Source organism: Aplidium turbinatum, chromosome 1, assembly GCF_918807975.1.
Source record: "Aplidium turbinatum chromosome 1, kaAplTurb1.1, whole genome shotgun sequence".
NCBI classification, from domain to species: domain Eukaryota; kingdom Metazoa; phylum Chordata; class Ascidiacea; order Aplousobranchia; family Polyclinidae; genus Aplidium; species Aplidium turbinatum.
The window spans coordinates 13854527-13923566 of NC_137472.1; the positions used below are offsets into that span (position 1 = coordinate 13854527).

A 69040-nucleotide genomic window follows, 5' to 3' on the forward strand; every position below is an offset into this window, starting at 1 on the left:
CAGATCCTGAAAAGTAACACAATGCAAGTAACCTTATGTCTTATTTTGGCAACCATTGTATGTAAAATATTCGAAATTAATGCTTACTGTATCATGTGTATGTGCTATGTTGAAAATAAAATACATTTAATAATTTTTGTTTTTGTGTTTGACGTTTTCATATTCCATAAGATTTTCAATGAATTAATCTTAAAAATAATTCCAATGCAAAGAAGCTTCCCAGACAGCAAATCAACTGTTTTACGTTGATTTAACGTCGGCTGATTTGCTGTCTGGCTTACCGTCTGCGTTTAACGCAATGTTTCTGTTCAAATCTTTTACACCGCAAATTGGCAGTATGGGTTTTCGAACGCTCTCTGTTTCTTTCCTTTTACACATATACAGGAAGTTGATGCTGACATTGATGCATTGAAGTTGACAGTATTGCCACAACACAATCAAATAAGCTAAATAATCACTTTCTAAATTGTTTTGTTTTTAAAACTTTTGTTACGTTTTGCTAGAAAGCAGTTTATTATCAAGATATTGGTCACGTATTATTTAAAATCGTTTTGAGAAAGAAGGTGTATGAATGCTCAGTAGCCGATGGGTTTCGCCTTCGGTGCTGGTAGATCTGAGATCGATTCCCGGTCTGGTTAAACCGAGGACTTTAGAAACGGTACCGACTGTGTTCTTTTTTGCATAAACGTAGTGTGAATAAGTCGTTTGATAATATGATGACATTTCTAGTGGATAAGCTGATGATGCTATTATTATAGCGGAATCAATTCTGAATAAATTACGCTAAGACGTTAGATTTTTGTGCAAATGCCAGTATTTGATTAATGCAAAATAACAGTACATCGTAAACTTGATACTAAATTAAGAAGGTGTATAAGCATAAAAGATTTGAAGTCTTACTATCAAATCCCATCAATGCGTTAACCAGTCAACAGAGTTCTATTTAGAAATGGTTGGATTCCATTGCTTGGATAAGCATCTTCTTGTCATTTTAACTTACTTGTTAAGAGTAGCCTTACTTTCGTTGTGCTCAGGGGGCCAAATTGTATTGCCAAATATGTTGATAGTATCTTCAGTGAAGAAGTTAGATTTCTATAAAAAAAAGAAATGTAAAATGGATTTGTCGGTATGAATTTGCGATAAGTCGTTTTCAGTCAAAAAATTATTGGAGTAACTACAAGTAAAGTTTGTATTTTTTAGTAAACAATTTGAGTTAACAAAACGTACAATAGTACAAATAATAGCAGACTTAATTTTATTGGAAAAACATTGAGCTTTAAAAAACGTCATAGCCAAACATGTGTTCTGAGCTATTATCAACACGAGAACAAGTTTATACAAATGTTCTCGCAATACTTTTCTGTTAGCAAAAGGTACGATTAAACTTACGTTCGATAAAATTGACCCTCCATCGATTTTCAACGGTTGGTTCAAAAATTGCTGATCCCGAGAAGAAAGAGCAAAAGAAATTGCAATTAAACCAATGAAAATAACGACTTTCATCGTCATTCTCTTATGCATTTTTAGCCATCTAGAATAATGTCTAAAATAGTCTTTACAAACTTTAGCCACATTTTTCACACCTTCTGCTGATCTGACTAACAACCTGCTAATGTGTTAACTTTACTGCTATACTTTCTTGATCATATCGCGCAAATTATTGAAGCAGCGTCTTCTCTTCACTTTTGTCCGCAACATACGAAGCCTATCAGCAAAAATTCCAAACATAGTTTCAAAAAGTGAATTGAATTGCATTGACACACTTCATTAAATTGTCAATCGAATAATCTCATTCTTCACATTTCATGGTGAAACTTTGAAATGATTTTTCAATTAGACCTTGTATGGTAGGCCTTTGTGAAGAGTCTTCTTGCAAAAAAAATTGAAATTGGACGACATTTGACAGTGCGATAATTATCAGGTTTCTTGATTAATTGTTTCTTGATTTCTTATCAACTTCCTTCAAAACATGACCTTTTGTTGAGCTACAGTGCACCCGGACTTTGATTAGTAAGCAGACATAACTCAGCAACAATACTTCATTTAACATTATAAAAGAAAAACAGCAAACGTTTTCGACTATGCATAGCCGAAAAAACTTTTTTATTTATAATGTGATGATGATTTAGGTCCGTACATAGTTTAAAAAAATAACCTCCCCAACCAAATTATATTAATTTATCAGGGTCAAAGAAGTCAGCTGCTACCGCCAAACATCATCAAAACGTATATTAAATATAGAATCTATATAACCAATGACACGTCTTTTTCAGCAAGTTATAAATTGTTGCGAACTGTATTTTCTCAAACATGTTATAAACGAAGTTTTACCATTTTGAGGTAATAAGGAAAAATTTATTTATTGCAAAATGTATTTCAAGAAAATGGCAAGTAACATATCACTTATTGTAAAAACTCGTAACACAACATGAAGTAAAAACTTGTTCAGGTTCATTAGCTGCGTACTCCAGTATTTTCAGAAGAAAAAAATAATTAAAAAATTCTAGGCAGATATTATACTTCTGTGCTTATTTTGTGGTAATTTTATCACAGTATTGCCTTGTGCAAACAATTTGTTGTAACGTCTGTATCGATATGCAGAAAGCAAAGGAAAGCAAGCAAAAAGAAAAGATATACTATGCAGTAGCCTATGCGTGGATTCATAAATCGTAGGTTGCTGTGTGTCATATGACCAATTTGGCCCATCAAAAACTTTGATGTCGGCATCATCTGCAACATCTTGACTCAACTGAGAAGAGCTAGCTCGAAAATATTGGGCAAAGTTCAAATACCTACGCAGTGCGTAAAATAAGACTTTTTAACAGCAATAGCCTATGTTCTAATGGTGCCTTTTTGGATCACTATGCTGTAAATGTAGAACAGACTACCTGATTACATAACGCATGATCAACTATTGCCTTTTCTAGAGATCCTGACTTGCTAATCTTACAGATTTTAATAGCTCTCTAATAGCCTAACTTAAAAAGACATGATGAGATGTTACCACACCCCATACATAAAAAGATCATGAGGCCTACACAAAAAATTAAAAAACGTTATCAAACAAAATAGCAAACGTTTGAAGCATAGTCGAAAACAATTTTTATTTGTTTTGTTTTTATTATATGCTATACTGTAAAAGAGTTAAGTCTATACATGGTTGAAAAAGGTAATCTCTCTACTCAAATTGTATTAATTTATAATGTCCTCGTAGGCCTAGGCTATCTTCTTAACGTCATGCTTCAAGGTAAATTGAACTAAATGTATACTACTATTTCTTATAGCTTATCAACTAATCGACGGCTTATTGAAATAAGGTAAATGTTGAAATGCACAAAGAAAATTATACTGTCAAAGCCTTGTCAAACATCCTTTTTCGTCTTTAGCATTGGGCTCAAACTAAGTAGGCTAAGTGGAGCATGATATGAGTGTAATCTATTTTATTCAACTTTATATGAAACCAATTATTATACAAAAAACCGCAGCATTAAAATAATAACAAGGTCCTCTGGGGTACGACCTAATAGAAATATATATAAGCTGGCAAGTCACACATGCATTGAGAAGCAAAGTTGGTGAACAATAAATTCAGGAAAGATCGGTATAGACCGGTTATTTGATTTTACAGAAGTAAATGATTTATTCATTTTATTGTATCTATTGTCATCCCGTCTGGAACATGCATTTAGAAAAACACGTTGAACTATTTTAAAAAGAGAGAAAAAGCTGCACGACGGAATGTTCTAGTTCATGATTGGAAGTTATGAACAAATATGTCGTTATTCAATAACATGATATGCTCTTTCAATGCCAAATAAGTCTATTTATCGTAAGGTGACATTGTTGTTGTACTCAAGTTTTTTAATTGTAGTTATTTAATGTATTCTACAAGACAATCTGTGACTTGCAATTAGACTAAATTAGTCGTGCAATCAATTGCACCGAGCTCGTATGAATGTCATTGTCATTTGACATTAGCTAACAAACTGAGAAGCAAGCAATCCAGTAATTATGGCTGAAAGCTCCGTAAGGGTGTTTAAGCGTAGAAAAAACATAAACAACCAAATATTTGGCCGCATTGAGTGGAAGAAATAGTAGTTTACAAGAAAAAACACTTTTACTTAAAAATTCACACTACCAGTCAAAGTAATGTGAATTAAAAAATCATTTATGAAACCATTCACGTAAAAAGTTGCATTTTCAACAGTTGTCGATGTTTTTGATGCGTCTTTAAAACTTTTTCCATTCGATATACAGTAATTACATATGAACATAACTAATTGGTGACGTCATTAAAACATTCTTTTTGATAACTGCTGCTACTGTATCACAGCAATATTCCTAAACTATATTCCTAAGAAGTGCTGCTACTGTATCACAGCAATATTCCTAAACCGACATTATTACTTTTGGAAATTTAACAGACAGCGATAGAATTTTATAAACAATAAAAGCAAGTGTCACGTAGACTTGGGCAACGTAAATAACATTTTTGCACAACTAAATTATTTGACGATCAGTACGCTGTTCTACTTCCAGCATATTATATGACAATTACTTCAATGCAAAATGGTCATGGCTAATTGAAATGCAGCAGGTGTGGACTAAAATATCTTAATCTTGCATCATCAGTTACAAAGTCATGGGGGGTAGGTTATGCGAAATTCAGATAACAAAGTTTCACATTTATCCATCGAACAGCAACAAAGAGAAATGCACTTAGCCATTTGCTTTGGCAAACAGATTGACTTGATAAATCTTCCAAGAAGAATTATTATACAATTAATCATGATATTAAAATAGTTAGGCAGTAATACGTAATATTAGGCAATAGTAGGCTACGATAATACTTTTAACAATTTTAAGTAAATTACAAAAGATGCATGCAACACAATAATCTTTAAAGTGTAATAAAATTTTAAACATTTGCAGTTAAATTTCATCTATTATTTTTTAATCCTTTAAATGAACTGAGTTTTTGGGTAGTTTTTGATTTTTTCGTTTTACATCCAATCCAGTATCTCTGCACGTTCTTAGGAAACTTCTTTCCCTGTGGCTTCCTTATACCTTGGAATTGTTTCCAACCAGGAAATCGACGAAGACCTTTTGCATTGTTTTGACCAGGAAATCGCCAGAATTGTTTCTCCTTGAAGAGATAAATGTGTCCTGAAAATACATAAAAAGAGAAAATAAATTTCACAATACTAATCCAACTCTTCCTGTAAATGCGCATGGGCGTAATATCTGTTCAATGCAGATAACAAACCAGATTCAATTCCGCTAAAGTCATTCTAAACAGGAATCAAATAACTCATAATATTCATACCACTAGAATAAGAAATAGTTACTAACCGTTTTAATGCACTTTGCATCATGTTTATTGGATCTAACGAAATTAATTAAGTTGAATCGATATCATCGATAGTTTTGTTTTACTCCTTACCATCTCTCCATTGAAAAGCTGCATCTATTTTGGAAGGAGCACCTGGCCAGAGCTTATTGAGTCTAAGCCGTCTTCGTCGTCCACCTCGTTGCGGTCTTTCATTAAACTTGTAAGCGAAATTTCCTGGACAACGAAGAAAATTTTCCTTTTTTTCCGGTCAACATTATACTTTTAAAAAAGAGTTTACACAAATTGCAAAATAACAGATTAAAAAAAGTGCTTCTTTAAACTTTAAGTTGAAAGTATTCTAATAGTGATTAATATGCTGATAAACATAATGCACAGTTTCAAACAATAAATACTATTAATACTACAAAAGTGCTCAATACCAAGCAAAAACGCCAAGCAGAGCAAATTACATCAAAAATAAAATTTTATTTGAAAAAGGACCTTCTAATGATCCCTCTTTTAGGATGAAACAGGTTGTAGAGGTTTTAGAGAGTATTAACTATATTTGATGTAATTCAGAATTTCAATTAATAGCTCAAAAGTTAAATGAAAGATGTGACTGTGTGAACTTTTAATTTGATTTTATGTCACATATTAATATCACGTGATTAAAAAATAAAAAAGTCTTAAAGAAAATTTAATCATTTGTTGCATTCAAAACTGGTACAACTTTAGGAAGGGAGTAATTTTGGTTTATGCCATTTTCAAATATAATTTTGATAACTTTTCCTGATGAGAACACAGTAACCTACTACGCCGAAAACGTTCAACTTTGCTTAGTGATTAATTTCGCTTTAGCTTAAATGAGGTTATTCAACTCAATCACTTTGTTGTTAGTGACCCTCTCAAAATAAGCATCTACAAATAGTGTAAATGTATTTTATTACCTGTATATTATATTATTACTTGTAGAAGTTCAAAGTATCAGAAACAAATGAAATATTGGTAAAACGTTTACTAACTCATTTGAATTCCACTTTACAAACGCCGATTTTTGTAAGTTTTAGAAGCAAATTTTATCGAAGCAAATAGAGTAAGTCAAATGTGAAAAATTTTGTTGAAGATATACAAGGTCATTTTAGTGGACGAGTATTCGAGAATGGTAATCCACGTTCAATTGTTAGACACGTAGTCAATTAGTAAGATCACGTGTTCAGTATCAAACAAAATGTTGTTGCAGGACAGAACTGAGCTTCGGCAAGGTAGGCTACATAAGATGTGGTTGTAGATGAATTGATAAAAATTGACATTTGAGTAGAGAAATTCGATAAAATGAAAATGTTTCACTTTTGAAACATGATTCCTTGCATTGGAAAGGATACGCTGTGTATGTTTACATGTATTAAAACTTTTTTTAACTACAACAAAGACTGTCTCTCACCTTTGATAACATATGAACCATTTCCTGCTATAGAAATTGCCGCATCTACATTTGAGGGAATGTTGTAACTAGAAGTTGGTCTCGGAAATCCTGCATCTAATTTTTCACCTCTGTATCTCCAAACCATGTTTCCTGTTGAATTGTTAAGATTACATATTGTTTATTGCAATTAATTGGTTTGGTTTTTGTTTGGTATTACGGGTTACGATCGAATTTGAGAATCTGCAATTGCTCGAGCATGCAATTGAGCAGCCAGGTACTTTATCTGGACTTTATGCGAGTGTGGCTGGCCAGTTTCAGTTTTTCTAATTATATTACTACGTAAAAGTTCCATTATTACTTTAATAAATTAAACTGTTATAAAAGTAAAATGATACAAATACTCAACAAACGGATTACAAATTTTTAAACTCATTAGTTTTCATAGCAGCTTCTTATATTTAAAGTCACCTTTGAAAAAGTAAATCCTGCTTGATGACTTCGAATGGAATGAGGCATTGATGTTGCCAGGAAATTTTTGCCAAAGAGATCTGACTTTTTTCGGGTATCCTTTCATGACTCCAAAATCGTTTATTTTCCAATAGAGTCTTCCCTTGATGCCATAAATCGCTTCTGTTCTGTGATCTGTAAATTTTTCGATGTTTATGCATTTTAACACTAGAACGTGTAAACTTTGTGGCGTTTTAAAATGTTCAATGAAGTGTTGTTGTTGTTAAAACTTAAACCAAAACGTTGAAGTGGATTTTGTGGCGCATTTAAATGTTAAAGTATTTTGCCAAATGTCTCATTATTTCATTTGCAACTGATAGAAAATAAATGTTGCATTAATTAAAGTCAACCATATGAGTAAATTATGTGACTCTTTCAGACTCTGCCTCTGTGAGTTAGTGAGTTTATTTGCACTATAAGCTAACAAATTTTTTAGAAAGGAAATGTGTTTCAGGCTCTTAATCTATAAAGTGTAAGGTAGTTTAGAAAAAAATCAAATTGCAACATTTTATTCCTTTTACAGATCCTCACCAAAATAAATGGCATGAAAAGAAAACGATTTTGAACAAATGTTGACAGAAGGTTTTCTCCGTTTCTTTGTCTTTCTTTTCTTACCTGCATTCAATTAAACATACTTTTAGTTTAGCTGGTCAGTGTATTTTCATTGAAGTTATATTAGACTATATATTTGTATTATGTTATATTGTTGGTTTAGTTTACCTTTTTAGATTGTTAAGTAGCCTCTATCAGTTTTGCGATGCTTTCTAGAAAGTATACCAAGTCCAATTTAACATATAAAAACTAAATTTGAAATTTCAAGTCATAGTTCAAGTCACCTGTTTTACTCTCATGCTATCAGAAATACTCTCAAAAAAGTGTTACTCCGACGATTTTTCTTGTGTTTTGCACACTATTGCTAATATCAATAGTATTATAATTGTATAAAAATAATAATACTGTAGTAATATTATAATTTTTAAATTAATTTTTTTTATTTTTATTTTTTTTATTATTATAATTAAAAATTTAAATTTAAATTATAATTTTATAGCACTTCCTTTCACGGGAAATTGTAAATTTACCTTAGTAATTCATCAATGTATCAAGAATAAGCATAAAACTGCAACAGTTAAAATGATACAAAACACAACTAAAAAAGATACCATTAAATGAGACATTTTAGGCATTCTTCTGAACTATTTCAGCTTTTTGAACAGCGATGCTTTGCGTCAAATGTTCTCACAATAAAGTTGGTAAATTGGTCTAAAATCAACACGCTGTTGTAACATTTAAATTTTACTATTTTGGTATACTCTATAATAAAATCAGTACACAACGCACAACTCAGTAAGATGCAAGAAGCCGTGAAACATAAAACTAACATTACGTCAAATATCGTTTGTTTCGATTGAAAGTATTACTTCAAATGACCTTTTTTGAGTGTGAAGCTTTTTTTAACTAAATAAAGGTAGTTATCAACAAGCCTAAGTTGGTGTTGCCGCTTCAGGGCTTAAATTCGGTTCCAATACTCCAAAATCACAACAGAAAAAAAAAAAAAAAAAAACGTTGATTTGATGACCAGCGAAATATTAAGATTTAGATTCCAGCTTGAACAAGACTTTAACGTTCAAACACGAATAAATTATAAACTGCCATAGTTAAACTTCAACGATTTATCATCTTAAACCAATGCTCATTATTACTTTAAAAATTAGTTATTTCGGCTTGTTGATGCATTTCGCGAATCCAATATAATCAGTGAATCGACCAATGCGAATTTAATTAGATTTTCAAAAGCTTGGTAGCACAATATATAATTATAAAGCTGTCGTTTGCATACAGTAGGTAAAGTGAGTCCCATACTTGATCCAAGCATCGGGGGATGAGAAGATAAGTTTTCATTATACTAAGCCTTCGGCACTAACGCGAGTAGGGCGGCCAGTTCCTTTCTCTCGGCCGCCTTTACTTCAGCAATGACGCCCACCCAATTTATTACATCCTGGGTAAAAGTGAGCGATGTTTTGTCAACAACCAGCTTAAGCCGGGAGTCGAACCAGGATTGCATGATCGGAAAGCGAACGCCTTACCCGCTGCGCCATCCTACCGCCTTGCATACAGTACAGTAGCTGAATGCTGAGATTCCTGGTACAACGATTAAAAGGAGGCCAGTTTGATAATGCTAAATAGCATACAGCTGTGTCTTTGCCAAGATACTTAATGGCATGCCTCAAGCTTCCATGATTTTTCGTGTAACTAAATCTTTGACTACCGTGCATAAAGCCCGAATAGGCCAAAGTAAATAATAAAACTGCTTTATTCGACATGCATTGCTTTATTTAAGCAATGATCTTACCATAGATTGATCGGATACCAGCGATATCATCAGCAGGAAGTCCTTTTGTTTCATCCCAAATTAAAGAATTACACATAACTGCTGGCGCTTTTACTCCACAATGCGCCAATCCAAGATTGTGGCCAAACTCATGGACTGCTACTTTGTAGAGGTCTACAAACCCTAGAGGGTAAAAAATACTTTATACGCACTTAATTATGTCTACATGTACAGCATGTGTCCAGTACATTGTCCAGTCCTCATCAAAAGGAAAGATAAATATGTACTGTAATAGAGTTATGTGTTATGTCATGTACATTTTAAAATTAATTTGAGATTTGCAAGCCAAGTCGGCTAAGATTAATTTACATCCTTATTGAGACGATATAGTTCTTACTTTGTGTTACAGAATATTTAAAAAACTACCAACATAGATGGATAAAAGAGCGAAATGATTCTCTTTTTGGTGACTGCATGTCAAAAAGAAAAAAAAAAGTTTTCAACCTTACGGAACATATATTACAATATTGTATTCTCAAATTTTATGCACAGAAAAAGTAAAAACTAATAAAAAATATCGTTGTTGACGACACGCTTAGCTTAGCAATTTCAACTAATACAAAGATACACAATTAGGATTAAATTAACCCTGAAGACCTGTGTTTTGTATAATTATTTAAAGTTTTCAAGTTTCAATTCCATTTAAAGTATAAGGGTCAGTTCTCCCTGGTCGTCGAAAGTAAGAAACTGAAAGAATTGTGCATCCTAGAGATAGATATGATTCCATAGAAAGCAGACCTGCATATGACAAAGACAATTTTCATATGGACACATTTGTTTGTAAGAAAGAACTCACCAGATGGGGTTGGTTTTGAAGAAGAAAACTTGTAGTGATCGTTGAAGTGTGTCTGAGCCCTTTCCCAAGTAGGCCACGAAGCATGAGCAAACGCCCCAGTTGCTGTGAAACATGTAAAGGCTTGAGACTAAAATTGTCTTTTTTAAAACGTTAGGTTTTATCCAGGGTTACGCCTGATAGTTCAAGATTTACATTAAGTAAACAGACAAGCAATCGTTTCCACCTTTAGCTATGTATTTTAGTGTCTTGCCAACGATACAGCCACATACTCGTGTCGAACTAGCGCTCTTTCGAATGTCGAACCAGATGTCTCACTACTCCACTATGCAGCCGACTTTAAAATCTTGAAGCTAACTTATAATGAAACTATAACGTAATCATCAAATTTCTACACATAATCGCATAGCAAAACATATTTTAAGAGTATGGTATTGAGAGTGCCAAGTCAGATTTGGTCAGTTTGTAGTAAATAGTGAAAGAATTCTCTCAAAGCAAATTTAATTGAAAAGTTCCCTATAGAAAAAAATTCATTTTTATACACTGGACCAATCTTAAAATTTAGGTTACTTATCTCAAAAGCGAGAAATTGTGAAAAAGAAACTTTAAAGATTAAATTGCTTAATCGATGCAATAACGTTTACGCTATTATAATAAAAATTTGTTGATGATGATAATGAATTAACAAAGGTGATTAGTTACCTGCTAAAAATGGGTACTGATCTCCATGGTCGCCAGTTACAAATGAGATTCGAATGTTAGCGTCTTCTTTGTTCAACGTTTCCTCAAATTCAAGATTTGTATATTTGGCCCAAAGATCCAGAGCTCTAAAGTTGAGAGTTATCGTTATATCACAAATCACTGAGTAGGCTAAAGATGCAATTGAAAACTATGGTAGATTCTTTCTCGACAGATTTTAAATCAAATATCAGGAGCTTACTAATATTTTATAAATCTCAAGATAAATCTCTGATTTGAGTTCCAAGTTTGTTTTTCTTGACTGAGCAGTAAGGCGATGTGAAAATCAAAAAATTTCAAAAAATCAAAAATCGAATTATCACACAGGGTGACTATTGCTATGTAGAGTATTTCTGTAAAATTTCACGCAAAAATATTCAGTAACCTTAAACATGTAGTCGATTTTGTCCTTGGCATTTCTTGCCAGCACAGAGTTGCCAGGTACAAATTTTTTGAAGAAAAAACTTTGTTTATCTTTTTTAAATTGTAAAAATTTCAAACTTTAACAACCACAACAACAGTTACATATGACGCGACTGCTAGTTGCCCTTTTAGGTAAAGGCTGGCGGTGTACGGTAAGATATTAAACAATCACCTGGCAACCCTATTTTTGCTTGGTCAACAAAAACTGATGATATTAAAGCCTTTTTCACTTCTATCGCAAGAGTACGAATGCACTGTGCATAAGATGACACTTTGGTTTTGTTGTAGTAATATGTATTACATAATCACACAACGCACTGCATTAATATTCGATTGTTTTCGCCGAATTACATTTGTTTTTTGACAGATATAGTAACTGCAACTCTCCAATGGTAGCTTACACATTAACCAACCAACTTTATATGTGCTTGTAAAACGTGCACCAACGAATGAAGAATAAAGACAATGAACAAGAAACAGTGGTGAATATCAAAACATTATACTGCAGCCAATGAAAGAAAGTCAGATTTCGTGTCTGCTTTCGGCAAGACCCTACGCGAAGCAATTCTCGCCCGAATGAAACCATCCCGTCGTTGATGGCCAGTAACACTTCCACAGCCGTTAGTGACTTCCCAAATGAGACGCTGCACAGCCTGAGTATGGGCAGGAAAATGAGGGCATTCAAACTTTGTGTTTATCAAACCCTTTAGTTCATCTATGGTCAAGTGTGAAGTAAGGATAGAGTCAGTAAGCGTGGCATGGTCCCAATCAAAGAGCACAGTGAGTTGGCATCCAAATTTAATTTTGGTTGGGTAAAAGTGCGGACATAAACATCACAAGAGTTACTGCCTTTGCGAATATTTTCTAACATGTTCACAGAAAAAGATCGCAGAGCAGGATCATCACTGGATACCGGGGCATTGTCACATTCAGATGTACCAGGTGCAGCTGGTTCGAAAGGAGAGTCAATTTTTTCATCAATTGCTACAGAAAACTGCTGTTTTTTTCAGTTCTCTTCCTCTATCACTTGTGACTTCTTTGCTGCAGCGAAATCATCTCCTCGCTGTTGTTTGAGGCCCTTGAAAAACAAGTGTTTTGTGTGAATGATAAATGTAAAGAACACAAAATAATCCATGTAAATCAGTTCAGTTTGTTTTTATTTCTGACTGTCACAACGAAAAACAATATATGCCAAACATAACAAATAATACTCTTTCGGACAAATGGCAGTAAAAATCAGTGATAGTCAAGAAAAATCTTCTCGCCATAGCACGACTAGCTTTAGTGAAAGCACAAGCCTGCCTTTACAGACATAGAAATCAGAACATCTGAATCACTTTCCCACGAGGAAATGCTTTAGGAAAACGAAAAATCCTTAAACCACCTACTATCTAGAGTTGGTTGCACTACATCTGCAATGGTGAAGTGGGGTTGTAGAATTGGCAGTAACCTATTCTCCTTCTTATATGGCTCCATTCAACAAATGTTGTTAGAAGAACCATGTCAATGACAACAACTGACCAACCCCAGTAGGCTACACAACATGGGACATGTCTATGCATGACCCTGTTATCAAAGAATATACTTATAAAAGCCTTACATTTCATAGAAAATTACTAGACAAAAAAGTTTGAACAGATACCGTATCTAAGAACCTACCTTTTTGTTAACTCTCTTTTGAAGCGTTTTCGTTGTCCTTTTGTCAAGAGGCCCAATTTGGTATTACGGTGCTTCTACTCCATGATAACGTTGGGAGAGGAGAAACCTCAATTGTTTTAGGAATGCGATCTTCATTTGAAAAGAGAATAGTTAGCTTTTTTTCCAGCTTCCTGAAAAATTAATTCCTTATGAGTGCTCTGTCTCTGTAAACGTGCAATTAATTATTTCAACACATTAAGGTTTTGAAAAGTATCTGCTAGTTGGTTATTGTAGTCTACGTGTACTGTTCATTCATGCAAGCTATATGTTAGTATTTTAAACAACTACCCTTCATCCATACGAAGATATACGAGTTGGTCTATGTTTTATGTCACTACCAAGTTTAATTAAAACCAGTCAAAGAAAAAGTTGCAGTAATAAAGTACTTGAGAATCACCTTTAACAAAGTACAGAATGCAAGAACATTATCGTAGTGTTGGTAAATCAGCAGTGAGAAGCTCCTTGGGGGGTCCAATGACAGAACAGCTTTCCATGCTTCTTACTCTCTTTGTAGAACTTTTAGGCATGATTTAACAGTTAGCAATGCTACCCACAACAAGGTCAGCTTTATGAACTAAAGATAATATGTGAAGAGATTACAGTATTTTTTGAAAAAAAAACATAGCCCACTTACAGTACACAGAACTAAGAATTTAAGTGCTGAAAACTTAGTTGTCTGAGCCTTCCGTAATACTATGAACTTTATTAGTGTCATTCTCGAAGCGATATATAAAAAATGAAGAACCACAAACAGCAACTTCACCTGAATAAGCAGTTCTTATTCCAGAAGACCTGATAATTACAGATACTGCCTCTTAGGCCTACAGTACTTTACACAATTTGGAAAACCTAGCCTAAACTAATTTTGAACCGAAGCCTGAATGATTATTTAACAACCAAGCATAAAATCATAGCAAACATTTCGGCTGAACACAACTTCTTATCTGAATTTTGCAGCCTTATCTTCAATAATCAGCAATTCAGCATCTCAAGCTATAAATCTCTCAGCAGCAGACAGCAATCGCTCGCGCGCGCGTGTGTGCGGCACACAACGCGTTTTCCTTAACTAGCCATTCAGAGCGCGCTATCTGGATCACGTGGATTGATGCGTTGTGATAGTATTTTTTGTGGAATCATCTTGCAAGAATTAGAAAATACTAACCTTAACACGCTTACATGTTTACGGATACTGGATTTTATTGCATAAAACTTCACAAATATACTCTACACAACAGTAGTCACCCTGTGTGATAATTCGATTTTGTCCATTCAAATTTCACATCGCCTTACTGAGCAGGCATAAAATGTACTTAAAAATATGTGATTTAAAGTTAATTGATGCAGATAAAACGCTAAACTGTAAAAAATAAATTTGAAATGATAGTACACAAAGTTGATATGTTTTGGCAAACTTGAAAATCACTCTTTAGTGTCTACTTTAGATGTCATAAGAAGCTGCAGTAAAAATACAAATAAGATTAAAAATTATTTTGATGTGAAAGATTGCATTGCTTAAATGCAAACGACTTTGTCTTCAGACGCAAAATACAATGTACACTGCAACTACTATATTAACAGATAGGTTTAACCAATGAATTTACTGAATGGATTTAAATTGTGTTGTGACGAATTACAAGTGGAAAAGTATTTGGTTCTTATGCACCATGGTTTGTAAGAAATTGTTTTCATATTTAGAAAACACTTTCTCGGATGACGATTTAGAATCGTTTTTATTTTTTATTAAAGTATGTTTTTGTTACATTTTTAAAATAACAAATTTATTCTTTTTGTCATTTAGAATGTTTACCTTTTCATTATAACATCCACTTGAGATCGAGAGAGATCTTTCGTAAACTTAAGAACGATGTATTTCAAACGGCTTGAAAGAAATTTTCCATCTAATAAATGCAATACAGTTTCACAATTTTTTTTTATTTATTCTGTGAGAAAGTTTTATATTATACCACATTTTAAAATTATAGGCAGATAAAGCCTAACAACCAGACGACATTATCATAACATGAAAATAAACTAAAAATTACAAACATTTTCGCCATACTCATTTTATTATGTTAAATGCCGCCTGGTTGTTAGGTTTTACTTGTCTATGGTTAAAAAAATTACCTCTCTACCAAAATTGTATTTTAAAATGTGTTCCCAAAATTACATGTCTAATTTTTTTCTGGTTATGAGACCTTACTACTCACGTCCTTTAACATATCTTTTCAATCTTTTCTTAATTGTGTTGCCCAAAGCAACAAGAGAACCTAAAAATAAAAAGTAAAGCTATACGTAAATGCTATGTATTTTTTGCAATAGAAAAAAACAATTGCTCTACGATATTTTTGAGTAAACACATTTTACAAAAATACACAATTGCTGAAGCTCTTTTGTAAGTAGACGGTTGCACATAGCTCGCAGCTACAAGTTTTCATCTGATTCTTTTCAGGAGATAACCTAAAAATGAAATAAACCTAAATGTGGTGAAGTATTTATAGTAGAAGAAAAACGAAATGTGAATTTGGCTTATCAGAAAAATTCAAATTAACGAAGAAGTTTAAAGCTTAAAATTTAGGTTTGTTTTATTTTGACCTTAGCTCCTGAAGAGAGTCAGACAAAAACCTGCAACTTTAAGCTATATGCAACCTCCTATTCCCAATTTTCATGTTTTGTACCACCAGTCAACTCTTTATGTAACTCTTTTCGCTCATGCAGTGAAGTATTTTGTATTTTTTGATTGTATGTCTGACGAAAAATACAAAGTGAAATGTTAAGTGGACTATAACTTTACATCAAATTCATGATATCAAGACTTTGCTCCAGGATTAAGTGAATGGACTCTCATGTTTTTTTTTTACTACGACTACAGGTAAACTACAAGTCCGCCTCGATAGCTCAGATGGTTAGCGCGTGGCTTCATGAATGAGGAAGCTTCAAGATCAAGCGGCACTGGTTCGACTCTCGGGGCGTGCGCTTGAGCAATGCATTTTAAGGACTACTCCACATTCAGCGGGACCTTATGGAAATGGATGGAATAATTCCTCGGCAACAACACTTCAACAATCGGAAACTTCACTCTGTCAATCTCGGTAACCGGCCCTGCGTCAAAAGCCTCTACAAGCATATGAAACTGCCAGGAATAACCTATCAATGCTTTGTCAATCCGAAGATAAAGATTCACAACCAACCAAACCTACCAACCAAGTTTAACAACTACATAAACAAAGACGTTGACTATGGTTGCTTAATGCTTAATACTAGGATGTCTGTGAAATACCACAGGGTCAACAAAGTAAGTTGCCACCTTCGTACAACGGCAAGGTAGGTAATAAAAATCAAGACACTATCAAGCAGTGAGGTGCATTCTCATCATTCATAAAATTTCTCAAACATGCTATTAACGAAGATTAACTTCTATGATATTTAAAAAGAATTGAATTTATTTTGTGACAGATGTGCTGTTTTTGTAAGTTGGAAACTCGAAATAGGGCAAATGCATGCTGGCCTAAATCTGGCTTTTTAAATTCAATGCCTCATGAAAGATGAAAAGTTGCATCATACAAATACTAGGTATATTCATATATTAATCTCGTAGCAAATTCATACCAAAAAGGTTCCAAGTCTTTTTTGTATACTCCCGCCTTATGTTTTGCTGTTACGCGTTCGAGCAATGACCTTTCATCTAAAACCTAAACTCAGCAATTGCAAACACTTACTGTTTGAGTTAACATAACTTTCCTTATGATTTTCAACACCGCAAAATGTTATTCCATCCACTTTTTCTGCAAGTACGTCTTTTTCCAAACTTTTCCTATTAAACAATGCAAATGTTTTAACCTTGACTTGCATTTATGATTGTTAATTAACGTACTACAATTAAGCACACTTTGTTTACAGGCATCAGTTCCAATGTTCAGTGAACATCCATACCTCTCGTTATCGGCATATTCTAAATACTTTTCTTAAAGTAACATAATTTCAGAAGCAATGTGATTCTTTGAGTATGCTCTACAGTTTTTTGACATCAAAACTGACATTTTACAACATAATCTGGTGGCTTTTGAAATTACACTTTTCTGTTGTGACAGCTCAGTCAACTTACAGTTTAGTCAGCTCAGTTGAATTCTTTTCATTGTTATCATCACTTCCCTTCCCGAAAGTATCTTCAGTGAGATAGAAATCTACCTGTAAGAATAACATAATGCAATTTATAAAGAGCTTCAAAAAGGCTTTCACTGTTTTTCTGTTAATTACATTTGATGTGAAGTGTCTTTTAATAAAATTGCAAATGCCTTATAATAATAGCTTGTAAAAGAATACATTACCAGTTATTTATTTAGATTCTATTTGAATAAGGACTCTCTGATGATCCCACTTTAGGGTGAAACAGGCTGTAGATGTTTTAGAAAGCAATAACTATACTTGATGTAATACCAGTAACGTACTCCAGTTCAATAGCATGACATAAACTATCACAAGGTTTTTCAGGTGAAAATCTGCATTTATTCCGGCGATCTGTCAATCAGACACGACTGACTTCTTCAGAGGACAACATCACCCTTGTGATAGTTTAGCTTAATTTTTGTATGAACAGACCGCAGACCATATCACTAGCTACTGTACATAGCGTCGTCCTGTTAATGGGACAAACAGCTTGTTCCTTCTAATAGAGCAGACCGCTGGATGATATCTAGTCACATGTTAGTTAACGCTGGAAATATATCGAGTTCTTCAGGTGCTAAAAAGTAGATCCTCGGCCCTTTATATAGCCTTTGCCGAAGACTTACAGGTAACTATTATCAGCATCTTCATTATCATTCTAATTAGAGATGAAATAGAAATAAAATAACACATGAAGTTTATGAACAGAATAATTAGTAGGTAGTGATTAGTTTATTTCTTTCAGTTATTCGATTCAGATGACATATTAACTTTATCAGCCCTAAAAGTCTCATTTTCACAATATATCGCAGCTCGATATTAATTTTTCTAGCAATGTTAATGCTTCACAGTGGTAATGTCAGGCCATATACAATTTTAGTGGACAAAGATACCAATTCTCTAGTCAAAGTTTCAACAAACTCTCTTCAGAAATGCTTCCATCTTCGTCAGAACTCACCAATGGGTTGAGAGCATGAGAATCGGGAGAAGGAAACGCGGAAGAATAAGCAATTGATATAATTAAAACAAAAACTCTCATCGTAAACTTGTTTCATAATAGGATCTAAAAAATATTAAAATGAAGATTTATAAAACTATCGGCCATGCTACTCTTCAAATGCTTTCTAATAATCTCGTAATAAATCTGACCAAACCGCAATCTTTAGCAGCGTTGTTACAAATCGTTCATAAATATTTGTGGTTCACAATTTATACGGTTTTGAAAACAAACAACGGGTTTTTTTGGGACAAACGATTTTCGTCCGAACTACGCGCAACAACTCCATTTATAGTCATACAAAACTAGTTTGTTTCCTGTATAATGTCATACAGTCAGAGAAAACAGAAACACCAGTTTGACTCATACAGAGCAAGCTAATTTAGAGATTTTTGTTCTAAATTGTCATTTGGCGGTGCAGAAACAGTCATTTCCGTTGCTGATACAACTTTCCGTATCATGGCACATTAATGTTTATAACGCTGAGTAATTTTTAGTAAATAACGTTTTGTTGAAAAACAGCTATATGATTGCAATTGATTGAGTTTCGCTTTTAGCTTTTTCGAAAGCTAGTGCAATTCGCTACTACCACAGCGAACTTGCAGCATCAGGCTAAAACAGGTCGTTAAAATCTACATTGTGAAGCTAAATGATTGTTTTATTTCTTGTGCTTAACTTATATATATATATATTTTTTTTCATTGCAGTTTAATTCAAAGCCATACGTTTTCTGCAACTAACGTTGCACTTCATATCGAGGGCCATGACACTGTTACCATCAGCTATGATCCCTAAAGAAAAGCTAAGAGACGGAAAGGCTTTGGATCTTAACTTTTTTTAGTTTCTATACAAAAGAATATCGGATTGTTTTAAAGAAACATTTTAGTTGAAAAAAAAGCGAAAGTCCTGCTAACGCTAAGTGTGGTAACGCTAACGTTAAGAGAATTTCTTGGTTAACAAAGTTGATAGGCAGATATACAGTTGTTACAATAAATATGCAGTTATCTACCTATACAGTGCATATGTTTTTGAGGTCAGAAGATAGCTGTTTTTATTATATATATATATTTGAGAAACTTTAATAAAATCACTTAGATTTGGCTAATTTTTGTCTTGTTTTACCGATATGTTTTAGTCCCGTACAGCTATAGTTTCAAATATCCAAACATAATTCTTTCAATTCGAACGATGCATTTTGATTAAAGCTGAATTCAAATGAATTTCGGTTGCTCAATCTGAATGAGAGATTTATGGAAGTGAGCAATTTGCATATTCCAGGTGCGCCATTGACGTTAAAGTTTTAACTCATTTTTTTTATTTTTTGGAAGGGCACAATTTTATTTTGGGATAGAGGCAATTGCACCCTCCCGTGGCTACGTCCTTTCCTATCCTTACACTGTTGGATAAACATGCTGTTCGCTTTTTAAAAAAAAATAACGCAATTTGTATGTCATCAAACTGATTTGTTGACATTTTTATGTTTAGCCTACTTGTTTCTAACATTTCCGCCAAGTGGAGAATGACGCAGCGTGATGAAGGTCTTGTTTCCTGAATGCTTTGACTTTTTCTTTTCTGCTCTTTCCTTCAAGCTGGCTTTCATTAGAAATGCGTATGTGACACGAAATAAAGTTTGTGCTTTGTAAAACGATGCGGCCTTGTTGTTGTTGTTGTGGCTTATCTGCATTTCTGCTGATACAGCTGAGCCAGTAAGAAAATTTGTTTTTCTCTGCAGATGCTAAATCAACATCTATTTCAAGTGGAGTTATATTAGAAACATTTAAGCTTCATACGGTTACAACAGCTTTAATACAGCTATAATACAAAGATAAAAAAGCTTTAATTATAAATTATATTACTTTTGGTAAGGGAGGTATCAACTGTTTCATAATATTCTGAAGGTATATATCACTGGACTTAGCTCTATATACAGGGTGCGGCAAAAGTCCTTGGACAACTTAAAAATTGAATAATTCTTTTAAAAGTTAATGAAACAAGATAAAATTTTAACATGTATTAGAGAAGACAGTTTGCAACATATTTACAAAGTTTCATTCAATATGACCTCCTCTCGCTTGAATAGCAAGTTCAAGTCTCTTACAGAAACTCTTAGCAGCGTTACACAGGGTTTCCTGGGGTATTTTGAGCCATGCTTTTTCCAAGGAGCGTTTCAGAGCATCCACAGACCCATGAGACGAAGCATACGCATTTGCCTCCAAAATGGACCAAAAAGAAAAATCCATGGGGTTCAGATCTGGTGATGAGGGGGGCCAAAGTTGCTTGCTCCAGAAACTTGGGAAATTGTCCTGACATCATTTCTGGGTTTTGTTTGACGTGTATGACTGGTGCTCTATCTTGCTGGAATGTGAAAGGCCTCTCCTTGAAGTGTTTCTTGGCCTCTTGAAGTGCCAGAGTCAAAATCAACTCGATTTAAGAATTTGTGTTCACTGTTTCATCTGTGTGCGTACCATCTTTCAGTTTGTTGAGGAGAATCTTCGCTCGAGTCAATCGTTTTTCCTTTTGGAGATCCGTGAGGTGCTGGCAGGTTTGCATTTTGAGAGACGACAACTTCAACTCAGTTTTAACAATTCTTCTCATGTTTTTTTCACTCATATCCATGTCATGAGCCATTCCCTTCAAGGATCTCTTTGGGTTGCGCCTAACACGAGCTTTGATAGCTTTGACGAGCTTTGGGGTGCTAGCAGTTCGTGGTCTTCCATTTCAAGGTCGGTCTGCAGCATTTCCAGTTCCTCAAATCTCTTCACAGTGTGATAAACTGTTGATCTGGAAGCTTTAATCAGCTTTACAATCTCAGAGTTTGTCTTTCCCGCGCGTTGGAGTTCAATAATGGCTTCACGTTTAGCCTTCATACTATTAAGTTCAATTAAATTTTATCACCCAAGTAATGAAATCTGAAAGATAGGGTTTATTACATTCCATATCGAACAATAGCAACGAGGTAAACAAATTAAAACCTACTTTAAATTAATTTACAAAATATGTCCAAGGACTTATGCCGCACCCTGTACATCTAAGTGAAGTATCCAACTATCTATAAATGATGTGTTGATGTATACTGTATGTGTAATATAATAGTAACAAAAATATTTCCAGATGTAATGATAATGCTTTATACGGGGAAGTTCAATTCGAGATTTGGTTTTTCACAAAACTGGACATTTCGTGCAGCGCGTCACATTTGACATGACAGCAGACAAAATAAATCATGCAACTAATTGCATTGAGCATGACCAAGTCTATGTTCTGTGTTTAGCGTAGCAATATTTCCGGTAGAAAATTGAAATCAATCAATTACGTAACATAGCAAGAAAGATTTTATTTTTCAAAGTATTTTTTCATATTTAGTAGGTTTTGAATTAATAAATATTGATAACTGTTAATTTCATCTCTATATCAGATTATGTTGGAATCCACTTGATTAATTGGCAAATGCACAATGTATTTCTTTGTTTCTTTATTTATTGGTTAGATTTATCTATGATGGATTTTAGTCTAATTAAACAAAAAGAATTATTGATCCAACGACGGCAAAGTTTCAACGACTGTAAAAAGCTTTTTGACGACCAATGCAAAAAATCACAAGAATTTTAAAAAAACGTTTCTGATTCCTTTGAAAAACTCTTAATTGAAAAGGATGGAAATACAGATTTTTTTTATTTTTTACTCACAAGAATAGCGAAACGCAAAGTATAATACTCACTCCTCAATAAATACATCTTCTTAATACATGCTTATGATAACCTTTGTTCTATTGACAATATTCCATAAAAGCATTAAAATTTTTCATACCAAAAATAATTTTAAACAATGAAGAAATTATTTTTTGATTTCACTTGGTTCGACAAGGTTTGCTTCATTTCTGGACCAATGGTTTGTTCTTACGAGTTATGAAACATTTTGAAAACAGAAATACTTACATTAATGAGCAGATAGTTAATTTAGTGAGCATTTCTTTGCAATTTTCTTCTTTTATAACCAATTAACATCAGGTAAAACTACCCAAGGATATATTTGATATCTAGATAGTGTTGCATTACCTTTACCTGGCAAATCACAACAGGCGAAGAGAGAAAATGTATGATACTAATTCTTGTAGCAAGTATCATGGTTAGTGAATTACTTTTCTATTATATGAATTGCGATCATGAAATGAAAATCAACAAATCAATTTCATAGCTTTGAAAAGTTACAAAGAATGTATGCTGCTATAAATATATTCTCTAAAATGAAACTTGAACATTTCTAAACAATTAACATCAATTTTTTTTCAATCTCCGTGAAGAAAAACGCGACTTTCGTGGCGCTTTTGATTTCTTTGGTTTACATCCAATCCAATATTTTTGCATGTTTTTCGGAAATCTGCCACCAGAAGGCTTCCTTATGCCTTGGAAGCGTCTCCATCCAGGAAATGGACGAAGACCTTTTGCATTGTTTTGACCAGGAACTCTCCAGTACTGTTTGTCTTTGAAGAGATAAACATTTCCTGAAGCAACAAAAGAATAAATTATTGATTTTCACGCTATAAAACAAAACATAGCAATTCATTAACACATTTCAATGCTTAAAACAGGTAGATTGTGTACATGGGTTTTCATGACACCTGCGTAAAACTTAAATTGGGCTAATTTATTTTTATCAAAGAAATTACAAGAAGTGCACAGTCACAATTATCTCTCAAACAAGTGCAAAATTTGCAGTGAGCTTTGCCAAAATGGTCTTTGAAACCGTTTTCAAAATAATGTTACTTCTTTCAAGACACTAGTATAATATAAAGAGGTGTGCTTTTATTTAAGAAAACTATGGAATTTGCATCACACTTTGGAAGGATTTAATGACAAAACAATCTTTTGGTTTGTTTTTGTTTGAATTTTTATTCTTTAACATTGATATAGCAAATTAAAAAGTAACAGTGACATTTTGTAAAGAAGGGAGCTTTCTTCCTGGCTATCAGCACAAGGTTGAGCACTTAGTAGTATAGCGAGCATATTGTCACTGTTAATTCTTGCTATAATCGGCTGCCGATAAACATTACGACATCTCAATACCAAAATAAGATAATTGCCTTTTTAGTTAATCGAGGGAGATAGTGCAAAATTTCATTATAAGATAAGTAATCGGAGATTCCAATTTCCAATCAGTGGATAACGTTTGATAAAAAAAATATACAGTATCCTAAAGTGGATTGAGCTTCAAAAGCGGCCAATACCTTTAACGATAAATTACCCGATTTTAAAGCATCCACCTTAAATGTCGTATTAAATGGTAGGTCTATAGTCTTTCTTACCATCTCTCCATTGAATGGCTGCATCAATGTCGGAGGGAGCACCAGGAAAGAGCTTATTAACCAAACGACGTCGTCTTCTGTCACCTCGTTTTGGACGCTCATTAAATTTGTAAGCAAACTTTCCTAAATAACAAATAAAATATTTTGTAGATTTCTATCTATTTAGTTTGTTCAAAACAACTTTTAAAAGAAGTACAGTATACAGAATAACAAAAAATGTTTTATTTCAATGTAATTTTAAAAGATTGCTGTAGTAATTGACTTTGCGGACAAGTATAAGCTAGCCTGGTGTATTTTTTTTATTTGCAACACACAGCTTATAACTAGATATAGGCTAGTTTTAATCTTTCAATTATATTTGTGTTAAACAGAATATTATTATATCACTAAATATCATTAATTGAAGCTATCAGGGAAATAAAAAGTGACAAATCAAAAATGTTGTCAAGTTCTTTTTAGTACTACTGTATTTTCAATATTTATATAAGTTCTGGAGAAAATTAAATTTGATCAATGACTTTTCCGAAAAAGCGTTTGGTTATTGTTTACTGATGAAAGCACAGTGCTGTGCTAAAACTGTTTGAAGTTGTTGTTCCATCGGTTTGGGTTAAGGTTGAATAACGTTTTTAAGATTATCACTTTGTTTTTAATCATCTACAAACAATGAACGTGCGGACACAAGTTAGAAGTGTATTGGCGAAAACTTTAATATCCTATTTGAGGTGGTAAAATTTAGTCAACTAGTCTGTCGGAATTTTATCTGCTGTGAAGTTTTGAAGCAAACAAATTATATTTAATTTAATTTTTTGGAAACATTTACTCGTCTTATGAGGCTTGTGTGTCACATGGAGGTATATACTATATCTCCATGGCCATTCCAGTGTAACTACTGCACTGATGAGACCGGGAGGTCGAAACGGTGTGCACTGTCTGCAGTTTTTCAATATTTAGATATTTTAAAGCATTTTAAAATTCAACAAATAATGTCTCTTACCTTTGATAACATATGAACCTTTGCCTGCTATAGAAATTGCCGCATCCACATTGGAAGGAATATTATATCTAGAAGTTAGTCGAGGGAATCCTGGATCCAGATTTCCGCCTTTATATCTCCAAACCATGTTTTCTGTTGTGTTAAAATTAGTTGTAATGATGCTTTAATCAACTGCAATGATACTTTTATTATTTGCAGTGAACCAATCGTGTTCAAAACTCAACAACCGTAATGAAATTAACTGCTGTAGAATTGCTTCAATGCATAATTGCATATCCGAAAATACAAATCTGAATCAGACAAAAGCCTGAATGTTACATTTGTTTTGATTCTCTGTCCTGCGTAGCATGCAATTGTGCTAATCTAGCGTTCTTTGCACGCATGGGTTCAAATCCCATCCTCGTCGCCAATGCAATACACATTCTCCAAAACGTGACTGCTGCTCAACAATCCTCAAATAACATGCGTGCCACAGTCTTGTAGATTTCCATAGTCAAGCAATGCAAGCATCCATGCGTGCTGGAGGCAATCCAGGAAAGCGTGGATAATAAAATAGGACGCAAACATAACCACAAAAGCTTCACAAAGTAAAAGTTTGAAATATAAAGTTACACCGCCTTCGCTGGACAGGGCATGCCATACGAATGGACCTAACGAGGCTTCCACGAATAATGCTTTATGGTTAACTAGAGACAGGAAAGAGACCCCCCGGAAGACCAAAAATGAGATACAAAGATCAGCTAAAAGTCCTCAACCTTGCAAATATTGATCTGGAGTCATGGGAACTACTTGCTAGCGACAGATCACTTTGGAGAAAAATAATTAGGGAAGGCACGGAAATTTTTGAAAAATACAGGATACAAAAAGCCCAAGAAAAACGAAACACTAGAAAAGAAATGCTAAAACCACCCTCCATACAATGTGACCTTTGCCCACGTCTTTTCCATCATACACTGGGCCTCCAAAGCCACATACGACATCACCATCCAAAACCAAATTTAATTTGAAGACAAAACCAATGCTCGGACACGAGCTGGAGCCGACGACGACGACGACGATAACTAAAATTCTAAATTGTGGTAAATCTATAAATACCATATTCCGTTATTCATTTTCACATTTCCTTCTTTATATTCGAAAAGATTTTCCATCATTCCAATTTGCTTGGCAAAGATAAAAATTTTAAAGTTACATTTTACTGCATACTCAAGATCACCTTTGAAAAAATAGATTTTGTAAGAAGATTTTGAATGAAACGCCGCATCAATGTTTCCCGGGAACATTTTCCAAAGTGATCTAACTTTTTTAGGGAATCCTTTCATGACTCCAAAATCGTTTATTTTCCAATAGAACCTTCTTTTAATTCCATAAATAGCTTCTGTTCTGTGATCTGTAAATCAATCAAAAATTGATTTAACTCATCGCTTGATTTAACATCATTGCTACTATATCAGTAACAAGCAGCTATCCAACCAAGCTAAGCTCCATTGTATGACGTTCAAAAAGACGCCGGTTTAATCATGCTTGAGCATAAAGTTCTGTCTTTGAAAGGACAATAGAAGGAATGTCTGAAGGTAGGCATAAAGATTGGTGTTCTTGCCTTCCCGTCTACTTAATTTAAATCTTCAACTACCGGGCGAAAACCTGGGTTCGACTCATAAATATGCTTGTTATACTTTTATTTTAATGCATTTGTATAAATTTAAAGAAGAATATCAACTAAATTTCAAAAATGTTGATTTGGAAGCTGTTTTATTAAACATTTGTCACCCTAAATTGTGCGACTGTTTATTTGTGCTAATTTCTTCGAACTAAAATTTGAAAACTCAGTGCATCACAGGATTTTATAGCAGGTTCATCTCAACTGAAAGTCAAAATGCATTCTTTGATTGTTTTAAAATACTCACCAAAATAAACGGCATCGAAGGAAAATAATTCGGAACAAATGTTAACAGATGGTTTTGTTTGTTTCTTTGTTTTTCGTTTCTTTCCTGCGTTCAAGTGAATAAAGTTGTTAGTTTAGCGTAACAGCGTATCAACTTTATCTTTCATTATTTTTAAAATGATATTTAAAAAAGGAGAAAGATAACCCAGAAGAAAATTGAATACAATAATAAAGTAAACGCTTTGTATCTTAATTGCTGTTTTGGCTTATCTGCAATTTATTTATTGATATTAAAGCTTTCGTCACAGCAAAGGTGTTTTTTTTTCAGTATCTTATTCAGATAAAATGCTTGTTTTTCATTTGAATAAGTTTTACATAGTTTTAGCGTATGACGTTGTAACCAGTTTTAAAACATTAGATTCAATTTGATATTGCGAAACGTACTTTAGCTTCAATTATATAAGATCAATTATTACATTTCAAATTGTAATTTAAAAGTTATCTGTTTCTAAAATATTTCACGAATGTATTTTCTAAACGCAATGTAATCTGTCGTTCAATTCACGTGGATGATATTGAAATAAAAAATACTCAGCATTAAGTAAAAATGAAAAAATAACTATTTGTCTTGATATGCACCTCAATTAAGAAAAATTCCTTGAAAATGTAATTACGCTATTCTTACCATAAATTGATTGTATGCCAGCAATATCATTTGCATGAAGTCCCTTGTCTTCATTCCAAGAAAACGTATTGCACATAACTGCAGGCTCTTTGGTTCTACAATGTGCCAATCCTAGATTGTGGCCAAACTCGTGGACGGCAAGTGGATAGAGTTTTTCAATTCCTAGGGTTTTGTTTTAAATATATTATGATAAGACAATATTTCTACTATAACACCAAATGTACGGTTTATTTTATGTTTTATTTAAGTTTTTTGCATATTTTCAATTTTAAGTTTTACATTATTTTGTTCTTTTATAAGTTAAGTAGAAAACACTAATAAACATCTCTAAAAAAGAGTATGATTTGCTTATGTGAAAACACCCATCAAATAGAAATGAAACAAGTCAAGTAGCTTCATGCTCGAAAATTATGCATAACAAAAGTAAAGATAAAGTCTACAGAAACAGATCTCCATCTTAGCTGAGTGTTGCATCAAGTTTGCATGATAACCATGTCGAAAAAAATATTTTACCCAACTTGTCACCTCACATCACCAACACAAAAGTTTGGAACCCAGAAACTATAAACTTGGCCATGCACACTATGTTTAATTTTTGCCTGGTTTTACATTATTTTTGTAATTAAAAAACATAGTAAATTGCTTTAATATTAGACGTTATCAACAACTACAATATTAGAATAAATTATCGCTTTGACATAGTTTACTTCTTCTTGGCAAGGACTTTTAAACAGTAGCAAGAAGGACAAAACTTACGAAATTGAAGAAGTAGTTGATAAACAGCTATCAAAACGTTATTTGTTTGCAGCAGTAGCTTTGGATAAGTGAATATTTTTCTAAACGTTTAATTTAGTGTAATTATGAGAACTTTTAATTTTGGAATGAGCAATGATGTTACTGCCAGGGAAGTGGAAGATGAAAACGCTCATGAAAGAACTATTCCATAGAAAATCAGTTTTTAATCAGCAATGTTCTGTTTCACGTGCACGAAATGGTTGCAACAAAGACTTACTGAAATCATATAAGTCATTAAAGTGAGCAAAAGTGCTTGGTGAGTAAGGATACGAAGCGTGAGCAAGCACTCGAGATCCTATAAAATAATGTTGACATTAAAAGTGTACGTATCACTCTAAAAAACATAAGGCATATCTTTCAATTTAAAATATAAAGCTCATAACTTTAAATTGGGAAATAGTTTTAAAAGTTTAATTGAAAAACGATGCTGTTTACTATTGGAGTAATCACTAAAACAAATTGTATGACCATATATAAAAATCATGATTTTAAATTTTTTGCAAACTAAATCCATTTGCAAATTTTAAGTTAAAAAACTATGAAACAAGATTTCACTTTTCACAAACAAACATAATCTTAGAAACACTCCAAATATTTAAAGTCAGTTATCTCAAACTGACATATTGTAAAGAGAAAATTGAACGAAATAATGAGACAGCGCTTATATTAATCCGATTAACAAGGATTGTTTACTGTAAATTGTTTTTTAGCGAAACAGTTTACGAAATCATGACAACTACCTGGTAAAAATGGGTATCCATCTCCATGGTCACCAGTTACGAATGAGATTCGAATGTTGGCGTCTTCTTTGTTTAACGTTTCCACAAACTCAAGATTTGTATACTTGGCCCAAAGATCCAGAGCTCTATAAATGAGAATTTTCCTTGTAATAAAGGTCACTCAATAAATGAGTGATTGATAATCATGTCGTATTCTATTTGAATAAATTGCCAACAAATCATGAACAACTACAAACTATTCTGCAGGTGTAGAAAGAACGATCTATTTTAACCTAATGTTTCAGGTTTGCTGCTCTAACAGCGGTTTATTCACACGCCTTTGGAACACGGTTTCCCAGTCACGTGCATTGTGCAATGACAAATGGTGGTGAAGTCAGAGTACCGTCGTTCTATGAAGGCTCCTGTCTTTGGCTCAAAACTGCTGTTATGACTACCTAGTGTTGAGTCGGTGTGTTGTCAGACGTGATTGTAATTTGTCGAATAAGTTCATTAGTAAATTAAGTCTCCCAATTTTTCCCTCTCGGCACCGTAGTTGATCTTTTTCGGTCCTTGTTTATTAGAACGTGACTTGACTATTAGTGACTATTAACGTGACGTGAAACGTAACGACGTAACGTAACGTGACTATTAGAACGTGACGTTTTATTAGAACCTCTTTTAAACGTGACTTGTTCGGCATTTTCTCTCCGGCAATGATCTTGAGCTCAAAGTTGACGCAGCACTGTTGTTGGTGATTTACGATGGAGCTTTTTGTTAGATTCTTTCATGCGGGTATGAAGTGGGCGGATCGTAATTCTTATGTGACTTTCTCTACAGTTCTTGCGTGTAATTTTGTAGATGCAACTCTTGGTATTGCACGCAGGTTGTTTTGTAGTGGAAATTCTTGCAGCGCAAGGTCTCTGTCTTTTATATGTTTCGGAGAGTTCGTGAGCGTCGGAAAATGTGCACTGGTATGTCTATTGTCTAGGTCTTTAAAGTTTCTTGAGGAAGTCCTTTGGATATTCGTTGTCCTCAATCCTTTTTCGAAGTCAGCCAAGTTTGATGTGGCTCTTTTAATGGAAGAATGCGGCCCATGGTCCACTACGAGTTGGCTATACCAGAGGAAAGCGAAAAAGAAACTACTTTCACAATTCGACTCGGTCCTACCCACGAGTATCAAACAGGCCATACTCTAAAATAAAGTACAGAGAAGAAAGGACAAATGTTTTTCCTACAACTAAAGTCATTACTTATACATTATAGACTTTTTGAAGCAACCCTGCAATCGATGACGAAGACACCAGAAAAATAGACTGAAGGCCTAAGAATCACGGAAACCTATGTATACTTCAAATTTGTTTACTTTAGACACAATTTTCTCCTGTGATCATTTATAAATAGTGTTACTTAACTCGTGATAAGGATTTAGTTTTTTATCAAAATTGAAATTACTTCATACTACAGTACTTAAGTCAAAAAAGAACAAGTTTTTATTTTTTACCTTTTCATAGTCGTATCAACAAAAGATCTTGAAACATCCTTTGTAAACTTAAGAACAATGTATTTCAAACGTCTGAGCTTAAATTTTCCAACTAAAATTCAAAAATATTTCAAATGTAAATGTTAAAGTTTTACGTGTAAGTTTTAGTGTTTAAATTTCTAAGTGTAATCCCTTTAATTAATCTCAAAATATTTTTTATCATGACATCATATAGTATTATCAACAGCTTTTCTAAATATTTTCTGCTTATGTTTGATATCATACAATTTACAATGATCACATCATTTGGTAGATGTGAGTATGCACGCAGCAATCCCTGCGTGTTTAGCTAAACTTGGATGTTGGAGCCTGAATTTAATAATAAAACTTTTACTCTTAATCCTTAATGGTGGTAAATTACTATATGTTAATTTTTTATTTTTACTTTTTCATTTGGACAAAAATACTCACCTCCTCGGACATATCTTTTCAATCTTCTTCTTCCTGTGTCCGAATCAACAAGAGAACCTGAAATTAAGATTCTACCGTAAATTAGATGTATCTTCAGTGATGCAAATACTGGTGGAGAAAACACTACTCAGGTAAACGTCACATTATATAAATATGCGCATTTATTACAATAATAACTTGACTTCTCTCATGAACAGTATGCTGCTCAAGAGAGGAATCCGTGCGACTCTTCTCTGTGCTTTGACCTGCTGAACTGAACAAGCTACTTTTACAAGCTGCTTTCTCAGATTACAATTTCATTGCAATTGTTCATCCAGAGTTACACCTGAATAGTTTATTTCATTATTTTTTATTTTTTATTTTTTTATTTTATTTATTATTCTTCAGCCAATCATGAATAAGCCAACGTTTTCTGTTGTTCTTTGTTTATTGAAAAGAATCATATACGAAGTTTTGCTATACATTAGTAATAGCTGATTGGATTTTATCCACATGAATTTTTTCTATTTCTTTATTGACATTTTATTCGAAAGATGACAAGCATTTACTTGATATATGAAAGTTTGAAATATCAGCAAATAGTGTGGCTGAAAAAGAGCATGCATTTGGAAAATCATTCACATCAAAACGAAAAAGCAATAGTTCAAGGATTGACCCTTGTGGAATACCACACTTAACAAAAGTAAAATTTGAATTTTCTCAGCTAATTTTTGTACTTTGCATGTTTTTTTAAGAGTATGTCATGATCAACTGAATTAAAGGCTTTATTTAGATCTATAAAAACCGAGCATGTATATTTGTAATAGCTCATGTTAGAAAGCAAATCGTCATAACTTTTGTTCATGCTAAACTGGTGGAATTATTTTTATGAAAACCATGTTGAGCTGGAGTTTAATGCATTATTCTTTATACACAAGTTTTTTTAATTTAGGCAAATAAAGAAATTGGTTCTTAGCGAAAAAATAAAATGAAAAAGTGAAATAAATTTTGATACAGATAATTAGGCTCTTTTTGAGTACATCAAGAACATTTATTTAGCGTTTTTGTGAAAGAGCATATTTAAATTTAAAAAATACATATTTCAATCACTTACTATTGGAACTTATAATGCTTTCTACATCATCGTCTTCAACACCGCAGAATGGTTTCAATTTTTCTGCTTGTTTTGCAAATGCTTCTTTTTCCGAACTTTCACTAATAAAAGTTGCAAATTTTTGTCTTAATATCAATATACTCTCAATTTGCCATATTAATGCCATCACGATGCTATAAGTACATTTCGCAGCAACACCTATACTGCATTGCAAAATTTAGAGTTTTCGGAAAAACAGTATACTGCATATTATTAAACATTCATACTACAGTAGTATTTTGATCATATTCTATGAACAATATAAGTCTTTGAAAACTTTTTCAAAAATGCTGTACTAAAAGATGCTAAGCTTATTTTTTAAAACTGACATTTTGAAACTTGAGCGGTTGTAAAATTACATTTTTCCATTGTGAAAGCTTAAAACCAACTTACAATTTGGTCAGCTCAGTAGAATTTTTTTCTTTGTCATCATTACTTCCCCTCCCGAAAGAATCTTCAGTGAAATAAAGATCTACCTGTAAGAATAATAAACATAACGCGATTTGTAAAGAGTTTCAAAAAGGCTTTAACTCAACATTGGTGTTAAAAATCACAAAATAAGAATTGATAAGTTTGCTAATTTAATCAAGCAGGCTTCTTTGTAAAATTTTTCAAACGAAATCGAGTTCATAGAAGCAAATTGCTTAATAAGGAAATGCAAACTAAAACTGCAGTCAAAAATAAATGATCACTTGGTATGAAAAATATTGACCTATATACTGCAAAAAGTGTACATTTTACTGTAAACGTTGTCTCAACTACAAAAATGTAAAATAAAACAGTTAATAGTCGTAAACTGTCAAAGTCTAGATTTTAAAAAGGACTAAGTACATTTCACTTTAAAATAAAAACAAAAAACGGTCAAAAATGACTACTGTACTTGGTACTGCTAGTAATCATTGGCCAACTTTTTTACTACCAATTGTCATTCCAGTAATCCTAAGCAAAATTGTTTTATCAACTATCGAGCTTTTTTAAATTTATCGATATCTGCAAGTTAGTCTATTCCTTTGTTTATAGCAATGCTAAAATCTTGTCAGCCAGTACAATAATTGTCAGCCAGTACAATAATTTGGTTGAAAATTATATGTGACTACGTTGCGGTTAACTCACATCAGAAATGCTCCCATCTCCATCAGAACTCATCAATGGACTAAAAACATGAGAATCGAGAGACAAAAACGCAGTAGAATATGCAATTGAAATAATTAAAACAAAACCTCTCATCATAGACTTGTTATTAAAATTTAAAAGCATCTAAAAATTAAAAGTTGTATTTATGATGCTGTCATCAATAGTTATCTTGCAACGTTTGTAATCGGTTTTAGCGAACTGCATTCCTGAACGGAGTTGTTAAAAATTGTTTCTTTGCATTGGTGTTTGTTTGCTACTTATAAGATTTTTGAGTTGATAAAACGTGAAAAAATATTTTGATTTCTGCTTCTGAACTGCGCGTTCTGATACCATTCATAGTCATACAGGACAAGTTCGTTTCCTGTTCCGTGTAAGACTGTCAGAGCCCAGAGGAAACGAAACATTAAGTTTGTTCATGCAATGCACTAAATTGGAGATTGCTCTTTAAATCGTCACTTTCAGCTACTAAGCCTAATATATGGTGAAACGTTTCGAAGAATTGATTTACTAATAACTACACTTGCAGGCATTTGTCAGATCATAAATGGCTATTTTCTGGTTGGCAAAACATACCTTAGCCAGTAAATGAATTTGTGATGCTAATTAGATATCCGTGTGTAATTCTTAGGCTGATATTAACACTAACTCAAATCCTCTTTTTCGTTTTGCAAGCGTTTGTTGCAACAAAAGTTGCAAAAGGTCAAAGGTTTATCTGACTTCATTACAGCATTATCAATTGTTTTCCTTTTGTTTTATGCATATTTTAAATATAAGCTGAACATTGAACAATCGTGCGAGCATTTTAAATAATGCAAAAATTTAAACACACTTTCAACCATAATATATTACAGAAAAGTTTACAATTATCTGAAATCCTTCATACTAATAATGACAAGATCATTCCAAAGCATTTTCTCCACTATGAACGAAGTGTTTGTATTGAAAGGATAAATAATTATCACAGCAGTCAACTTATACTAGCTGGCAAATTCAACTCACCACAATTTTGTACGGCACAATGTAATAAATTTTTATCCATCATTTTATTTTATTTAAAACGCCATTTCGAAAATGAACAAGTATGGATACCTGTACAAAGGAATTATAGTACAAAGTAATTCGTGGTCAATTAAAACTGTTTTAGTGACAAATTATGACAAAAAAACAATCATTAGATAAACGTTTGGTGAGATGATTTTTCAGCTGTCTAATATTTGTTGTTTTATATAAAATCTGAAAGCAACGCATATCTACAATTGATAAAGCTACATATAAAGTTATTACATATAAAGATATATAGGTAAATAATAAAAATCATTTACATATAAAATTACATTAGCGACATTTAGATTATCAGAAAGGCTTCAGTGATCATCATTTTTGCAATAATTATATTAAATTTCATGACCAGCACCCCTTCCAAATCATTTGCTTCTCTAGCTAGAACCTTGATCGATGCCCAATACTACGGATCCAAATAGAGTTCATTCTTGACCTTTGCAGCCTTGACCTCTTGACTTTTAATTGAACACCGAGTTTCCAGATTCCCCCCATTTTCCGTTAAGAAACAACTTCCTATAGTTATATTTTATTTCCTTTGTCCAGGAATTTCCATCAGGAAGCCATCATATTCGCCATCAGATTGCCATCAGATTCCCACTCTGAAAGAGTGAACATGAAACGGACGTCATAAACAACATTGGAGAATTTCGATTATGTTGTAATACCATCACCTTGCTAATCGTAATAAATCGTAACAATCGAAATCGTAACAGTCGTAATGATCATGAAAATCGTGTAATTGTAGGAATTATTGCATACTGTGCTCTAAATTACGCTAGCGCATGTTGAGAAAGTTTTTTTTTTTTTTTATTAAGATTAACCAAACTAAACAACCAATAATTAATTCTTTGTGTCGTTTAATGGTGCATTTTGTAACATGGAACTTTTCCAGTTGAATTTGCAATTTAATTTTCTGCATCCATTTATATATGTACATTGGCAAACAACTCCAACAATTGGCAACAAAAGCTGACAACATGATGAAACAAGATGAAAAACTATATGTCCACACTTTGCATGTCTTCACCCTAATATAGTTTCAGGTCAGTAACTTGAATACATTATTAAACTTTTGTAGTTACCAAAACAAGCCAATCGTGCAGCTTAGTATTTCCGGAATACAGTATGTTGAATCAACAATGTTGATACGTAATAAAGCAAGAAAGATTTTATTCTTCAAAGCATTGTTTCATGTAGGTTACTGCAGTTTGTAGAATAAGTTTTAATTTCATCTCTATGTCAGATTATGTTGAAGTCCTTTTGATTAGTAAGCTACTATAAAATATGCTTTCTTTTTTATTTATTTATTTAGTGCTTAAATTTATCAATGATGATTTTTTTTCTGCAAACTAAAAAAAAATCGTTGCGGTAAAAGTCTATCTTCATATTGCGCGTGACAAGCAGAATTGGCACATGCAGATCTGCACTGCTCATACCGTTTTTTTAAGTGCAGGAACCTCTGTGCACGTTGATGGCAGGTATTCAGTTCAGCCTTTTTAAATCAGTTGCATTGCGCATTAAACCGGCGAGCTCGATGTATTGAATGTACTGTATAGCTGCATGCTAAGGGTAAAGGTGTAGCCAACATCAGTAGCCAACAGTTAGTCCGCCCAGTTAGCTCAATGTTTAGGCACACGACTTAATATGGAACAGCGCTGGTTCGGCTATTGGGGTGTGCGCTTGAGCAACGCGTTGAGGACTGCTCTCCATTCAGCGGCACTTAGTAGATGGAATAATTCCCCGACAATAAAACTTCAACGAAAATCGGAAACTTTTCTCTGTCAATCTTGGCAACCGGCCCTGCGGTAGAAGCCTCTGCAAGTATGTGAAACTACCAGGAACAACCCATCCAAGGCTGTCAGTCCGAGGATAAAGATTCAAACCTAACTAACCAACCAGCATGATGAGTTCTTAAACATCTATAAAAGTAAGCTTTAACGCAAGAGTTCCCAACCTTTTTTACACCGTGGAACCCTTTGGAAATTTTGAAAAATTAATGGCTCCCTATTTTTTTCAACCTTTTGAAAAAATTAAGAAACATCATTTTAATCAAAAAACTTGTTTATACAGTAACAGGTAGTTAGAATGATAAAATGATATATATACAACACACAATAAACGTGATAGTACAATAATTAGTTATTACATTTGTCGTTAATGTGATGGTTGAGCTTGTTTTTGTAGTACTTTTATTAATATGTACTAGTATCTTCATAAAATTTTAATTTATTTATTTTGTTATGTAGTGTTGAAGTGGACTTAGAGATGATAAATTTAAAAAAATTATTATTTTTTACGTTTTTCCATGGCCCCCTTGAAAAAGGCTCATGGCCCCCAGGTTGGGAACCCCTGCTCTAACTGATGCCAAGCAGACTTCTGCATGGTAAACTACGCAGCTTCCCTCACATACAAGCAGTACTATAACGTCAAGATAAAGGTGGAACACAGCATAACAGTGTTCGCTGTGAGCAGCAAATTCAGAGCTCGAATGGCGTTTTACTGACTTTGAATCCGTCGAGCTTGTAGCCAGCTATATCTGCTATTCATTGAGTGCAAGTATTGATGTTGGGGCACTAGGCAAATTGCCCGTCGGATAATTGCCACCCGGAAAATTTCCCGCCGGAAAATTGCCCGTGTTGGAATAGTTCCCGCCAGAAAATTGCCCGTGTGGGAACATTGCCGTCGAGAAAATTGCCACCCGGAAAATTGCCCGTCTTTGAGTAAGAAATAGCTGAGAAAAAAGTCCAGATGTTAGTCTGTACTGAACCATTGTTCCTCTAATAGTTTAAACTTAGCACCCAGCTGTAATAAAATGCGTGATAAATTTTAATCTGTAAATGCCAAACTAAATGAAAAAATGCTTCTGGGGAATATAAATATCAACTCTCTATCTCATACCGACAAAAGTATAGGCTGCAGCTTTACACTGAGTTCTGAGGATAGTGTTCTTTCAGATTCCGCTATTGTCTCAAATTTTGTCACCCCAAAATTGTGGCCGTCATAAAAAGTGAGCGCGGAAAAGACATTCTTGTAGATGAATCACAACTTCTGTATCATCGGAATAAGACGAATAAAAGTGGTAGCCTACTACGATTTATTGGGAGTGCAGTGAAAAAAAATCTACAAGTTGCAAAGCAAGATTACACGCGAACTCTCGTATTGCAATATTGTTATTGTTAACTAAGAAGTGAAAACTTGCTGATCTGCCATGCACAACGCACATGACACGAACTGTTATGTTGCCACCCTTCTTAATTGTTTTACTCTTTGTATATTATCATGGAATCGTCCGGGTGTTTTGATGGATGTATTTTCATTACTTGCCTTCTGTATGATCGCTGGGGTTAACACATGAGCAACAATAGTAATCATGTAAATTTCTGATATCAATTAAACCTTCCCCATACTTGTCATTCCCGCATGAAAGTTGTTGCTACTTTCAATGTCTAAATGATAAATTTATGATGTGATGTGCCTTTATTACTGCGAATTACCTAATGTACATTTTCAAGTTTGCTACAGATTAAAGTAGGCTACTTCATAAATTTCGCTTAAAACATGACAAAGATCAGTGTCAAAACGTGATAATTATATCTCGTCGCACCAATCTGGTTGCAAGGTTGCTAAGTTGAGAATATTTGAGGAACAATGGTTCATTACAGACTCACAGCTGGATGTTTTTCGCAGCTATTTCTTACTCGAAGACGGGCAATTTTCCGTGTGGCAATTTTCTCGACGGCAATCTTCTCACACGGGCAATTTTCCGGCGGGCAATATTCCCATACGGGCAATTTTCCGTCGGGCAATCTTTCTGTCACGTGATGTTGGTGACAATTCTGCCAAAATCAAACCACTTTTCGACTTGAAAACTTTTGAGGATAAAATTCTGAATTTCAAAAATAAAATTGAAATTAATACGATGTCAACATGCTCTCAACTTGGAGAGCATGCGGTGTTATGAATCTTACTGAGAAAGAAAAAGTATCCCAATCCCAGAAGATCTGCCTTGAACCTAACACCTCTTTTTGGATCAACTTTTTTCTGCAAGTCTATTTTTTAGCACATAAATATCATCAAGTCCATGTACAGATTAACAATGACTGACGACCATCTTGCAGCTTGCTTACGCTTTGCAACCACCTCTTACACTCCTGACTACGAGAACCTAGCCTCCTTGTCTCAGGTCTCTCACCAAGGTAGAAAATGTTTCCTTTTTTACACTCAAAGCAGGCCAACCTGTTTAATATCTGGTTTATTTTGTTTCTTAATTGTACCTCTACCTTGTCTTGTACTTTTACTCTACTTGTATTGTAATTTTGTAATTGTACCTCTACCCTAACCCTCTATCGTGCCACAGGAGATACCTGCATTTCCAAGTGGTAAGTGTCATGGTTCGAAGTTTGAAACGGCGTTAGTCTGACATGCGACTGTGTCTTTGGCAAGACACTTAAAGGTATGCTTGAAAGTGGACACGAAGATTGGCTTCCTTGCCTTTCCGTCCACTTCATCTAAATTTTCAATTACCGGGCAAGAGCATGGATACGACAAAAAGCATATTTGCAAGAAAAATTTTGTTTCGTTCAAGTGCACATGTACGCTGCTAGGGTGTTAATTTCAGTGTAATTTTTGGTGAAGCGAAGCAGTTAACATGTTATTATTCATTTGAACTTCATATACCTAGCATATTTTTCTGTATCTATCATCTGAATTTTTGGTTTAAGCTTTGCTAAACTGAAGCAGATGATCTGATCGATAGCGTTTCAATAAACGTTTGTTGACATGCCCACCGGTCAATTGACCGGTATGGTAGTTCTAAGATTAAACGAGAAACCAGGTAGTGGTAGTTCTAAAGTTAAACGAGAAACCAGGTAGTCTACAGTAAAACCAAGACAATTATTGTGCCAGTCGCTCAATTTTGATCTGAGAAGTTGACAAGCAAAGCATCTTTAGTGCTATCGAGCACTCGAGCAGGGAGCTAATAGAACTTACAAAAAACAAACTACTGCTTTAGTAAATAGACGTTTTCAATCATAAAATAACACAACGTTCTACTATGCCAAAAATTACGATCATCGCTACATTAAAGGAGACCTGAAATGAAAAATAAACATTTTGTTGGTGATTTTTTGCTGTTTAAGTATTATCTTCTTTAAAAAAAAATGTATAAACCTTTTTGTTTGGTAAATATAACAAAAGAAAAACGGCCACCGGATGGCGCTATGTGTCTTGTGACGTCATCGGGTGGCAGACAAGTTAACAGCTTCTCGCATTTGCCTTGGAAACGTCGCATAGGTCATTGTATATTGAGTATAATAGAAGATCAGCACAAACAAGATGTCTGAAACCAGACAAGGATTTCTCTTTGAACCAAACAGACGCCAACTTCGCAGCGAAGTTTTATGGGTGTGATGGTCTTAGTTGCCTGGCGACATGGAGCAAAGCAAGGAGAAGAGAGAAGAAGTTGAGTTTGTGTGCCTATGGTGGACAACTTAGGGGGTTTTCGTGCAGTTTCTGAAACTTCCGCAAGGGTGGGTAGTTCAGGTTTTGCATGGATAGGTGGTTGAGGGTCTGGTTTAGATTTGAATTGTTTATTCACTGCCTGGTGAATCTGGAAAAAATGCAGGAAAATGATTTGCTTGAACCAAGTGGTTTATATGAACCAAAAGTAGCCTATGTATTCAGAGTTGCCTACCCTGCCAATGTTTTACTGTCCTACTGACCTGTTTCAAAGTCTTGTTGTCTTCTCGCTTTGCTATTCGATCCAAATGCCCGATCGTACTCACACATCTGTACCTACGTCGATCGAGTTTTGTGGGCAATGCATTGACAGTGGCTTTCACATATCTTAAAAAATCATAGACAGAAGGAACAGCTTCAGGGATGAGCAGGTGCCTGGGCTTGGTGCCATGTAGCTCTGCTTGTAGATCACGATGGTAATCGCTGGCCAGAAAATGATCGCTGCACACACGGCAGTGCTTGTTTACAGGTGGGTCTGAGTTTCATCGCAGAGATCAATTTCTTCAGCTTGTCGTCTTTATTCAAAGGTAAACGATGAAAGGGATACCCTTTGACGATTCTCCGGTTAGTACAACCGGGAGCAATACAAGCAACCACCTTTTTAAGGCTGTGAAAACTCCCTTAGCAAAAAATTGTTCTATGTTTCGTTAGCCCACGCGATTTGTTCCTTGTGTTTGCACGCAAAGCAGTAGACCTTGGATACGGCGTTGCCACTCGATGACGTCATTAAAAATTTTGACCAATCAGTATCATTCAAATCAAGAAAGTTTTTTGTTAGGTTTTTTAATTAATGGTAACATAAAAAATAAAAAATTGTTGAAAAACCTTTTATTTCAGAAAGATCTAAAAATACAAAAGCCATGTATTTTCGTTGCAGTGCACCTTTAAAGTTCACAAGCTTGACACTAACCCGGTAGATATTTGGCTAAGGTTGGTTTTACATAAAAAGAGTTAACATTTTTGTTTGTCTCCGAAAAAATGAATTTCACTCATTAGTCTGTTTGTCTTCCGTAGCAATTAGTCTCTCGAAATCCCGTTGCATAATCGCGGAATTGAAAGTTGTTTTCATAATTTATCACAATAACCATATAAGGACAGTCTTGTGATGATGAGATGATTTCGCGGCTTTGGAGTGTGATCAATTGTCATTTTCCCAAGTAGACCAATGCCCTTTCAAAAATCTCACATTGAAATTTTAATGTCAATGTTTTTTATGCCAACGTTTTTTTTTAATTTCCAAACATAATGCCAAAATAACGCTGAAATGATTATTGAATGTATTTTTAATTTGAAAACAGCTAAATATAACCTTCAACTGACCTTATAGAAATTGCACACATTTCTTTAACAAAAAGTAGTGGAGGGATGATATAACAGAGAATGAAACACTCAATAGTTATAATAATCATTCTCTATAAACGTAAAAAAGAATAATAATGAAATGTTTGAAAATCAATAAAATTTGAGAAAACAATTCGCAGTTCTGTTGTAATTCTCAGCAGACTTAACATAACCACTAACAAGAAATGAAGCCGTCTCTGCAGCTTGTTTTAGACTTTTTACAGTACAAAATTTCATTGAAAATGTATTTTTAATTTTATTTTGTTTTCAGAGTTTTGTGACGTCATTAAACGTCAAACAATACTGAAACTACTTAGATTTTTACAACTTAAAAGAACCCAAGCGATCATAAAGGGCCGCTGTTCCAAATATCAATTTTATTTTATGATTAAAGTATGTTATAGTATCTCACATGTGTAAACTTGTCAGCATAAACTTTATGAACTTTGTGGTAAACTTTTCAACGGTCAGAATACCGTTTACTTGAAGGTAATCACTTTAACATAACATGTTTTGTAAGAGCCAGTAAAGCTTCGAAGCAATCAACCAATCAGAAGTAAAAATAGAATAGCGTTTCAACCAATTAGAAATTAAGGTAGATCAGAAAAAAACGCAAACAATTTCGATAGAAAGTAAATTAAGTGAACGTTTCGCCGTAGCCAACGTGGCCTAAAGGGTTAGGGCTAGGGAATACATTGACAAGGAATTTCCACTCCTGTCAAAATTGGACGGTAGCTACTAAAACATGTTCTGGTTGACGGTGTCATTGGGTCTTACTGAGAATTGTCATGTTAAAATGGCTACTTACTTGAAAAGTAAAAATGATTTAAAAGTGCCGCTAGGTACGTCTAATCATAAGTTCATAGAGTAAACTAAAGGAATATAGAAAGAAACAGCAAACCGTTGTTTTATGCAGAGTTGACCTCCTTTTTACACAAAAAGTATAAAACTTTTACTCTTTGCAAAAGTCTTGCAACAAAAACGAAGTCAGAGAAGGTCAACCATTTACCTCATTTAATAGGTTTCATCTCAACTCCAAAGCAAGTTTTCATGTCGATGAAAAGTTTTTGTGTTGTTTTTCATTTAAACATCCTCCTATGCTTTTCTTTATTTAGAAAACATTAACAAAATACAACATTAAAGAAGTGCTGAAGTGGAGGATACTTTGTTTCACAATGTGCACACTAACCTTACAATCAATACGGCATTTCTCATGATATATCATTTATCATGCTAAAACATTCAATATCTTTTTCAGCGATTATTTGAACTGAAATGTGGTAGATTTAAAAGTGATTAAATTCAAATTTAACAATCACCGAAAATAACTGTTATGCACAAAAATAGTGCATAAATTCCAGTTCAAGAAGTTTAATAGACTTTGATCAGTTAATTTTTCCTTTCCTTGGTGACTCTGTCTTAAGAGCACAATTGCATGCATTGCAGCAAATTTATAATTATAGCCTACTGCAAACATAATAAGGTCACGTAAAGAAATGGATTGAAATGCATGCATGTCTTTGCGAAGAAGATTATTTGAGGTAGGTTCAAATCTTTTTGAATTTTTTGAAGTTATTTTTAACAATTATTTAAAACTGTTGAAATGTTAAATGACGTTAAAGGCATGCAAACAATCAAAAAAGGGTGAAATTTCCATCAATCAAAAATTTGAAAAACAGGAAACACGATTTGAAACTAATTAAGTAATCGTAAGAACAGCTTAACCCAGTAGAGATGATCAGACATTTCCATATCCTGTTAAGATCTTTTTGTCTATAAAAGTATTCTCATGTCTCCTTGATGCTCATGCAATGTTCAATTGATGACAAGACGTAGGATGGATTAAGTGAAAATAGAAAATTTTGTAATGAAAAAGGCCATGCACTAAAACGTTGGAACAAGTTAAAACATGTCCTGTGCAATGGTTGCCGGCATTTTTAAACTGAGAACAAAATTTTTAAAAGCTTCTTTGTGGCAGTTTCGTATACTTGCAGAGGCTTTGAACTATTGACGCAGGTCCGGTTAGCGTGGTTGGCAATGTGAAGTTTTTAGTTGTTATAAAGATGTTGCGGAGAATTTATTCTATCCACTAGCTTCTTGTAAAAAGGGAGCTGCTCTTGAAGTGTGTTGTTCAATTACCCACACGACGATTTTTGAACTCTCTTTGATTGTCCTTTTGTACCTATGCAAGTAGCCTATATCACATTCTCATTGGTCGCTGAAAGTTAACCGTAAAGATGTAAATTGTATTAATAAATCAAGGCTTTTACGAATAGATTTTTCCCTAATTTGAAAGGCTGTACTACCTGAGGTCATTCACATGCGATTACACATAAGGTGGAAGGCGAGGCGAAACACAAAGAAAAGAATAAAAACGTTACATTCTGTAACAATTGGGATTTTTATTGCAAAATGAAAAGGAAGCAAAAGTAAGAGTTGTATGGAAGAGGGAAGAACAGTGGTCCAGCGGAGATCTAGAAATAAACCTATAATAATAAAAATTATTACTTTACAAAACAAGTGGGCCAATCTTTACAGGCTATCAACTTCAGGGTATTCGCTTCTTAATTTGGAAAGGCAATCTAGGTCTTCACAAACAACCTTACTCATTTGCATATCGTGCTTGACAACCAAAAACAACCATGGCCGACGAACATCAATAGCAGATGTATGTGTCAAGACGAGAGAGTTAATGACATGCTTAAAAACATATAGCAAGGTTAGCTCTCTTGTCTTTCAGTTTGCTTAATCCAAATCTTCAACCACCAGACGAAACCAGAATGTCCCAAAATAAATGAATGGCAAACAATTGAAAAATTTTTTAACTCGATTGTTCTCTGAAAAAATAGTTGTTGCTTGAAAAGTAATGTTTGATCAAAGTAAACAGTTTTTTATATACACATAAATTACTTGAACGTATTAACTGTACCTGACTGCATAGAAATTGATAAAAGTTATAAGTTTGCTCAACTTGATTATTATTCTTATAAACTTTGAGACGTAGAGCTGAATCCACTTCATTTAATGAATTTTAATGCCATTTTGACCTCAAGTAAAGGGGAGTCTTGCCAAAAAAGTCGAACACGTGCTCGGTCCAACAAATATATGAATAAATCCTAATTACAGCATGCTGCCAAGACCGTGATAGGTTTATTTCTTTTCGGTATTTGTCCCTTGTTTAAGCAAGCCACGTGATATCATTTAACAAGTGATAGCTTCTAGGCAAGGTAAGTAGGCTAATCAAGTCAATATCGTTTTTTCAATAAGTTTTACAGAGGCCTGGAAAAAGGTAGACTTTTTTCTATCAATTTTGTTGCTTACAAAAAAACTTGTGCTCAGGATGCTTTTACAAGTTATGGTTTGTGAAAAGCGTGAATAGGCTAAAGCAAGTGCAGCAGATGCTGACCATAGTGTGCTTATTTATAGAGATGAATTTATCCTGTTGGTTATTTTGTAAAAGGAGACTGTCTTAAGGTCCTTTTTAGATCATGTTCTAGTTTTCTTATTGTTCATTCCTGAAACTGTGAAGTCACGTACACTATTTTAAACTGATTTCAGCTGACATAATGTTGTTTTTTGGGGGGGTTTTGTCAGAATATTTTTCAAGGTTTCAGTCAAACAATATTGATTAAAATCTCACGCGACTGGATCAGAGAGAAGGGAAATTTTCAGAGAAAAAGAATTCCCCCTGAACAAATCTGTTAGTTTCCTTTAACTGCAACACTGGAAATTCTTCTATTCTTCAACAGATTAATCATGTTTGATCAGCTATGGCTTCCCATATGAACTCCCTTCACTTTTTTTTTTTAAAGAAAACTGGAAATTAGTTTTTGTTAATTAACGCTTTCAACGACAAATTCATATAAATGAAGCTAAGTAACCGCATTTTTCAGCATACTGTCATACTGTATGTTGCAATGGATCAAATAGAGCAACCTCAACTAAATTTTTGAAATGCAGTAGCTTCATTCATAACGTTATGTAAAATCGAATGAAAGCAGAGATGTAAAGCCAAATCTTTTTTCATATGCAGCATGTCAAATGAAATCCGACTTGATTAAATATTTAGTGTAAACATTTCAGAAAATTAAATTTTGCTTTATGTACACATTTACTATTTAAGTGAACTATACTGGTAGAACACTGCTCTACAATAAATCATGTATTTCTATGGAGCTAAATCGCTTTTGCAAATCAGTTTGAAAACCCCTGTTTCGCAGGCATAAGAACGGCTGAAATGAAAGAAGTGATGGTATTTAATTAGTATTTCATGAAACAAAGTTTTAACTGCTCCAAGATATGTAGTTTATTAAATTTCATCTTTAATATGTATTTTCTACTAAACTCGTTATCAAAAATGGAAATTTCCAAATACAATATTAGCAGTAGCGTTGACAGGGGATCCAGGGAATAATTATGTACTTGGGCCCGACTGATTTTAGGAGCCAGCAACATTTTCAAAGAGGCCTGGGAACTTGAAAAAAACTTGTAGCTTATTCTTTAGATATAGTGCATTTTGTTACAAGTTATCCTCAAGTAACCCTCTCAACTGCCATGAATCCTAATGTTTGGTTTCTTGAGCGTGGAGTTGCATTATTTTTGTGTTGATAAGTTGTTTGTTTTATTTTCAGCTAACAGTTGTCATATTATTTATCTAAAACAATGTTGTGTAAGGTAAAGATTGCATGTTTAGTCAATTTTATAGCAATTTCATGTTCATTTAATATTGAGAAAGCGATCTTTTATGAAAGTTCTTCCAAGGGATACTTGCCAGTATTAAACCAATGGAATCTCTCAGATACGATTGTAAGAACCTTTAATTGTCGTAAATCAAAATGTTCAATCTATGTTCTAACACATCCCATATAATTGTTATTTCATATAATATATAGCCTATGTTTATATATGCTTATATGTTTATATATGTTTATATGTTTATATGTTTATATATGGTTATATATGTTATATATAGTATATATATATGTTCATATAATAATAATATAATTCATATATATATAATAATATATATAATATATACCATAGCCACCCATATTATGGGCATTTATCGTTTGATGGTTTTGCAATAAATGAGCAACAATGTTGGTAGTAATGTCTCCTAAACGCAATTCTGGCTATATATTTTAGCTAAGAAAAATACACAAACAGTAGCTATCATCTACAATAAGTTGATATAATTAAACAACTGCATTATGACCTAAATAAAAATTAAAGTAACTTATTGAGTTATTGGATTTAGATGTTTCTATTCTCTTTATACAATAAAAGCAAGCTATGAATTTTTTGGCTTTATTTAAACTTTACTTGCCTACAGAATTCGTCAAAGCAAACATTGTACAATTAGTTGTATAATGCTATTTCGGAATCATTTACAACAAGATTTTCGTCATTGTTCGATAAATGCTAAGCATGTGCAAGCATTCCATGACAATCCAATAAGTGAATGTGACTGAAATAAAAGTCATTGATTGAAATAGATCACAACATACTGTAAATATAAATTGTACAGCATACGTATTCAGATCAAATGCCACTTTTCTATGGCCACCACTGTGCGCTATATACCGAACTGAAAACTTTTAGAAAAGAAGTAATTTAAAAAATAAACACCAAAGACAAAATTGCTAAAATTTAAAAACAATGTGTGAAAAATAAAAAGATATAATCTAATACATTTTGTCAATACCAGAACTTTAAACTCGTTGAAACATATTTGCTTCTGATAACTGGAAGATTTTGTAATTCATACCGTACAGTAGGCCTATATAGTTCAGTTAAAGAATTTCTTTTGCAGGATTATTTGCAACGATTTGGATTTTTAAGTGAAGAAAAAGCAGAAAATTTAAAAAAAGAAAATCATGTTGACACCAGCAATATATCAAGAGAACTACGGTGAATAAACAACTTCTTGTTTCGTTTACATTATTACATAGTATAGAGTAAATACTGTAATGCAAAAACATTGTGAATTTTGTTTGTTGTTGAAAATGCATAGAATATATAAATAAAAAAAACAGTTAAATATTTTGTTGTCATAAGAATAATTACAATCTGTGAACCTCTATGGGTTTTGAAGCCAAGCGATCAAGACCAAACGCATTTGATTTCTTGTCTTCGTTTACGTTTAAAACATAGGCTGCATGCAAGACATAACGGTTGTGTGATACATGAAGAAGAATAAAATTTCAAGACATAGATTAATCTTGACATTTAATATTTAGACATCAACTTAGTTGAAGTTAGTAGCAACACAGACTCTGTGATATCATAAAAATGTAGCATCCGTTACTTCTGCTCAGTTATCAATTTAATTTTATATTTTTTTGGAACTCATAGGAATTTTCAAGACAATTTTGGAATTCCAGTCACTGGAATCCTAGACCAAGTTACAATAAAAACCTTATCTCAACCAGTCTGTGACGTGCAAGACTTCGACACCAATCCCAGTAAGCTGGAAGTGGTTTTTGTATTGCAGCCTGATGAGCTTGTAGTTTGATGTACCTTAATGCTTTTCAATCTAAAAACTAAAATACCAAAACATTATCTTGTTGAAGTTAGGTCATGTGTTTGAAATAGGAAATACATTAACGTACGTTGGTCTGTGTGTAACAGTGTCAAAAAAAAGTGCTAAGACGCTTGTATTGACATGCGCAACAACTGACCACGCTTTTTCTCATCAATGATTATCAATATTTATTATTTTATTGCAGTAAAGCAAAAAAAATAGTGAACTGTCTCTAAAAAAGAATAATGTCCACAAAAAAAATTTTCAAACTTTACAAATACACGCGTTGAGTTAATTTAAGCGCTAACACTTTACTCAAAAAAAATTAAGGCTCTGTTAAAACATTGTCATTAAATGAAGCTGTGTATTTTCATAGCAAACATAATGCAAGATACATTCAATCAATAACGCCGAATTTGTCTGGCATGATTGGTCTATTTATAGTTGTAAGGCATACTTTGGGGTCACTCCAATCATTGCTGCATTTGCACGCCATTGCAGCACAGTGTTTGTAAGAGAAATGCCACTATTAGCCTGGTGTTGCTCTTAACTTAGCTACAATTATGTCATATTGACACCTGAAGCTTTATTCTCGCTCTAAAATTGATATACTCAACAGGAAATCAATCTTTATCCAAAGCTGAAGGGTACAGCAAATCCAAGAGATATGTTTTAGCAGGTTCGTTGTTCACATAAAAGTGTTAACGAAACAAATGACTTGTGCAGGTCGTTTTTTAGTCAGTTAAGCAGTCACGAATAAGAAGTTTAACTTTGTTACAGTTGTTATAGTATGTTATTGTGCCTTGCCGGCCTGTGGTATAAGAAAGAGAAGTCACTCCCGATTGTATTACTACTGCAACTAAAAATTAATTTCCTTTTGTGTTTTGTAAAGTTATCTCATAATCTCTTACATCGTTTGGATGATAACAGCTAAGAAAATTGTTAAAACTAACTCAGTTTTAGGTGGAAAGTGGAGGAAAGGATATTTGAAATATTATATACGCAACTTCACACCTGATCTTTCGCCATCTCAAGTTGATGGAATAATAAAAAGGCAAGCTCCTGCGATATTTTTTCTCTGGTTTGCGTAGTTTAAGTATAACAACGTTTGTAAACTGTTTGCGTTGATTGTCGAACAAATTTATCAAACAATCTAAAACACTCTTTTGGTTTAAAAATTTAAAAGCGGTTTGCTTAAATGGCAGTTACGTAACTATAAAGAAAATTTTAAGGGGCAAATGCAACTGTTGCAGGGGCAAATGTTTTCAGTCATTAAAACGTAGTAATTTAGGAGTATTAAAGACATATTTTTTATAAGCGATTGCTCTTCTAAGCCTCCCCCAGTGGCTATGTCCCTACTAACGGACAAATAGAATTGGAAACATTTTTATTAATAGTGTACTGAACCACTGAATTTCATGTAAAGACAAAATTCATTGCAATGAAAAACATTGCCATAGACAAACACATATAAAAAAAATTAATATCTATTATAACTTTAAACTACAGAGCATTTGAACTTTGGGCAAGTTACACAAACCTGAATTTCGAAGAAACTTTAAATCAAAGAGCTGCAGATTTTGAACTTTCATTTGAAACTGGAGTGCATGGTGATGGACATGCTTTCCCTGCAAGAGGTAGGATAGCAAATTTAGTTCTTACGACTTAACGATATCTGCACGTTACAAACTTTATCCTAATAAAAGGAAAATTGTAGTTTTGTGGCTTTTATATGTAGCCTAAAAGTGTAACGCTAACATGTTGTTTTGTAAATAATGTAAATGAGCTTACAAACTACGTCCAATAACCGAGACATCGACAATTAAATATTTGCAAAAATCTTCTATTCTTCTACATTTATTGCATTGAAGTAGCAAACTTAGCATTTTGTTGCATCTTTGTTGCTACACAAACGTGAAAGGTTGATTACACTCAACATTTAGAAAACGTGAAACGTGAAACGTGAAACGTAGAAAACGTGAAACGTGAAACGTGAAACGTAGAAAACGTGAAACGTAGAAAACGTGAAACGTAGAAAACGTGAAACTAAATAAAACCTAAATCACTTTCTGTTTATTTGACGTCTGCATGAATCCGATCGAACAAGCAAAATGACAAACAACTAAGATATATCTTGCTTCAAATTACGTTACTAACTTACCGTCGAACGATGTTTTAAAACGTAAACTTGCTTACTAATCATTCACTTTAACATGTGAGGTTTAGTCCATGGACTTCTAAATAGTAGCATCTGGACTGGAAACTCAGTGGGCAACATGAAGCCAAACAGTTGGTACAACAGTTGGCCAACAGTGGGCCAACAGCCAAGTAACTAACCCTGTTGGCCCACTGTTGGCCAACTGTTGTACCAACTGTTTGGCCTCATGTTGCCCACTGAGTTTCCAGTCCAGATGCTACTATTTAGAAGTCCATGTTTAGTCAGTAGTGCGTAATCCGATGCTTTAATGTCGAAACAAAAATAGTTATAACGGTATAACAGTATTTTAAGGTACAACAGTATAACATAACTTTGTCTCAAAAATTAAGCAAGTTTTTGAGACAGACAAAATTTATTCCATACTGAGCAGTAAATCACTGCGCAGTAAAGTACTAATCATTTATTCTTGATTATGTTAGGTGGTATGGTAGCACATGCTTTCTATCCATCTAGTATTCGTGCAGGCACTGTTCATTTCAATGATTGGTTCAAGTTCAGAGATGGTGGCATAGGTACATTGGTAGTGTCACTTTCTTGTCATTTCAGTTTTGTAATACCTCTAAGTCTACACGCATTGAGCTTTATAGCCACTGCATCAAAGCTTCATTTTTAAATGTATTGACTTTTAGTAGTATGTTTATTTCAATACTATAGTATGTATATTATATATAGAACATTAAGCTTACTAATCCACAACATTGAGCTAACCATATTATGCTTGGGAAACTTAACATTATGTTTTGGAACCATTTACGTAGAATAACATGTTAACATGGTAGTTTTTATTTTTCCTTTTTTAGGATACCTGCTTTACCCCATTGCTGTACATGAAATCGGCCACGGCCTCGGCTTAGGCCATTGCCGAATTCCAGAGTTTGCAGTCATGTGCCATACATACAGATGGAATGCAAGTCTTGGACTTCACGCTGATGACATTGCTGCAATTCAAGAACTTTATGGTAAAAAGATTCATTCCTAAAAGTTTTTTTTTTCAAACTTATCTGCTGTAAATACTTAACATAACTTTTGCTTCAGAATATCTTTCATTTTATTTTAGTGCAAAAGCTGAATGTTTGAAGTGCTTAATTAATAAAATTCAAACTGTGAAAACAACACATAGTTTATAGACCGAGAGCCTACGACAGAAGATTTCACCCCATAAGGTACAAAAGGTTTGAGCCCTTGAAGTTACTGGGGTCAACCATGTCACTCACAAAAAGTATGGAAGATTGACCGCACCGGGTGGATCTGGACCCTAGAGCCCCCTAAAAAGCCCAAAAAGGGGGTTAATTTCACCCCATAAGGTACATGGACCAAACTTGGTGAAAACGAAGTTCTATGTCAGGACATCACAAAAATATCAAATCTAACAATATTTTCGAGTGGAAAGGTGATGTAAGACTCCCCCCAAAGTGACCCCCCAGGGGGTTAATTTCACCCCATAAGGTACATGGACCAAAGTTGGTCAAAACGAAGCCTTATGTCAGGACATCACAAAAATATCAAATCTAACAATATTTTCGGGTGGAAAGGTGATGTAAGATGCCTTCAAAGTGACTTCCCTTAATGTGACCCCCTCGGAAGGTTTATTCCACCCCATAAGGTACATGGACCAAACTTGGTCAAAATGAAGTCTTATGTCAGGACATCACAAAAATATCAAATCTAACAATATTTTCGGGTGGAAAGGTGATGTAAGATGCCTTCAAAGTGACTTCCCTTAATGTGACCCCCTCGGAAGGTTTATTCCACCCCATAAGGTACATGGACCAAACTTGGTCAAAATGAAGTCTTATGTCAGGACATCACAAAAATATCAAATCTAACAATATTTTCGGGTGGAAAGGTGGTGTAAGATGACTTCAAAGTGACTTTCCTTAATGTGACCCCCTCGGAAGGTGTATTTCACCCCGTAAAGTACATGGACCAAACTTGGTCAAAACGAAGTCTTATGTCAGGACATCACAAAAATATCAAATCTAACAATATTTTCGGGTGGAAAGGTGATGTAAGATGTCATCAAAGTGACCCCCAGAGGGTTTATTTCACCATAGAGTACATGGACCAAACGTGGTCAAAACGAAGTCTTCTAGGGCACCACAAAATATCAAATCTAACAATACTCTCAGTTGGAAAGGTGATAAAAGACCTACCCAAAAGTGAATCTCCTCCTATAGTTTAATTTACTTCATCCCTTTCTCGAACCAACCTTGGTGTAACGAAAGTGCTATGCCAGGACAGTACGAATGGATTAAATTTAAAAATATTTTTATATAGGTTTTGATGAAATACATTCACAAGCTGTCCCATGATGCATGAAATGGAACTATAGCCTACTTTACAAAAAGTTTTTGTATAAATCATATTAAGTCAATCGAAAAAAGGCAACAGGACATGACAATACATGGCTTTGTAACACCAAAAACAGAAAGTACGTAAGAAGCATATAGGCTACAGTAGCCAGAAAATTGATCCAAGATCTTGATACCACCACTAAATGTGGACTTAATCGAACAACTGACTATCCAAATCAAAACGTTTCGAAATGAATCATTTGGAACGTTAATTTAGGCAGTAATGAACATTTTCCAGCTGCTACAATAAATAACCCAATAAACCCAATGTAGTAAATTTTTGTTTAATGCCATTTGCTTCATGTCTCCAATCAGTTATTGTAACTGTTCATTCATAAACAGAGATTGTTTGTGTAAATGTAAACGGTAACTCAATTGGTTAGCGCGTCACTTCTGGAACGAAGAAGCTTCAAGATCAATAGCGGCGCTGGTTCGACTCTCGGGGTGTGCGCTTGAGCAACGCACGTTAAGGGCTGCTCTCCATTCAGCGGCATCTAATGGATGAAATAATTCCCCGACAACAAGCCTTCAACAATCGGAAACTTCACTCAGTCAATCTCGGTGACCGGGCCTGCGCCAGTGATTCAAAGCCTCTACAAGTATGCGAAACTGCCAGGATTAAGCTCTGCAAGAAGCTTTCCCAGTCCGAGGATAAAGATTCAATCAATCAATCAATCACTGGTGTCGCTTTTACTTTCTTCGTCTTATTCTTCAGATTCATACAATTCTCCTGTTATATACAGAGAAATAAAGACTGTACGAAACAATTGCTATTATGCACTACAGATATGCGTAACATACAATAGTAATTTTATTATCTTTTACAGACGTCTATTTTTCTTCGAATAATGCAACATTGCAACTTACTATTAACTGGAAAAAGTTCAACATTTATTTGTTATTTAGTGCACCCAGGCATTTTTCTCAAGATTGCAGAAACTATTGGTTATAGGTTCCTAAAACGAAACTTTACAGCCAGTTATTGGCTAATGTTTACAGTAAGAAAGTAAACGACTGATAGACCAGGAGAAAGTTTTATATTTATAAAGGGTAACCCAAGCGACATCCAATGCTGTTTACCTTCTTCTTGACTTTCCTGGATGAGATCAGATTCCACGCAGAGACATCTAAAGATGCTTTATACCTTTACCTTCAAACCACACCACTTTATAAGAACCTCCTTCTTCTTTCCAGCCATACTCTAGCAGCAACGTTGCTGCTTGTTCACTTCTAGTTGAAGATAACCACCATCTTGTGATGAGATGTGTGCGCCTTGTCTTCTGGAGAAGTACTCGTAAACAAAGTGGTAGAGTACTACTATCTACAGTAGCTTCTGGTATGCATGATATCCTTTCATTTTCTTTTTTGGGTTTGTAGCCGTCTAAAAACATTTGTAAACGGACTTCGTTGACATAATTAATTTTCTTGTTTTTGTACATGTTACACACAAAGTTCTCTATGGCGATGATAGTGTCTTCACTAATTTCTTTGTCGTGTCCGAGTTGGCTAAAAGCTGCCTGCGCTTCGTGGTTTCCTTGGAGTAATTTCAGCGGCCGCACTTTCCCTTTCCTGCTAAATGACGAGGTGTAATCAGAATCTGTAAAGGCATGATATGCAGGTAAACACTTGCAAATCGTCACTCCAAGTGCGGTAGGCCTATGCAGCTGGTTGATGTTGATGTACCGCTGCGTGTTATTGCTTTGCAAGCCAGCTTCTATCCATATCTTTAATGAAGGATCAAAAGTTCCATAGCAACCTAAGCCAATTACAAGACAGTCAGTGTCAGACGTGCGGATAACCACATTGCTTGGGGCTGGTACATCGCAGACAGCTTGCTTTATCTCTGTATATAACAGGAGAATTGTATGAATCTGAAGAATAAGATGAAGAAAGTGAAAGCGACAGCAGTGACAATGAAGAATAAAGAAACGACCGTTTACATTTACACGAACAATCTCTGTTTATGAATGAACAGTTACGATAACTGATTGGAGACATGAAGCAAATGGCATTAAACAAAAATTTACTGCATTGGGTTTATTAGGTTATTTATTGTAGCAGCTGGAAAATGTTCATTACTGCCTAAATTAACGTTCCAAATGATTCATTTCGAAACGTTTTGATTTGGATAGTCAGTTGTTCGATTAAGTCCACATTTAGTGGTGGTATCAAGATCTTGGATCAATTTTCTGGCTACTGTAGCCTATATGCTTCTTGTGTACTTTCTGTTTTTGGTGTTACAAAGCCATGTATTGTCATGTCCTGTTGCCTTTTTTCGATTGACTTAATATGATTTATACAAAAACTTTTTGTAAAGTAGGCTATAGTTCCATTTCATGCATCATGGGACAGCTTGTGAATGTATTTCATCAAAACCTATATAAAAATATTTTTAAATTTAATCCATTCGTACTGTCCTGGCATAGCACTTTCGTTACACCAAGGTTGGTTCGAGAAAGGGATGAAGTAAATTAAACTATAGGAGGAGATTCACTTTTGGGTAGGTCTTTTATCACCTTTCCAACTGAGAGTATTGTTAGATTTGATATTTTGTGGTGCCCTAGAAGACTTCGTTTTGACCACGTTTGGTCCATGTACTCTATGGTGAAATAAACCCTCTGGGGGTCACTTTGATGACATCTTACATCACCTTTCCACCCGAAAATATTGTTAGATTTGATATTTTTGTGATGTCCTGACATAAGACTTCGTTTTGACCAAGTTTGGTCCATGTACTTTATGGGGTGAAATACACCTTCCGAGGGGGTCACATTAAGGAAAGTCACTTTGAAGTCATCTTACACCACCTTTCCACCCGAAAATATGGTTAGATTTGATATTTTTGTGATGTCCTGACATAAGACTTCATTTTGACCAAGTTTGGTCCATGTACCTTATGGGGTGGAATAAACCTTCCGAGGGGGTCACATTAAGGGAAGTCACTTTGAAGGCATCTTACATCACCTTTCCACCCGAAAATATTGTTAGATTTGATATTTTTGTGATGTCCTGACATAGAACTTCGTTTTCACCAAGTTTGGTCCATGTACCTTATGGGGTGAAATTAACCCCCTGGGGGGTCACTTTGGGGGGAGTCTTACATCACCTTTCCACTCGAAAATATTGTTAGATTTGATATTTTTGTGATGTCCTGACATAGAACTTCGTTTTCACCAAGTTTGGTCCATGTACCTTATGGGGTGAAATTAACCCCCTTTTTGGGCTTTTTAGGGGGCTCTAGGGTCCAGATCCACCCGGTGCGGTCAATCTTCCATACTTTTTGTGAGTGACATGGTTGACCCCAGTAACTTCAAGGGGTCAAACCTTTTGTACCTTATGGGGTGAAATCTTCTGTCGTAGGCTCCCAGACTATTAGTAAAAATTTCTAAACTTAAAACACTTTTTTTCTTCAACGCTGAATGTCTTCTGAACATCTTACCTTTTAGGCTAAACTTTAAGCTACAACTATGTTTTCATTTTTATATCAGTTTTATTGAGTATAACGGATTATGTTATTTTACGTATGACTAAATCATTTAATCATAGTGATAAAATCAAACTATTACCTGTTTTGTTTATGCAAATATTCAACTAAAGATTTTGTTCATTTTCGCTTTGTGTTTCTTATATTTGCAGGGGAAAAGCGAACAACACCCATGCCTTCTAGAAGAAATATCTGCTCAAGAAGAATCTCTTTCGACACAATGCATTTTGGTAATGATTTTGTTTATACAGCTTCTTCGGTATACAGTTCGTCTTGTTGTACTACTGTATAAACACACAAAATAGAGTAACGTAATCAGATACACAGTTACAGTACGTTGATTTTTAATACTCACAGAAAAAATGCATGAAAATAAAATTTATATCGAACGTTGTCTACTCTACACCACAAAGTGTCCTCGTCAGGAATAAAAAATTCTGTTCACAAACAAGTAAAAACATTAGTGTTTCATGGTTAACGGTGGCGAACGGAGACCATTTTGCTTGTTCACTTCTCTCCAATGAGCTTAATCAAATCGTTTTAAGCTAAAATGGTTTGATGTGGTATGAAATGCCATTGTTCAAACCAAATAGGTATTTGTATCGTAAAATTTGTGGAAAATGAGCTGTTATGTAATGTTGTTTTGTACTAGATTTGTTGTAGAACTACTTTATTTAACCATATTCTCAATATCTGTTGTTGCACTGGTTGTGATGTGTTTTACTTCACATTTAGTTTCTTGTATTTGCAGATCATAGAACTGAAGCGCTATACGCTTTCAAGGGCAATTATTTTTGGAAAATAAACGATTTTGGTGTTATGGACGGGTACCCCAAAAGAATCGGACTCCTTTGGAATGGTCTACCTGGCCATATGACTGCTTCGTTTCATTCAAAATCTAGTAGCTATACTTATTTCTTTAAAGGTTAGTTTTGTTTAATTTGGCGATCAAGCAAGATGCAGTATTAAACCTGAAAAAGTTTCAAAATAGTAGGCAAATCGTATGGAAATTTTGATATGAGTCTAGTTATATTTTGCTTTTTTGTATAATGAACATATTTTAGACTGGATTAGCCTATACTGTAGGTTACATTAAACTAACTGTTTTTCATACTGCATTAATTCATTTTTGCAAAGTGAGCCGGCATTTATTAAGCACTTAACTTCAACTTGTATATCGTAGTTGAATAGCATTCAAATTGGCTTTAATAATTTCTTGCATAAATGCAATTCAATAAGATAATTATATCACGATAAACGGTATTAATAACGCAAAAGAGTGCTCAATGCTAAGCGTGATGCTAAGCAGCGCTAGTTCAATATTGGGTTTGAATCGATTCCAATCTCTATCACCCGGAACTTTGTGTCTTGTCGTACCACGCTGTATGTTCTGTAGATGAAGGTTTACAGTATATTAAGTGGATCTTCTTCTTGCGTTTGAGGCGGCCACAGATCACGTCGTTCCATCCGGGCGCAGCAGCCAATAGATTGTGTGTTCATCATTAAGTGGATGGAAAGGCAAGAAAGCTTCAGACATGCCATTAAGTATCCCGCCAAAGATATCCCACGCTCTTGAGAGGTGTCGAACGCACGCCCTTTCGAACGTCGTACTATGGCTCTCACCACTAAGCTGTAGTGTGTAGACGACAGGAAGTTTGTTTATCTTTTGGTTCAAAGGAGTACAGAGCTTTATTTTATCCTCTTTGGTAGAATGTGAAAAATAAATATTATATTTTTAACAGGTAATCACGTGTGGAGATACTTTAGAGGTCAACGCGTGAGTGGTTATCCAAAAAAAGCTTCTGAATTTAACATACCAGCCAACCCAGATGCTGCGGTTAAGTTGGGCAAAGGTGTCCCTTATGTTATCAAAGGTATGACAAAAAGTTATATTACAACAAGTGCAATCTGAATTTATTAGCAACATTGCCTATAGCTGAAAGTCAGTTAACGTAACTAGCTCAATTGGATTCTGCTGAATCAACACCGTTATATAATCCAAGCTAAAATTTTATTGCAAAATAAAGCGGATTATTTACGTTACAGGAAAATATATTTATGAATTTCCTGAGTTTCTAACTACTGTTACAAGAAATAGAACTCAAATTCGAGATGTCTGGCCAAACGCGCCTGTGCAAATTGATTCTGCTATCCAATGGAAAGACGGTAAAGAATCTTATCAACAAACATATTTTGACTTTGAATAATTTTATATTAATTATTATTATATATTATTATTAATTATTAAATAGATGATACTGTATATAATTATAATCATATATGATCTATTCTGGGAACCTTCTAATGTTTCCAATAATTGTGGAAGATGCTGTTAAGGTTTTTAGCCACTTCCTTCCAGCTGTCGTCTACAGCCGACATTTTTTTCGTGCCAATTCCTCGGAAGTCGGCAACTGCCGAGAGATTTTTCTTGGTTTGACAGCGGGAATCGCCTTTTGCCATCCATTACTAGCAGTTGAGAGGGGAATCATCTAATCTAATGGTTCTGTTATCTTCAGGCAATGATTCAGCTGTAATAAATCAACGTAATAGCGGAATTTTGTTTGTGAGAACAGAACGTTGCCTGTGATGTGAGCTTTCTAAGCTACTGTTTCAGCAGATTCGCTGCTGTTTCGCATGAGCGACCTGGAGGTATTCCAGTGGTTGCTTAGCTGTAAGAGGAGGAAACGCGAATTTTCTTTTGTTGTAAACCGAAGTATTTTCCACAGGGGCGGGTTTAGTCTGATGGAGGGCCCGGAGCACTTTTAGATCGGGGGGCCCCGTGCAAAAAATTATTAAACCCGCCTACAAAGTTCATTTTACAAAGTTTTCTTTTATTTTGATGTAAAAATTAAATGTCAATCACTGACAATGTTTGCTTTTACACAAAACACTACTTTTTGTGTAAGACAGTGCAAAATGCAGAAACGCGAGAAAAAAAAGAAAAAAGTGCCGTTTACCGCGTCACGATCGCGTCATGCGAATACCGATGGGAAGTAGTTAGGTGAATAGGGTTAGGGTTGTATTATACATATTAATATATAATATGAAACCAAGGAACTTTCAGAAACAATCAATGTACTGTATAATGTAATATTAAACAATACAATATTATATTATACATATATTAATATCTATCAATTATATCAGTAAAATATTATTATTCTATGTACAATACTATTATAAGATTATATTACATAAATATATACTCAACAAACAAACTGTGTAAGAAGTCAAAATGAGTATAGACTGATGTCTTACTGGTATTCGTATGGCTTTTTTATATGTTTACATCTTTGCAAAATATTTTTTCATTTTTAGGTAAAGTATATTTTTTCAAGAAAAACAACTATTGGCCGTTGTCTGGATTTGATAAAATTGAAGGTTTGCGAAGATTTTCTGGTTGGAGAAAATTTAAAGGAATAAGAAAACCAAGACGGGGACCCTTTCCAAAAAGTTTCAAAAAACATTGGCTAGGATGCAAATAATGGAACGGCCACATATTTGATTGCAAGCAGCTGTGGTTATTGCTTAGACATAGCCTAGTTTGTGCGAAAGTAACACTTTTTTCGTGCATGGCAAGAATTTACAACAACGGACATCGTTTTTTTGCTGTTTTAAGCTGACCTCATTAGAATGTACTAATGCTACCCTAAAGGTCTTGACCAGTGTTAACAATTTTGTTGCTTGATTTATCAAAAATGTTTTCCTGACTTGGGAAATAATGCTTCAAAATTTGTATTGTTTTTCATCAAGCAAGTGCATAGCCTAATCCATATCATAACATCACCTGCTCTGAACAAATCAGCTATATTTTGATGCTGTGTGACACCCGCTAAAAATTACTAGACCTTTTTGTGAACGACAACTGTTTAGGTAGTGATGTGTAAACGTGTCTTCTGCAACATCGCCCCAATGGGGATTGTGACTTTGCGACTATCACTAGGTCGATGTTCATAATACAACTTGTGATTTTGAAATAGGAAATTTTATGAACTTAGAAATTACTAGTTTTTACATTTGTAGGCTAACCATAAATTGCATCAATAGAGATTCATCGTTTTTTGTTACTTTTTTTCAAAACCTTGCTCAAAAAATCATCTAAACCAATTGAATAGCAGACTACTGGTTGAACTGAACAACCAACTCGAATCAATATTATTGCTAACATTTGGGAAACTTGACCTCTATAGCACGGTAGCCACTTTAACAAGTCGAAATTCTGCCACTGAAATTGATTAGAATGAAACCGCCAACCAATCACAAGCTACGGTTTAGGTGACGTAAAAAATGGCAAAAAGAAGATAATAGAAAGCAAATTAAGTGATGGATTTTTTGTCAGCTGGTTGGCTTAGGGGTTAGGGTTAAGGCTAGAAAGTAGTCATTTCATTGACGCAGGTTCGATTCCCACTACTGCTATTGCTCTTTTTCTTCTTTAATTACCAAATAAAGTTCAAAACAAGCATTAACTCTCTGGATGAGTGCGAGAAGGATCACAATTGGACGGTAGCCTCTTATAACATGTTCTGATTGGTTGGCGGTTGCATTCTAATCAATTTCAGTGGCAGAATTTCGACTTGTTAAAGTGGCTACCCTATAGCACCAGGCATGCTCCTTTTATTGTTAAACTTGGACAACTCTGGTGCACAGCATTTATGATTGTAGACTAAGACTTTTCAATAATGTTTATGCATTAATTTTAACCTAGAAATAGGTAACCAATTGTCTTTCTATATTTTTGTAAAAGCAATTTTGTTTCATTACGGCAATGAATATTACCTTAGCCCAACATTGCGAAACTTCTTATAGTATTCTACCTACTAATTAAAATCAGCTCTGCATGTACATTGACAGTATCGAAAATTCCTTTTTATTGTAGTGCTTGATGACTGTGCTGATGTGTAGTCTATCAGGCCAACTTAGGCCTACTTGTGTTTCCGTTCTAGAAGATTTTAGTTATTTCTTTTTCCAGCTTACCACAACTTAGTTGTCTAGTTGACTATTATATACCTCGATAATCTGATTTCATGTTTTCATACTTTTTGGAAATACAAATGCTGAAACAATAACTACCAAAATAGGTTATATTTGCGTTGGAATATTATTTTGGACAGCTAGTAAGAAATTTTTAAGAGTGCGAAGATAAACATGAATGCTTTAACCCTTTTTGGATAACAGAAGAACTACTGTAGATGCCAGTGCAGATCAACAACTAACATCTTGTTGTGGAAAATGCATCGCCAGCACATAATGTACGTGTACACTGTACAGGCTTCAAATAAAGTATTCCTTATTGTGTGTCACTGTTTAGTTAGGTTTGTCTTCTTTTTTTTTCTAAACAAAAAGTAAAATTAACTTTTAGACTCCAGTGTACTATATTTGAGAGTCAAAATAACCCCCACCATCGTTCCATTCTGTGTAGCTAAATAAAATCTCAGCCTCTGGTTTTAAAGTAGCGCACAACCGCAATGATAAATTATATTAACAATAGTTTTATAATACCTCTATGAGATAAAATAGACAGCTTTGCATTACGAAAGTGCAATATTTGTGACACTAAGCCTGCCTACCATAAAACCACAAAACTGTCGACTGCATAGTCGAACCATGTAAGCCGTGGTACGACTTTCAAAAAGATCCGATTCGGTACCGCACAAAAGTACCCGACGTGTCTTTGGAAGGACAATTAAACGCATACTTCAAGGTGGATACGAAGATCGTGCTATAGCCAACAATTTAAACTTCAGTAGAATTCGCCTAATTCGTCTCCTCAAGTAGATTAGAATCAAGTGACGAATTAGGCGAATTAACGAATTATGCAAACATGTCAAAACTATAAAAATCGTATACATGGAAGATTATTGACTGATAACGTAGTGTGTGACGTTATTGTTAAATACAATACTCTCACACAAAATCAACATTAATCCTAAAATGACATTTTGTATGTTTGGCATCGCACGCATATTGATCCAACGTATGTGTTTGACAAATAAAACCTAACAACCACACTGCATTCAACATAACATAATAACATGAAAATTAACTAAACATTACAAACGTTTTCGGTCATACTCATGTTAGCCTTTTTCAAGTAACCAACTGAATGATGTTCTACATACATCTTCCTTCTAGAAGCAGCCGGGTAAGATTGACGGTTTATTTAAAGTCCACAAAAAATATATTCCCGCTCGTCCTGTGGTATCTATGGTTTCTACCCCTGAATACTGTTTGGCAAAATTCTTGGATTCTAATATCAAACCATACATGCCGAATAAATTCATGCTCAATTTTACTAACAATTTTGTGAAAAAACTTAATATTTCAATGTTATAAGAATCAATTAACTCTTTCAGTGCCACGCTTTTTTTGATAAAATTTTCAGGATTTAGTTTGAGCAAAGGCTTTGATTTTGAACAGCTGTATTTTGAGAACCGTAACTGCTAGAAAAACAATCAAAACATGAAAGTTGTTGCATTTTCAACAGTCTTTTACAGTATGTTTACAAATTTTGTGTATTTTTTTTTTAAAATGCCTTAAATGACTAAAATTTCTGACAAACTACAAAAATTCTGTGTTTTTTTGACTTTTTTTCGCTTCCGTTTAGATATCGGAAAAAAATTTTCAAACTGCGAAAAACTTCACCGGTAGATGTCAGGCAAGTACTACGCTTGCCGCACAAAGGTTGTCACGGAGATGTTGATGCGTTATGCGAGGAAAGAACTGGATAAGCTTCACTTTGCACAAAAAATGACAGTTTTTTACAAAAAATGACAGTTTTTTGTAAATAATTGATGATTGCAGAAAAAATTTAAATACAAACCTAGTAATTTCTTTCCACTTTTAGACAATACAAGTCTTCCTCTTTCTAAAACAGTTAGATTCATGCAGTTTGGAAAACAATAAGACCAGATTTATCTATTTATCAAATGACATCAAAATTTTTGTTTTTACTACGTGATTTCACGTAGTAGGCACTGGCAGTGTTAATGGTGAGTTTTGATGTAAAATCATTGTTCATCGATGTTCCTTCAAATGAAACTATAGGCATTATCGCCAATTGTATTTTTTCGCAAGACCAGCCCAACCATCCACCCATAAACAAAGACATTTTTATTAAACTAATGGCCACAGAAGGTATGTTCCTTTATAAAGAAAAATTATAAATAAATTCACGGTGTGGCAATGGGATCGCCTCTGGGTCCAACCCTTGCTAATTTCTTTTTGGCACATGTAAAGAATAAAATCCTTGCTAATACTGATGTGAATTGTCATCCAAAATTGTATTTTCGTGATGTTGACGACATTTTCGCTATATTCAATAATGAGAATTCTTGTACGCAGTTTCTTAACAACTTATCTTGCAACATCCCAATATCACTTTTACAGTAGAAAATCAGACCACCCCCTTTCTCGATGTCGAAATCAAAATTAATAGCAACAAATTTGATACTTAGGTTTGGCGAAAACCAACCAATACTCACCTCCTTCTGAATTTCAAGGCTATACTGTATGCCCTTCTACAAGTCTGGATTGATTAAGTGCTTGCTTAAACGAGCACGAGACATTTGCTCAATAAAAAGATTTCTTCATGTCCCTTTGATTATTAAAATATTTTGATTCCAGCTTCTGAACTACGCGTACTAATCCCATTTATAGTCATACAGAACTAGTTTGTTTCCTGTTTCATGTAAGACTGCCAGAGGAAACGAAACATCAGGTTTGTTCATACAATGCACTAAATTGGAGATTGCTCTTTAAATCGGTACCTTCAGTTACATAGCCTAACGTATGGTGAAGCGTTTCGAAGAATTGATTTACTAATAACCACACTTGCAGACATTTTTCAGATCACAGATGGCCATTTTCTGGTTGGCAAAAACTACTTCAGCCAGTAAATGAACCTGTGATGCTAAGTAGGTTTCGGTATTTAATTCCTAGCTGATATTAACATCAACTCAAATACCCTGTTGCACAAACACAAGCCTAATTACGTGTATTTCTTACACCAACCCCCAAACAGCCAACCATCTGCTTGTGTGCCCCTAGCTTGTGCGTCCCACTTACCACCCAGTGCGGTAAGTGGGAACTTTCGGTATACAACTCCGCTGCAAAAAGATTGTGTCAATCTGTGGTGTATCAATCAAATTGAAAAGACTCGTTAAGAGAAGAACGGCACATAAAATATGTTTTTGATTTCAAGTATTTTAAAACAATTTTACTTTGGTTTAGTTATTGTCACAAGCAGTTCAAAAGAAAATACTATCCTCAGACCTTGCTGGTCGATGTTATAGTACCTTTAGCATCATATTCATTTGTGGCCAAAATCGAAGCTGTTGCTGGTTCATGACAACTGAAAATATCAGCGCTTATTAAAACTTGTTTGAAATACGTAAAAAATTTTCAATGGTAAAAATTGAATTTCAAGCAAATTAAAGTGTTTAACCCTTAGAAGGTTGGGCTTTCTGGAGTCTTGCTCAGTTTGGGGGGGGGCTGTCGATTCTTCTTATGCTTTAGGAGTGATATCTCTGTTATTTTTTTAAAGCACGGTTTCAAAACTTGGGATTCACTTTGTAAAATTATTCACGCTGAGCATATCCGAAAATTAAAACTATGTGAGTTTTAGAACTGCTCATATACGTTGAAATGTTGAGGTGACTTATGACGTTTGGGTTATTTGGTATTTTTTGATAGAGTAATGAAAAACATGCATTGCAATGTTGTGATTAAATTTTTTTTACATAATCTCAATTTGAATCATTTGATTAACGAATCATTTGATTAACGAGGCCAAATTAATTACTTTCATCCAGTTGGTGGGAAAATTTTGATCAATAGAATATGAAATATTTCAGAGGATGTGCTGAGAAATGCCTTATATCTCTCAATTTATAACTTTTATTCGCTCAAAATTTCAGCTCAATAAAGGTGAATAAAAGTTAGGAAAAGTCAAGAAGTCTCATAGTCGCAGCCTCAGTGGTTTTAGAGATACAAATGTTGATACAAAAAAGTTGAATTGACAGCCCCCCCCCCAACCTTCAAAGGGTTAACAAAGGTTAGTGAAGCAATAAATCAACTTGTTTGTAGTTTCTTTTACTTTCACTTTCATCAAATGAACGTTGCAACTTTTGCTAGAAAAGACAATTGTCCTGATTAACACCAAAAATTTTTCAGTATTTACGGTAGTTTAAATTATCTTTGAGATAACCCCACAGATAAAAATCTGGCGGGGTGAGGTCCGGCGAGTGTGAGGCCCATTCAGGATCACACCTCCTACTTGCGTTACGTTACTGTACCTAGTTGCGTTACTGTATTTTCTGTAAAACTACTTTTTAATAAAAAAGTAGTTAGTAATTTGTCAACTTCATTTTCCAATAGCCTATCTAGTGCACTGTGCATTTGAACCATGTTACAAGCGAAATTTAATTCCAAGAGAGTGTTGCTAATATCGGAGAGGTATAAAGAAGTACTAATTGTAATATTTAACAAGGTTCGAATTTCACATGTGAATCTCTTTGGAAGTTACAGTTTATCATTGTTTCTATGGATTTCTTGTCAACTTTGTTGCTTTATCCATCGTGTCATCATTTCAATATAAAAGTTTTTCAAGTCTGTTCAATTCGATATGTTTTCACTTACGTACCGGATAGTAGTAAAATTCTACTTGAATAATATTATCAGGTGATTGCTTAGACAAGAATCTTAATGTTGCGCTTAACTTTTTCTGTGTCAATTTTTACTGTTATAATACTACATAATTATATATAAAAAAAAATACACAACATTATCAGCAGGGCCGGATTTACCAATAGGCTAGGCAGGCTGAAGCCTAGGGCCTCAACGTCCAGGGGCCTCGAAATTCGGTTTCAAATTTTGTAATTGTTTTAAAAACTTGACAAGTTTAAACCCTACCTAAAGTATATATGTATCAAGCTTTTCAGAGTGGAAAATTCTATACACAACTGGTTTGACAGACTTTCTAAGCGAAATTAGGCCTAGAGATGAGTTTGATCAGCAAGCAAAAGCAACCTTGCCGAATATTAACTACAGAGCTGTCACTAGGAGACAAAGAAATGCACCTGACGCTTTAAGAGAACTCTCTTCAAAGGAAAGGTTTAAAATAAATTCCAATATCCCTATGCTCGACGAACTTGAAGCCAATTTAAGAAGAAGAGCTAATGTGTACAGACACAGTGACATTGTAGAAATGTTTCTCTTTTTTGCTAATCTGAAAGCAACTAAGGTAGAAATTGTACGTGGCGTAGAACTTTTAAAGGAAGCGTATCCAAAAGATGTTGACCCGAAACTTACTGATGAACTTCTACATTTACATTTGTACGTGAGACAAACACAAAAACAAGGGCTTACCGGCAGTGCCGGTCTTGAGGTATTTCGGGCCCTGTGCGGAATATGCTCTGCGGGCCCCAATGACAATGATGCAATTCAATAGCGTAGCTAGGTATTTTGAAAGGGGAGCGGTGGTTTGACGGTCGGCGGGCGTTGCCTGATGGTGTGTTCGCCAAAGGCGACACCTAGCGGTGGGGGGTCTGGGGGGACCTACCCCAGAAATTTTTGAACAATTACTTTGAAATTGGGGCATTCTGAGAGCATGTTTAACAAAACTTTGGGTATGAATATTACTGTAAAATGGTACTGTGCGCTGTCAACAAAATCGAATTTCAACCTATTTCGTCCCCTGAAAGGATCGAGAGAAATTCTGAATTGTTTGCGGCAACTCCGATCAGCGACTTCGGCTCTGTTGTTTTTTTTTTCTTGATCTTTTCAGGGTACGAAGTAGGTTGTGTCTCTGTTTTCTTGTTGCTAATTCTTTTGTTGAATTTTTCCATTGGAAATGACAAAAATTACTGCACTTTCTGAGTAAATTGCGGGGCCCCTAATTTGCGGGCCCTGTACGATCGCGCGGTTTGCACACCCCAAAGACCGGCACTGCTTACCGGTACAGAAGCGCAATCTATTTCCTTGTCGCATAGAGACCTTTATGAAATTATGTGCAAGGAAAAAATTAGCATTGCCTTTCCTAATGTGGAAGCAATATTAAGACTGTTTCTAAGCTTAATGGTCACTAACTGCTCAGAAAAGAGATCTTTCTCAAGGCTCAAAAGCATCAAAAAGAAACTGAGATCGACAATGTTTCAAGAAAGGTTGTTCGTACTGAGCATTCTGTGCATTGAGAGTGACAAACTTAAACAGATAAATTTTGATGAACTTTTGCATGATTTTGCTTTGACGAAAGTAGGGGGACGAAAGCTAAAAAAAAAGTTTGGTAGCCTAGTCTTACTCTATTTGATGGCTGTAACTATTTTTTATGTCCTCGTAAATAGACTTTACAATTATTGTAACGGTTGTTTAATCAAAAAAATTAAAATTAAAAGCAAAACTACCTCAACTAAATTTTTATTCTTTTAATTAAAAATTTGAACCCATGAATGTAGAAACTGAAAAGAACGAAGAGTTTAATGCACTCATATTTTTAACATTAAGCAATGACATGTGATGTTGTTTAGAGAGAAATTCTGAGCTCAAAAATAGGAAGGGGCCTCACAAATGGAATAGCCTAGGGCCTCTCATGGTCTAAATCCGGCCCTGATTATCAGTTTTATTTTGTTTTGCACATTATCAGCAAAACAAACTCCATGTGAGAAGGTCATGTCTTGTAACTGAGGTGCTTAACTTTTAACCACAAGCTTTAACCCTGTAGCGCCCAAGAAAAAAACTAAAAATTTCTGAATTTTTTTACAACCAACACAAAATATTTAGTGGTAAAATGTTTTTCAAATATGCAATATTGGGCTATAGAGGGTCAATTGAGAATATTATTTTGTTTTAATTTTTTCACAAACATTCAATATACAGTACTCGTCCAAAGTCATGTAATTTCTAACATTTTTGTTGCATACATGCAACGTAGTGCGCTACGGGGTTAATGCCAAAATGAAATTTCATCAATTTCTAACCAATAACACAATTCAAAACTCCAACTACAATTGGCAAGTACTGTAATATGAAAGAAAAATCGATTTGTTACGTCACATTTTTTTACTGACGTAACAAATCAATGTTTTAATATCTGCTGATACCATGTGATCAGCGAATAATAGTCATTAATTCCTTACAACAACAAAACTTAGCCTATTGGCCTAACTAAACAACTAAAACTGTTATTCGGTTCCATGTGAATTTCTATGTGCACTTTCTTCTCCCAATTTTGAAATCCCTCCCTTATAGTAGGGGGAGGCATGGCCACCTGGAAATGCGGCCTGATTTGTCACATTTTGCAGATTTTGATTACAGCTACTGCTGGTGCTTGACTGACATTTTTTGAGATGTTTTTACTTTTTGCGGTTTCCTAATGACAAAAAACTTTTTTGTTGCCTTGGGGAAGCAATAGCAAATGAGAAAAAGTAAGTTGAAAAACGCAAAATCAGACTGTTATTGAAAATTAACAGTCTGACTAAAATTTACAAAATCAAATTTTCTTTGTTTTTCAACATGTGAGGATGTTAAAACCTATTGTGTCATCTGGGAAAAAGAGTAAAGAAAGCGTAAAAATATATTTTTTATAAAAGTTCATTTAAACGTTCGCCTAAAGTTAGAAAAACCTGAAAATTTTTGCAAAATGTGACAAATCAGGCCGTATCTTTAGGTGGCCATGGGGGAGGCAATCGTTTTCTTTTACAAATTCAACTTTTGGTCTGATTTGAGAATACAACAATTATTATATTCTAAGACACTTAGTAAAAACGAAGCTTTGAATCAATAAGCATAGGCTAATATAGGTCAGCACTTCAAGCAACAACTGTCATCTAACCAATCAATCAAACAGTTTACTTTTTGAAATATTAATTTTTTTCAAAGCACGATACACTATCACGAGCTACGTGCATCCTCACTTTCGAAATAAGGAAAAGTCAGATGCAAAACGCAGTCAAATAACCCCAACCAAAGTACCATAACGAAACGCATTTATTTTGTGCACCACCAAATTCATTCTTGTAGGGCAATCAACAAATCTACAATCACTTTTAATGGCATTGCATAAATCTCGAAACTACACACTTCCTTTTATGGATTTTAAAGAAGCAGACTTATCGAACTAATAGGAAGACATGTGGCTTCCTTTGTCATAAAAAACTAAAAAAGGTTAAATAAACTTGGTGTTCAGTATATAAACAACAGGAAAAATAAGTTGATGCATATCGACTTTAGCTGCATCTTGGTTTTGAAATCAGTTTAACTAAAAGCTAAAATTAAAGCTTTGAACATCACAGTAGTAACTAACGTGAATGAAAATAATTTTTAGGTGATTTAATTTCAATTTTATGAAAAATATGTTCAGTAAAATAGTGAATTTGACAAATTATTGTATCAGCTCCTAAACATATTATGCTGAAAGTATACAGTTGCGTGTTTAAAAAAACTTGTTAAAAGTCTAAAAAAGATCGTTTTTAAATAAGATTTTATT

At 34.2% G+C, this 69040-nt stretch overlaps 2 protein-coding genes across 2 annotated transcripts; one reads left to right on the forward strand and one right to left on the reverse strand.

The window, feature by feature from the left end:
- Positions 1–22738: 22738 nt before the first annotated feature.
- Positions 22739–33073, reverse strand: LOC145779533 (matrix metalloproteinase-18-like). The gene is made up of 13 exons (XM_082591177.1): positions 33041–33073; positions 32321–32403; positions 31889–31989; positions 30796–30852; positions 30346–30436; positions 28866–28990; positions 28343–28420; positions 27331–27492; positions 26668–26751; positions 25977–26150; positions 24761–24892; positions 23767–23889; positions 22739–22965 (listed from the first exon to the last, which is right to left on the reverse strand). The coding sequence occupies exons 1-13, from the start codon at positions 33071–33073 to the stop codon at positions 22739–22741; spliced, it is 1470 nt and encodes a 489-aa protein (XP_082447303.1).
- Positions 33074–38219: 5146 nt separating this feature from the next.
- LOC145779617 (matrix metalloproteinase-14-like) lies at positions 38220–57767 on the forward strand. Its single transcript, XM_082591287.1, has 8 exons — positions 38220–38319; positions 48124–48183; positions 50142–50234; positions 50523–50681; positions 55713–55790; positions 56312–56485; positions 57303–57434; positions 57607–57767. Exons 1-8 carry the CDS (start codon positions 38220–38222, stop codon positions 57765–57767), a joined length of 957 nt encoding a protein of 318 aa, XP_082447413.1.
- Positions 57768–69040: the final 11273 nt, after the last annotated feature.

What these genes read in the sequence shown, in the direction of transcription:
- LOC145779533 (XM_082591177.1), bottom strand. Translation starts at nt 33,073, where the DNA reads ATGAGTTCTGATGGAGATGGGAGCATTTCTGAT. An exon ending in GTTGATACGACTATGAAAAG is followed by an intron (nt 28,991 to 30,345) that starts GTAAAAAATAAA and finishes TCTCATTTATAG; the next exon opens with AGCTCTGGATCTTTGGGCCA. An exon ending in AGCCATTCAATGGAGAGATG is followed by an intron (nt 22,966 to 23,766) that starts GTAAGAAAGACT and finishes TTGTTGCTTCAG; the next exon opens with GAAATGTTTATCTCTTCAAA.
- LOC145779617 (XM_082591287.1), top strand. Translation starts at nt 38,220, where the DNA reads ATGACTGACGACCATCTTGCAGCTTGCTTACGCTTTGCAACCACCTCT. An exon ending in TTTCGACACAATGCATTTTG is followed by an intron (nt 55,791 to 56,311) that starts GTAATGATTTTG and finishes TTGTATTTGCAG; the next exon opens with ATCATAGAACTGAAGCGCTA. An exon ending in CTATACTTATTTCTTTAAAG is followed by an intron (nt 56,486 to 57,302) that starts GTTAGTTTTGTT and finishes TATTTTTAACAG; the next exon opens with GTAATCACGTGTGGAGATAC.